Source organism: Gorilla gorilla, chromosome 17 (genome assembly GCF_029281585.2).
Source record: "Gorilla gorilla gorilla isolate KB3781 chromosome 17, NHGRI_mGorGor1-v2.1_pri, whole genome shotgun sequence".
Lineage (NCBI taxonomy): Eukaryota > Metazoa > Chordata > Mammalia > Primates > Hominidae > Gorilla > Gorilla gorilla.
Genome location: NC_073241.2, coordinates 35819503 through 35891416, shown reverse-complemented (window position 1 = coordinate 35891416; position 71914 = coordinate 35819503). Strand labels below are relative to the sequence as shown.

General features: G+C 45.4%; 1 protein-coding gene, 1 long non-coding RNA gene and 2 pseudogenes across 2 annotated transcripts; 1 reads left to right on the top strand and 3 right to left on the bottom strand.

The window, feature by feature from the left end:
• Positions 1-6028: 6028 nt before the first annotated feature.
• Positions 6029-7590, bottom strand: LOC129528184 (uncharacterized). The gene is made up of 2 exons (XR_008673405.1): positions 7470-7590; positions 6029-6354 (listed from the first exon to the last, which is right to left on the bottom strand). It is a non-coding gene; the product is annotated as an uncharacterized lncRNA (long non-coding RNA).
• Positions 7591-19512: 11922 nt separating this feature from the next.
• Positions 19513-31815, bottom strand: LOC129528181 (aquaporin-7B-like; annotated as a pseudogene).
• A 6634-nt stretch (positions 31816-38449) lies between these two features.
• Positions 38450-52587, top strand: LOC129528182 (monofunctional C1-tetrahydrofolate synthase, mitochondrial-like). Its single transcript, XM_063699391.1, has 5 exons — positions 38450-38517; positions 38881-39070; positions 40680-40787; positions 43136-43288; positions 50922-52587. The coding sequence occupies exons 1-5, from the start codon at positions 38450-38452 to the stop codon at positions 50931-50933; spliced, it is 531 nt and encodes a 176-aa protein (XP_063555461.1). The 3' UTR covers positions 50934-52587.
• A 5398-nt stretch (positions 52588-57985) lies between these two features.
• Positions 57986-62739, bottom strand: LOC101125603 (ankyrin repeat domain-containing protein 36B-like; annotated as a pseudogene).
• Between the last annotated feature and the right edge of the window lie 9175 nt (positions 62740-71914).

Genomic DNA, 71914 nt, shown 5'->3' with positions numbered 1-71914 from the left:
TTAGGGCCCATCCCATTTCAATATGACCCTGTTTCAAAATAACATCTGCAATAACCTATTTCCAAATAAGGTCACATTCACAAGTATTGGGATTAGTATTTCATTTTGGAGACCCGATTCAACACACAATGACTATAAACAATCAGAATGTTAGTTTATTAATTTATAACAAGAACTATGTTATATAAAATAAAATTCTTACTTCAGCATAAACAGTACATACTTTCCACCCAAACGAACACCTGTATGGGAAAACAAAATGTAGTCACATGATAGCTGGGTATGTATTAGATCAGAAAAATAAAGTTCAATGATTAGAATATTTAACACCATCAAGCTAATATAAATGTGCACATGCATTTATTTTTATTGTAGGAAGGCTTACGAACTTAATTGGCAATTTCACTTGCCCAGACTTCCTACCTCAGGAATTGGACTTCCACTTAGGTGGAAAAGAGATTTATGCCTTAAAGATTCATCTGTAGTTCAGTTTCCATAGGCAACTAATTCTCCTTTCATTGACAGACTCTTTCTATAGCTATGTTAATAAATTCAGTCCCAACATAGTAAAATCCTCTGACTTTACCCCCCTTAGGTTAGTTTACAGTGCTTCAGAAGGCATTCTTTCTTCTCTTAGTTTTATATATTTATAAAGGGTTATATAAAACTAAGAGGGTTGCATTTTTGTAGCCATCTTTCTGATTATCCCCATGTACTGAGAATATGTGTGTGTGTGTGTGTGTGTGTATCGATACATTTTGTTTATGTGTGTGTGTGTGCATATATATATATATATATATATATATATATATATATATACATGCAAGACTATATGTATATAGTCTGGTCCTATTTGGAGGCCCATTAAAGTATTTTTTCTTCCCATTCTTTTACTTCAACTATGATATACAATTCTGTTATACACACACACATACACACACATATACACATACATATATATGTACGTGTGTGTACACATATGTTTTAATAATCAAAGTTACAATTTATTTTGAACATATTATTTGCCAGAATTTATATGGCATACTTTGAATTCACTAACCTATTTAATCTTTAATATCTAAATGGGATAATTATTATTATTTATTTTTCAAAGATGGGGTAACAAAGGCTTCTGTTACCCCTCAATGTTGCCCATTCTCCACAGACTGTATAACAGAAGTTAAAATTATTTTTGCCCAACATCAAATATCTTGCATCATACTGCATTCCTTTCAGCAACCTGCATTTTTCAGCAACCTGCAATTTCCCTATAACCTGGAAATTTTGAACCTCCATGCCTTCATGTGTAATATTTTCTGCATGAAAAATGTGTCATTTCAACTTATCTAACTCTTGCTTACTATCTAAGGTAAGGTAGAAGTGCCAACTTTTTCAAGGTTTTAGATAAAAGGTGAAAATAATAGTCTCTTGGTCCACACTCACATAGCCCTTTGTTTATATTAAACACCATATTATATTATGCTATTAATAGTCAGCTGTTTATTCATCTCCTTCAGCAGACTCTAAAGGCCATTAGGGACTTGCTAATTCATTTACTAATTAACTAAAGAAATTTGAGGAGAATATCAAGAATAACCCTCTACTTGTTCCCAGCCACCATTCATCACTCACTTTCCTAATTGTTCATTCACAGTGTACATATAGAGTGATGTCAGAAATGTTACGCCATACCTCCATGAGAAACAACTTTTATTAACTGGAGCACTGTGCTTGTATACACTTCCTTTCACCTTTAATTTTACAGTCTCCTCTCATTTCTGAAGTTACTTATTTCAACGCATTTTTCCCACCTATCTCAGTGAGGTTGTTTCATATGTTTTCAATAGTTATAATATTTTGTCACACTCTGCATTCCATCTTGCAATCCCTCTACTTCCTAAAGGATAGTTTTTTTTAAAGTTATGTAAATTAATGTTTCCTCCTCAAGCTCAAAAACTCTTATGGATTTTGAGAAATGCATAATGTTATGTCCACCATTACAATATCACATAAAATAGTTTCAGTACAGTAAAAAATTTGTTTTCATGTTTCACATATTTAACCCTACTTCCTCTCCCCTCACCTCTGGAAGCACTAATCTTTTATACTATATTGTTTTGCCTTTTTTACCATGTCATATACTTAGCAATATATAATACGAGGCATTTGCTGACTAATTTCTTTCACAGAGCAATAAATATTGAATATTCATGTATTTATTCCTGTAGATTTATATTTATTTCTTTTTTCTGGATGTACCAGTACATCAATTCACTTATTTAAGGTTTAAGGCCATGTAGGTTGCTGTCCATTTTTGATAATTATAAAAAAGAGCTCTGATAAACACTCACATTTTTATGTGATATAAATTGTCACATCATTGGGATAAATACCTAGAAGAATGATAGCTGAAGTGCGTGGTGAGACGATATTTAGATTTGTAAGAAACTGCCAATCTGTCTTCCAGTGTGCAGTACCATTTTTAAAATTCCCTTCAGCAAACAGCTACTATTGCTCTACATTTTCACCAGAATTTGTAATACTTCGGTTCATGGATTTAAGCCATTCTAACTAATGTGTGGTAGTATCACAATTGTTTTAATTTGTGTTTCTCTAAAGAAAAAAATATTGTTGAGCATATTTTTATATGCCAGTTGCCATGGGTATTTCGGGGGCAGGGGTGAGGTGTCTTTTCAGATTCTATGCACATTTGTAATTGGCTTGTTTCCTTTCTTATTATTCAGTTTTCAGAGTTATTTGTATGTTAAGATACCAATACTTTATTAGATATATGGTTTACAGATATTTTCTTCTAGTTTGTGGCTTGTCTTTTAACTCTCTGGAGTCTTTCACAGAGCAGAAAATTCCATTTTAAATTTAACAAACTCTAACATCATTTTTTCTTTTGTAGCTAGAACTTTTCGTATTAATATTATATCTAAAAATCCATTATCAAACCTAATGTCACTCATTACATGTAAAGCATACTTTCTTTTTCAACTATTCTAGTGGTTCCCCCAGAGTATCCAATACACATTTGTTACTAATCTAAGATCACCTTCAAATAGCACTCCACCAGTTCACATATAGTGCAGGTACCTTAATAAGAAGTGACAGCGTGCTGGCAGCCCTTGCTCGCTCTCCGTGTCTCCTCGGCCTGGACGTCCACTCTGGCCGCGCTTGAGGAGCCCTTCGCCCCACCGCTGCACTGTGGGAGCCCGTCTGTGGGCTGGCCAAGGCTGGAGCCTGCTCCCTCTGCCTGCGGGGAGGTGTGGAGGGAGAGGCACAGGCGGGAACTGAGGCTGCGCGCAGCACACGCAGAGCGGCCCTGCACTCAGAGCGGTCAGGCTGGCACCACAGGCCCTGGGCAGTGAGGGGCTTAGCACCCAGGGCCAGCCGCTGTGGAGTATGCGCCGAGTGCCGCATCACTGCCGGCCCGCCCACTCTAGGCTCGAATTCTTGCCAGGCCGCAGCTGCCTCGCTGTGGGGCAGGGCTCGGGACCTGCAGCCCGCCATACCCGAGCCTTTCCCGGCCCGCACCATCCCCTGTGGGCTCCCCAGCGGCCGGCAGGAGTCTCCCCAACGGCACTGCCCTCTGCTTCACGGCGCCTGGTCCCATCAACCACCCAAGGGCTGAGTAGTGCAGGCGCCTGGCGTGGGACTGGCGGGCAGCTCCCCCAGCGGCCCCAGCGCGGGATCCGCTAGGCAAGCCAGCTGGGCTCCCCAGTCAGGTGGGGTCTTGGAGAACTTTTGTGTCTAGCTGGAGGATTGTATATGCGCCAATCAGCACTCTGTGTCTAGCTCAAGGTTTGTAAACGCACCAATCAGCACCCTGTCAAAACAGGCCAATCAGCTCTCTGCAAAATGGACCAATCAGCAGGATGTGGGTGGGGTCAGGTGAGGGAATAAAAGCAGGCTGCCACAAGGGGCAGTGATAATCGGGTTTCGTCCGTCTACGTGGTGTGGAAAGTTTGTGTTTTCGCTGTTTGCAGTAAATCTTGCTGCACACTCTTTGGGTCCACACTGCCTTTATGAGCTGTGACAACCACCGGGAAGGTCTGCAGCTTCACTCCTGAGGCCAGTGAGACCAGGAACCCACGGAGAGGAATGAATAACTCCAGACGTGCTGCCTTAAGAGCTGTAACACTCACTGCGAAGGTCAGCAGCTTCACTCCTGAAGCCAGTGAGACCACAAACCCACCAGAAGGAAGAAACTGTGAACACGTCCGAACATCAGAAAGAACAAACTCCGGACACACCATCTTTAAGAACTGTAACACTCACCACTAGGGTCTGCAGCTTCATTCTTGAAGTCAATGAGGCCAAGAACCCACCAATTCTGGACACGTTAATAGAATAGTCTCAGTTCATCCTTCATATCTTTTGTAACATAACCATCAGGCATTTCACTTACCCACTTGCTGTAATTGCCCAAAACATTTACTAATATTACTTTAAACAAACATGTAGTTTAAATAGATTTACAATAAGAAAAAACTTTTTTTTCCTTTTTCAACATACTTGCTTTCTTATTATAAATACAGGTTGCTGATCTATATCACTCTTCTTCTCCGTGAATAACCTCTTTTAACACATTTGCAGGAAAGTTTTCTGGCAATATATTCCGTTAGTGTTTTATTGTCTGGTAAATTCTGATTTCCCCTCTGCTTTTGAAGTATGATTTTGCTAGATGTAGAATTCTAAGTTGGTGCATTTATTCCTTTAACACTTTAAACATTTCCCGCAACTCTCTCCTTTCTTGCCTGGTTTCTTACTGGAAGTGGGCGAAATCCTTGCTCTTTTTTCTCTACAAGGAATGTAGTTTTCATTCCAGATTCTGTCAAGATTTTCTGTCTATTTATTGATTTATTTTATTTTCTTTTATTCTACATATAGGAAATGCTGTGTCTGGTGCTGTATTTTTGTTGTTTGTCATGAATTATATTCTCTGAGCTTCCTGGACCGGTCGTTTGTTTCATGTCATTATGCTTTAAAATTTCTTGACCATTACTCATTTAGATAGATTCTCCTCATTGCTGTCTTTCTCGTCTTTCTGCTATTCCAGTTTCCCATTTTGTACAACTTTAGAAACTGCCCAGCGGGTCTTTGATGTCCTTCACTTTTTATTTTTCTTGGCACTTTGTTTTAAAATGTATTTTTGACCTATCTTTAGTTTCACCAATTCTTTCCCCAAACATGTCTGGTCTACTAATGAAACCATTGAAAGCATTTTAAAAAAATCTATTGGCGTTATTTTAATTTCTAGCCTTTTCTTTTGGTTCTTTGTTAGAATTTTCATTTCTCTGCTTATACTAATCATCTTTTATTGAATATTTTCTATTTTCCACTAGTAGAAAAATTTATTGAATATTTTCTACATTTTCCACTAGTGTCCTTAACATCTTAATCACAGTTATGTAAAATTTCTTGATTGCTATTTCCGAAATATGCATCATCATCACTGAGTCTTGTTCTGATGATCATCCTGTCTCCTCAGATTGTTAATTTTTTTCTTGCCTTTTACCATGTTTTGTAATTTTGTTGCCATTGTTGAGAGCCAGACATGTGGTATCCATAATAGATATTGAGATAAATTGATGCTGAGATAAATTGATACTGAGATAAAGTTAATTGAGGATATATGTTAATCTGTCTTGGAGTTGAACTGCATTTAATATTTGTTATAGCTCAAGTTTCTGAAGGTTTCAAATTCTTCTAGTGTCCTTGTTTTTGTCTCCTCCCTTAACTTTGGGTTTCCTTAAGTACTCATCTTCAAACAGTGTCTGTTTCTTGTAGTTCTTTTGTCTGTCTCCTTATATTGGAGTCATGTTGGTTTAAATTTTATGGTATGAGCAGAGAAATATGTTCTATAGTGCTCGATTGAATATCTGCCTTTCAGTGGGCCTATGTCTTAGGTTATGACTTTTACGAGTGTTTTGCCAGTAGTTTATCTTTTGTCCCTATTACAGGACTGCCAGATTCATATGCCCACTGAGCAGCAATAGACCAATACACTGAGACATCATAATTTGCAGCAGAAAAAGAGTTTAATAATCACAATGCCATTGGGCAAAGAGATAAAGGAATCCTCAAGCTTCAAATCTGTCTGCTTGAGGGGTTCTGGGCCAGGGTTTTTAAGGGGATTGTGGCAGGTGAGGGTCTGGAGAATTGGGGTTGTCAGTTGGTCAGGTCAAGGAAGATTAAATCATCACGATGTGAAAACTGCATTCTTCCATGAGCCGGCTCCTTGCTGGGACCTTCAGATCAACTGGCATCAACGATTTTATCAGTATGCGTAACATAAACAAGAAACTCAAACAGAAAGCATATCATCTCACGTGCCTTAGATCTTATCTATAGAAAAGAAAAGGAACACAGTCTTGTAACAAGGGCTACACTATCTTGGGGGAGTAAGCAGTAACTAGCTACAAGGAAGTAGGCCAAATTGGGAAGTGGATTTCATGAATGCCACTGATTATTCTGCAAGCCTAGTTGAATTTTATTTTCTCCCTTAATTGGTTTATAAACTTTTCTTTGGGACAGTTTCATCCTTTATCCCCTTTAGATGAGAAAAGAAGGTTAAATGAGGAGGTGCCAAGATGGCCAATTAGAAGCAGCTGTGGTCTGTGACTCCTATCTAGAAGAACAAAAATGGCGAGTGAATTCTGCACCTTCATCTGAGGTATCCAAGTTCTCTCACTGGGACTGACAAGGTGATTGGCGTGATCCACAGGGAGCAAGGAAAAGCAGGGTGGAGCAATGCCTCACTTGGGAGCTGCATGGGGCAAGGGGCACTCCCACCCCCAGTCAAGGGAGGCCGTGAGTGATTGTGCTACCTTTCCTGAGGAGCCATGCTTTTTCCATGGATCTGTGCAACTCACAGATCAAGAGATCCCCTTGTGAGCCCACACCACCAGGGCCTTGGGTGCCAAGAACAGAATTGTGCAGACTCTCATCACCGCTTAGGCTGTGGCCAGTGACAGCAGACTGGAGACTGTCTAAGATGACTGAGTTCCCAGGGGAAGGGGTGGTTGCTATCACTGTGGCTTCAGTTGGCTGTTTTACCCAGGTGGTGCTGGGGAGATGGAGGTTTAGACCGGGAGCACAGCAGTTGTGGCAGATCATGGCCAGACTGCTTTTTTAGGCGGAACCTGGATCCATCACTACTCATTGGGTGGGGCCCCCTTGTGGGAATTTCACCAACTCCAGCCAGAGGTTTATGGACAGAACTGTGATCTTCCTGGGCAGAACTCCTGTGGGGAGGGGCAGCCACAGTCTCTGTGGTTCAGCAGACTTAGTCTTTCTTGCCTGCTGGCTCTGAAGGGTCTGGACATTCTGGACAAGGGAGATTCCCTCCAGTGCAGTGCACCCTCTCTGCCAAGGGGCAGCCAGAGTGCTTTGTTAAGTGGTCCCTGATCCTGTACATACTCCCTAACTGATTGAGACCACCAACAGGGGTCTCCAGGCACCTTATACAGGAGTGTTCCTGCTGGCATCACATCAGTGCCCCTCTGGGATGGAGCTCACAGAGGAAGGAGCAGGCAGCCATCCTTGCTGTTCTCCAGCCTCCACTGGTGACACCTCCAGGTAGGGGAGGGACCAAGTGAATAGGGTCTGGAGTGGACCCCCAGCAAACTGCAGCAGCCCTAAGGAAGAGGGGTCTGACTGTTGAAAGAGAAACAAACAAACAGAAAACAACAACAACAAAAACATCCACAAAAATGACCCCACAAAAACCCCTTCCAAAGATCAGCAGCCTCAAAGATCAAAGATAAATAAGCTCATGAAGATGAGAAAGAATCAATGCAAAAATGCTCAAAACTCAAAAAGCCAGAGTGCCTCTTCTCCTCCAAATGATTGCAACACCTCTCCAGCAAGGGCACAGAACTGGGTAGAGGCTTGAGATGGATGAACTGACAGAAGTATTCTTCAGAAGGTGGGTAATAACAAATTTTGCTGAGCTAAAGTATATTCTAAAACAATTCAAAGAAGCTAATAACTATGAAAACATTATAGGAACTGTAAACCAGAATAACCAGTTTATAGAGGAACATAAATGACCTGATGGACCTGAAAAGCACACAAGAGAACTTCACAATGCAACCACAAACATAAATAACTGAATAGACCAAGCAGAAGAAAGAATCTCAGAGCTCAAAGACTATCTTGCTGAAATAAGAAAGGCAGATAAGATTAGAGAAAAAAACTGAAAAGGAATGAAAAATAATCAGAGAACTATGGAATTATGTAAAAAGGCCAAACCTACAACTGATTGGGGTACCTGAAAGAAATGGGGAGAATGAAACCAAGTTGGAAAACATACTTCAGGAAATCATTCAGGAGAATTTCCCCAACCCAGCAAGACAGGCCAACATTCATATTCAGGAAATTCAGAGGACATCAGTAAGATCCATGAGAAGATCAACCCAAAACACATAATCGTCAGTATCTCCAAGGTCAAAATGAAGGAAAATTGTTAAGGGCCACGTCACCTAGAAAGGGAAGTCCATCAGAATAACAGTGGACTCCTCAGCAGAAACCCTATAAGCCAGAAGAAATTGGGGGCTAATATTCAACACTCTTAAAGAAAATAATTTCCAGCTCAGAATTTCATATCTGGCCAAACTAAGCTTCATGAGCAAAGGAGAAATAAAATCCTTCTCAGAAAAACAAATACTGAGGGAATTCATCACAACCTAGCCTGTCTTGCAAGAGCTCCTAAAGGAAGCACTGAATATGGAAAGGAAAAACCATTACCGGCCACTACAAAAACACAGTAAACTACACAGACCAATAATACTATGAAGCAACAACATTAACAAGTCTGCAAAATAACCAGATAGCATCATAATGACAGGACCAAATTCACACATAACAATATTAACCTTAAATGTAAATGGACTGAATGTCCCAATTAAAAGACATAGACTGGCAAAATGGATAGTCAAGACCCACCAGTGTGCTGTATTCAAGTGAACCATCTCATATGCAAAGACACACATAGGCTCAAAATAAAGAGATAGAGGAAAATTTACCAAGCAAACAGAGAACAGGAAAAGGAGGGGTTGCAATTCTAGTGTTTGAGAAAACAGGCTTTAAATCAACAAAGATAAAAAAGACAAAGAAGGGAATTACATAATGGTTAAGTATTCAGTTCATCAAGAAGAGGTAGCTATCCTAAATACACATGCACCCAATTCTAGAGGACCCAGATTCATAAAACAAGTTCCTAGAGACCTACAAAGAGATTTAGACTCTCACATAATAATAGTGGGAGACTTTAACACCCCACTGTCAATATTAGACAAATTATCAAGACAGAAAGTTAACAAGGATATTCAGGACTCAAACTCAGCTCTAGATCAAGTGGATCTGATAAATATCTACAGAACTCTCCATTCAAAAACAACAGAATATACATTCATCTTGGAGCTACATGGCACTTACTCTAAAATCGATCACATAATTGGAAGTAAAACACTCCTCTGCAAATGTGAAATAACTAAAATCTTGATAGTCTCTCAGACCACAGTACAATCAAATTAGAACTCAAAATTAAGAAACTCACTCAAAACTGCACAACTACATAGAAATGTAACATCCTGCTTCTGAATGACTACGGGGTAAAAAATGAAATTAAGGCAGAAGTCAAGAAGTTATTTGAAACTAATGAGAACAAAGAGACAATGTCCCAGAATCTCTGGGATACAGCTAAAACAGCATTGATGGAAATGTGTAGCACTAAATAGCCACATCAGAAATATCTCAAATCAACATCCTAACATCACAGTTTAAAGAACTAGAGAACCGAGAACAAACAAACCCCAAAGCTAGCAGAAGGCAAGAAATAAGTAAGATCAGAGCAAAACTAAAGGAGATAGAGACAGGAAAAACCCTTCAAACAATCAACAAATCCAGGAACTGTTTTTTTGAAAAAAATTAACAAAATAGACCTTTAGCTAGACTAATAAGAAAAGAGAGAAGATCAAATAGACACAATAAAAAATGATAAAGGGGATATCAACACTGAGTTTACAGAAATACAAACAACCATCAGAGAATACTATAAACACCTGTATGCAAATAAATTAGAAAATCTAGAAGAAATGGATAAATTCCTGGACACATAAACCCTCCGAAGATTGAACCAGAAAGAAGTTGAATCCCTGAATAGACCAATAACAAGTTCTGAAATTAAGGCAGTAATATATAGCCTACCAACCAATGAAAGACCAGGACCAGATGGAATTATGGTGGAATTCTACCAGATGTACAAAGAGGAGCCAGTGCTATTTCTTCTGAAACTATTCCAAATGATTGAAGAGGAGAGACTCCTCCGTAATTCATGTTATGAGGCCAGCATCATCCTGATACCAAAGTCTGGGAGAGATTCAACAAAACAAGAAAACTTCAGGCCAATATCCCTGATGAACATCGATGCAAAAATCCTCAATAAAATACTGGCAAGCCAAATCCAGCAGCACATCCAAAAGCTTATCCACCACAATCAAGTTGGCTTCATCCCTGGGATATAAGTTTGGTTCAACATACGCAAATCAATAAATGTAATCCATTACATAAACAGAACTAAAGATAAAAACCTCATAATTATCTCAATAGATGCAGAAAAGGCCTTTCAACAACACTTCATGTTAAAATTCAACATCCCTTCATTTTAAAAATTCTCAATAAACTAGATATTGAAGGACCATACCTCAAAATATTAAGAGCCATTTATGACAAACCAACAACCCATATCATACTGAATGGGAAAAAGCTGTGAGCATTTTCATTGAAAAGAGGCACATGACAAGGATGCCCTTTCTCACCACTCCTATTCAACATATTATTGGAAGTTCTGGCCAGACCAATCAAGCAAGAGAAAGAAACAAATGATATTCAAATAGGAAGAGAGGAAGCCAAATTGTCTCTGCAGATGACATGATCCTTTATCTAGAAAACCCCATTGTCTCAACCCCATTGTCAGCAAAATCTCAGGATAAAAAATCAATGCGTGAAAATCACAAGGATTCCCACACACTAACAACAGACAAGCAGAGAGCCAAATCATGAAAGAACTCCAATTCCACAATTGTTACAGAGAATAAAATACCTAGGAATACAGCTAAGAAGGGAAGTGATAGAAAGAACCAATATGATTAAAATGGCCATACTACCCAAAGTAATTTATAGATTCAATGCTATTCCCCTTATACTAACATTGACATTTTTGACAGAATTAGAATAATCTGTTTTAAAATTCATATGGACAAAAAAGGGTCTGTAGAGCCAAGACAATATTAAGCAAAAATAGCAAAACTGGGGGGATCATGCTACCATACTTCAAACTACACTACAAGGCTACCAAACCAGCATGTAAACAAAACAGCATAGTGGTGGTGCAAAAACAGACTCATAGACCAATAGAACAGAATTGAGAACTCAGAAATAAGACCACACAGCTACAAGCATCTGATCTTCAACAAAACTGACAAACACAAGTAATGGGGAAAGGATTTTCTATTTAATTAATGGTGCTGGAAGAACTATGGAAGAACTTTAGCCATATGCAGAAAATTGAAACTGGACCCCCTTCCTTACACCTTATACAAAAATTAGCTCAAGATAGGTTAAAAACTTAAGTGTAAAATCCAAAACTATAAAAACCCTAGAAGAAAATCTAGGCAATACCATTCAGGACATAGGCATAGGCAAAGATTTCATGACAAAAATGCCAAAAACAATAGCAACAAAAGCAGAAATTAACAAATGGAGTCTAATTAAACTAAAGAGCTTCAGCTCAGCAAAAGAAACTATCATCACAGTGAACAGACAACCTACAGAATGGGAGAAAAATTTGCTATTTATCCATCTGACAAAGGTCTAATATCCAGAATTTACAGGGAACTTAAACAAATTTACAAGAAAAAAACAGACAATCCTATTAAAAAGTGGGCAAAGGACATGAACAGGCACTTCTCAAAAGAAGACATTTATGTGGCCAACAAACATGCAAAAAAAAAGTTCAACATCACTAATCATTAGAGAAATGCAAATCAAAACCACAATGAGATACCATCTCACACTAGTCAGAATGGTGATTATTAAAAAGTCAAGAAACAACTGATACTGTTGAGGCTGCAGAGAAATAGGAATGCTTTTACACTGTTGGTAGGAATGTAAATTAGTTCAACCATTGTGGAAGACTGTGGCAATTCCTCGAAGTCCTAGAACCAGAAATACCATTTGACCCAGCAATCCCATTACTAGGTATGTACCCAAAGGAATATAAATCATTTTATTATAAAGATACATGCATGTGTATGTTCACTGCAACACTATTCACAATAGCTAATACATGAAATCAACCCAAGTGCCCATCAATGATAGACTGGGTAAATAAAATGTGGTACATATACAACATGGAATACTATGCAACCATAAAAGGAAATGAGATCAAGTCATTTGCAGGGACATGGATGGAGCTGAAAGCCATTATCCTCAGCAAACTAATGCAGGAACAGAAAACCTTGAAATATGAACTATAATGAGGGGCACTAGAGGTACTTGGCTTTAAAAAGACATAGCTGCAGTGACATGATGTTAGTTACATAGCCTTTGAAGCCATGTTGTGTGAAAGAGCAGTTGGATATTGATGTTGGCTACCAAAACCAATGGGTAGGCATTTAGATTTTGGTTCACTAGAAAACCTGAACTATCTTTCGATTAAGCTCTCAAAAACTAAATAGACTGCTGCCTCCTAAATAAAATATGTCTCCCACTGTGGAAAGTCATTGATTTTCAATTTGTATAGCTTTTATTATTATTATTATTGTAAGGCCAGGAGTGACAACTTCTGAGCCCTTCACACGTTGGTGATAAATCCAAAAGTCCTGTAACGTATTTGTTTTCTCATTTTTTAAAACCAAATATTTGAAGCTATTTTATTAAGGGTTTCCTTTTCCTCAAAAAGTAAATGCATTAAGTATAATCTAGATATTCTACACTCATGAGAAAGATATTTCATTGCATATAACCAGAGCTATAGGCCTACAAACATTTGGACTTTATCAGAGGTAAATAATAAGAGATCATACTATTAGTTAAAATTAAAGTATAAATTTAGATCATTATATTTAATTGGTTATTTTTTAAAGCTGACATAACTTTAATTTACAATGTAAACTCAGGAGTGAAAGAGCATTAAGTAACTCATGATCTGTAAAGAAAATTTCAAAATTTAAGGTAAGTAATGAGATTTCCCCATATTTCTGTGTTTAATTCATCATTGTTTTTAAAATACTTAAACCGGCTAAGAAGTGTGTTCAGGTTTCTATTTATTTTAAAAGTGACTTATGTATTTTTCTCACAAGGGAGGATGATTGTAGAGGAGTTTAGAGCCTGCATCGTGGTTCCAAGTTAGCATCACCGTTCCTGGTCCTTCCATCTTTCTGCTTAGTCATATTTAACTTGTGTTTATTTCTTCATGATCAGAATATGTGTCTTTCTCAACTATCATATGTATGTTCTAGGTAGAAAGGAGAAAAACAATAGTTTATGTTGTTCTGTCAAATTATAGAAAGTTTATTTGATAATAAATCAACTGTTAAAAAGTACCCCTTAAAAGTATAATAAGTATACAATATTAAAAGAAAGCATGGGACTTTGCACAATTGTGAAATCTATTGAGAATTTTGTAAGTTTTTAAATTTTGATCTGTGCTGTCATTTATTAATTCAGTCAAAATTTGCTTCAAAAACACATAGTTGTCAGAATATGTAAGTGCCTTAGAAGAGTGCAATCTATAAGTAAAATAATTCTGAATATTCATCTGAAATAGTTTGAAAAGGTTTTGAAAATCTACTGTCTCTCTTATTTCTTGTAATCAACATATTTCTCAATAGGAAAATTCACCATTTGCCATCAAAATGTATTGTCTGAAACTTCCACTGGAACCTTCATATGGCAAAATATTTAGGCATTCTGAGGAGATGCAAAGTTTGGTAAGCAGAATAAATATGTTTTAATATTTAATAATTATAAATGATATTTGGAAAATTATAAAGATGTTCTTAGTTCAATTAATAGAGTAAGATTTATATATCTATTAAGAGTGCTGGGCCAGACAGGGTGGCTCACACCTGTAACCCCAACACTTTGGAAGCCCGAGGAGGGAGGATCAACTGAGGTCAGGAGTTCGAGACCAGCCTGGCCAACATGGTGAAACCCCATCTCTACTAAAAATACAAAAATTAGCAGGGCATGGTGGTGCTTGCCTGTAATCCCAGCTACTGAGGAGGCTAAGGCAGGAGAATTGCTTAAACTCAGGACATTTCAATGAGCTGAGATCTAGCCACTGCATTCCAGCCTGGGCAACACAGTGAAACTCCGTCTCAAAACAAAACAAAACAAAAAAAACAAAAGTGCAGGCAACACATTATAATCAATATTAAAAGTTTTTATGTTGAAAGATGGATAAGAATTAAAATTTTGATTTTTCAACTGAGATATTTAGTTGAGATATTTGAAATTACTGGAAAGCAAAAGGAAATTTTAATGTACTGCGGAGTAGCCTAGGGTAGTATGTGTATGTATTTCTACTAAATGCAAAAGAAAGTACCAGATAAAAAAGCAATAGGCTTCTACTTCTAGTTCAGGATGGGAAAAGATGGAGAAGACCAAAAAAGATCTGCATAATGCACAAATCCATGTGATTTCTGAAGGGAGTGGACATGATCAGTCTTGATAAACTGATAACCAGTTAGTGGATCTGCAGGTTTCATCTGTGGTATTTTCTTTTAGACGATTTGTGTAGTGACTAAAAAACAGTCAATACATTTAAATAAACTGCACGTTGTGCACATGTACTCTAAAACTTAAAGTATAATAAAAAAATAAATAAATAAACTTCTTTTCTGGTTTAGTAATTGAGGTTGGCCAATGTCTATTATTAATTGTTAACTATTTCCTAATCAATAATCTGTCTTATATTAAACTGTACATACACATTACAAGAAATTTGAGTTACACTCACACATAACTGAATAACATATTTAATGCTTATATAGGCATGCATATAATGTTAAAATCTAGATATAAAAATAAGAAAATGAAACCATAATTTTTAAGTAATGGAACTTGTTCCAAAAAATCAAATATGGTTATGCATTGGTATGACAATTCTGAATCCTGCCCTCAGGCAGCACCTGAACACTGTTTTATTAGCTATCAATAAATTGTCTGCACTGCAGGCCAATGATGGTTTAAGGACAGCAGTGTTAATAATAATGTCCAAAGTGTCAGTCTGGAGGGGAGGCAATAATTGACCGTATGAGACTATTAAGCTATAAAAACAATGTTTTATTTTGAGCATAAAAATATGATAGAGCTTCAAATGCTCTTGGTGAAGTCATTATTAACACATACAAAACTGATTTTCATTCAATGTTTGCTGTAGAGAAAATTATATTCCATCAGGCTTTAAAATTGAGAAGAAAACAGAAAGAGTAAGTCTTAAATGCCTTTCTTCCTCACCTTCCTCCTTCACCTAGTTTGCCTGTGGACCTACACAGTTACATTCCCACATACCTCCTGTGTGTATCTCTTTGCAGATCATTTACCTTACATTTCTACATTTCCCCTTAATTTTTTCCTCATCAATAGATGAGAAAAAAATTTGTTAAATCATGGTAGATGAATATGGACAAGATCATCCCATTAACTACGTTCAATCGTTGGTTTTACCTTTCAAAAAAATTCTGAATGAAATATGTAATAATTTAATATCCTAAAACATTATTTTTCCAGGAATATTTACATATATTCACCCTTCCTTCTAAAACAGTGGCCAGAGCAGTTAGAAAACAAAAGCATGAGAAACAGTAACTCTTACAGTTGTATTATGTCTGTATGCCTCCCCAGTTCTGCAAAGATTATGAGGATTTTTTTAGGTCTGTACATAGTTTTAAAATATCCTGAAACAATCCACATAAATAAACTCATTACCATAATAATCTGCAAGATAGACATTGTCATCCTCAAGTAATATCAAAGAAATCTTTTTTGCCTGCAAGATCTGAATCTGAAAATCCCAAAGCTCAAGTTTACCTAGCTAATAGGTAGTAAGACTGGGGCCTCAATCTGGTTTATCTAATTCTGAAAAGTGTTTTGCTATAAAAGCACTATAGGAAATAAAACATTAGACAAGACTGTATACCTTTAGATAATAAGAATATTTATGTCATTGAACCTGAAAAGATACTGTTTAACTTTCACGTTCTACTTGTCATTTTTCTTTTCTGCTTTTATATGTAATTTAGGTAATAGATACCCAGGAATCAACTTAAATTCCCATCAGTGGTAGACTGGAAAAAGAAAGTACGGTACATATACACCATGAATTACTATGCAGCCATAAAAAAGAATGAGATCTGTCCTTTGCAGCAACATGGATGGAGCTTGGAGGCCATTATCCTTAGCAAAGTAACACAGGATCAGAAAACCCAATACTGCCTATTTTCACTTATCACGGGGAGCTAAATAATGAGAACACACTGACAGAAAGAGCAGCACAATAGACACTGGGGTGTGCTTGAAGGAGGAGGATGAGAGATGGGTGAGGTTCAGGGAAAAAAAATTGTTGGGTACTATGCTTACTACTCAGGTGACAAAATAATCTGTTCATCAAACCCCTGAGTCACGAATTTACCTAAAGAACAAACCTGCACATGTTCCCATGAACCTAAAATAAAAGTTAAAATATTTAAAATAATAATAATAATTTAAAAATGTGAAATGTTGTGATAATTGCTAAAATGTCAAATAGAGACACCAGGTGAGCACATGTTGTTGGAAAAATAGAATGAATAGACTTGCTTGATGCAAGATTGCCACAAACCTTCAATTTGTGAAAAATGTGTTATTTGTGAAAAGCTATAAAGTGAAGCACACGCAAAAAAAGTGAGTTTGATTAATGCGATTCATTGTTGCTGAAAGATACCTTGAAATATGAGCTATAATGAGGGGTACTAGAGGTACTTGGCTTTAAAAAGACATAGGTGCAGTGGCATGATGTTAGTTACATAGCCTTTGAAGCCATGTTGTGTGAAAGAGCAGTTGGATATTGACGTTGGCTACCAAAACCAATGGGTAGGCATTTAGATTTTGGTTCAGTAGAAAACCTGAACCATCTATCGATTAAGCTCTCAAAAACGAAATAGACTGCTGCCTCCTAAATAAAATATGTCTCCCACCATGGAAATGTCAAGCTAGGGTCACAATTCAAGTAATGTAAATATGGATCTAATGACTTCCAAGATGCTTTTCCAACTTAAAGTGTTAGACAAGTACCTTTTAAAACAGTATACGATTTGAATTACCTGTAACCTTTTTAATATTTCTGGGAGGGTTTTTTTGGTGTGTGCTCCCTCTGTCATCACATGGAGAGTTATTTTGCCTTTTAGGGTAAAATATAAAAACAAATGCACGTCACAATATGATGCGGCAAACGTTACCCAGAAGCCTTAGTGATGTTGTTACGATGGTATTAGCATGCACAGAGTATGCAACTCGCAGCTCTGCTGTGTGCGCTTGTTCTTTTGCTTTCTCTCATGTGTTCTGCTCCACATACTTTAAGAGAGTTTAATGTGGGTGTTCCAATTCAATCCCATTAGAGTACTATGTATATTATTGTTACTAAACCTTGCCTTCATAATCATTCCTATGTATGTGGTCTATTGAAAAGCAATCATTTATATCTTTAGGAGGATGAATGGGAAGTCACAGATCTAGAACAATAATCAACTTCAACTCATGCTGCTAGCACAGGTATGGATTTTTAATATAATCTCAGGCAGGGAAGTGCTTGCAGGCATGTTTTCTCAGTCAGGAGTTGAGAGCATATGCACGATGGCAGACACAAGGTAACTAGCCTTTGGCTGGTTGAAAGATGAAGTCATTATAAAGCTGGATTTTAAACCAAATGTAGTGCTGGCTGCTGTCTGGACTTACCTAAAACATACACTATATTTTAAAAAGAAAGCTGAGAGTCACAGAAGTAAAACAAATAAATTCCAAAGTTGGCGTTTTACATTATCATTTATCTGCAATAAGTGATAATTGATATTCCAAAAATATACTTTGCTTTGAATTCAAATTGTTTATTTTGAACAATTAGTGAGTTCATCTCTCCACATGCCTAAAGAAGATAAATCAATAAATAAAAGAATAAAAATTAAAAATCTATATAATAAACACTTGATTTCTTAGTCCTGATTTCTCTTTTATTATGAAGACCAGAAGCAGAATGTTATTCTATTTTACCTAAAAAAAAATATGATCTTTAGAAACTCCTTGTCAGCAATCATCTATGTGGGTGTGTGTGTGTGTGTATATATATATCTCATACAAACAATATGTATCACATTTATATGTTATCAAGCACAATCATATAATAAACCCACAAATGTCCAACTCCAAAACTAGAAAATTATTAATAGCTTGTACTACTCCTGTGTTCTTCCCCATCTGCCTGTAGGAATTATCTCTTTTTCTAAAATAGTTTTCTTACATACATATATATAGCAAAGAATGTATTTTTCCTTATTTTTCAGCTACAAGACTGTGTCACACTGTATATAGTCTACTGTATTACTTTTTTTTTTTTTTTGAGATGCAGTCTCACTCTGTCACCCAGGCTGGAGTGCAGTGGCACAATTTCCATTCACTGCAACCTCTGCCTCCCAGGTTCAAGGGATTCTCTCCTGCCTCAGCCTTTTGAGCAGCTGGGATTACAGGTGCCCAACTACACCAGGCTTTTTTTTTTTTTTTTTTTTTTTTGAGACCGAGTCTCACTCTGTCACCAGGCTGGAATGCAGTGATGCGATCTTGGCTCACTGCAACCTCCGCCTCCCAGGTTCAAGCAGTTCTCCCGCCTCAGCCTCCTGAATAGCTGGGACTACAGGTGTGTGCCATAACACCCAGCTAATTTTTGTATTTTTAGTAGAGACAGGGTTTCACCATGTTGGCCAGGATGGTCTCGATCTCTTGACCTCCTGATCCACCCACCTTGGCCTCCCAAAGTGCTGGGATTACAGGTGTGAACCACCACGCCCAGCTACTGTATTACTTTTTATGCCTCCAGAATTTTTCTGTGTTGTTGCAGGTGTCTGCTGTGCCTTAATTTTTGCTATTGTAGAGGATTCTATTATGTGCAATTGCACAGCAGTGTATGTATCTGTTCCCCTGTGGATGGACATTTGGGTTGTGTCCAGTGTCTCTTGACCACCTACCTTGTGCCATGCCCCCGACCCTCCTGTCATTACTCCACACTCTAGCTACATCCACAAAGCCATGACTTCACAAAACCCTGTCTTCCACTTCTGAGCTCCAGACCATATAAAAGGCATAACTGTGTTTATTGAGCACTTACTCTGAGCTAGAAACGATTCTCAACATTTTACATGTGGTAGCGCATTTAATATTCACAGCAACACAAACGGGAAGTAATATTCTTATCGCCATTTTACAAATGAGAGGACCAAGGCCCAGAAGAGTTGAATATCTTGCTCAAGATCACACACCTTTTGCCACCCCCCATTCCAAGTCCCATAGGCAACTCAGACTCAGCACATCCATGATGTAACTTATCATCTTCCTCTCCAAACCATTTCCTCACTTGTGCCCTACTCTCAGTGGGGACATCTCCAATCCCCAGGCCCAAGCTGGAAACCGGAAGCCATTTCTGATTCCTCCCTCTCCCTCACCCACTCCATCCAAATGGAGCCCAAGTCCTGTACATTGCACTTCTCGGGTATTGATCAATCCTGGCCCTCGTCTCCACGCTCACGGTGCTGACCCATTGTTAGGTGCCGGCTGCTGCTCCTGAGTCATCACTTCCCAGCACTCTCTTTGCAGGCCCATCTCCACCATTTCCAGCATCCTACACACTGCGGCTCAGGTGTGCTTTCTTTTTTTTTTTTTTTTTTTTGAGACGGAGTCTCGCTCTTTCGCCCAGGCTGGACTGCAGTGGCGCTATCTTGGCTCACTGCAAGCTCCGCCTCCCGGGTTCACGCCATTCTCCTGCCTCAACCTCCAGAGTAGCTGGGACTACAGGCGCCCGCTACCACTCCCGGCTAATTTTTTTTTGTATTTTTAGTAGAGACGGGGTTTCACCGTATTAGCCAGGATGGTCTCGACCTCCTGACCTCGTGATCCACCCACCTCGGCCTCCCAAAGTGCTGGGATTACAGGCGTGAGCCACCGCGCCCGGCTCAGGTGTGCTTTCTAAACCTCACCTTACCGTGTCCCCACCTCCAGAATGAAGCCCAGCCTCCTCTGCCCATCCCCTCAAACTGTAAAGTGCAGCTCCCAGCCCCAAAAAGGACACCCCCCACCACAATACCCTGTTCTGTCTCCTCCTCTGGGAAGCCTCCTGGCCTTGGCCCAGAGGCTGGATGTGAGCTCTCCCACCCCAAGCCCCACTGCCTCCAAGCCTCCCACTCTGCACTCACCTTCTTCCTTATAATTACCTGTCGCCCATTAAACTGCAACCCTCAAAGGCAGAGCCCGGTGCATCCACTGCGCATCCCCAGTGTCCAGGCAGGGCCTGCACACAGTAGGTGCACAATAATTGTTGAAAGGCAAAATGCATGAGCAATGACAGGAACCACGGGTGATGCTGCCTTCTGAGCCCCAGACAACAGAGTGATTCCTGCCTGGCCCCAGGGTCAGTGGATTCTGGCCCCCCACCCCACCCAACCTCTGCAGCTGCTTCCCTGGAGCCCTTGGAGTCCTATGAGGCCTCTTCCTGTGTCTTCATGTATTCGAAGGATTTCCCTCTTTGCATCTTCCTTTCCTATTCCTTCATGTGGGAGCACTCTGGCACCAGGAAGAAGAAAGAGGAGCCCAACCCCTTACCAGCCTTCAATCTATAACAAGCATTCTCAACGGAATTAAAACTGATTCTTAAAAGGGGAGGTGAAAAAAAAATCTTACTCTTTTTTAAGTATAAAGCACAGAACATATACAGAACATAAACAGATATATAGTATATCTGTGGTATTAAAATTTCATGTAATTAAGAAAAAAAGTCTAGAAGAATACTAGGGAAGGCACTAATGAAAAAAAGGCTAAAAAATTCTGATCTACCTTCTTGGGCCTTGCCTTGTCTGGTCCAAGAACCAGCCAGAACTCGGGGAAGGGAAGAACCAGGGGAGAGTGTAGAGTTCAATCTCAGGATCCCCTCAAAGTATTTCCAAAGCCAGCCCTCCACCAGTCAGCTATGGTCCTTTCACCAAAACTGCCCTTCCTTCCCCCTTGCCTGAAAATCCTTCATTCTGTTTCTGTCATTCTTTCACCTCACCTTGTTCCTACTGAGGGTGCAGGTCAGCTCTTCCCCATTCTTCCCCTGGGGCACCCCAGTTCCCAGGGCATGAAAGACTTGAGGCGCCTCACCTCTACACCTTGGGCTAAGACATAGCCCTAGAGCTCCTGGAAGAACCCAGGAGGGAAGCCCAACCACAGGAGGCCCCCAGGAAGTGGGGGTACTGCTGAGGGACAAGCTTTGCTTTATTGGGGAAGGGATGGGATCACAAATAATCTCTGCTTGGAAGTGCTCTAGGGCCATGGATTCATGTAAGGGTGGGGCAGAGTGGACTGAAGATCTGTTGGCAAGGCTCACGGAGATGAGGGTGAGGGGAGAGATCATGGGTTCATGGGATCCCATCTTGGGCAATACGGTTATCCCGTGGTCTTCTTACACCACAGAGTCCTCCAATTTCAGGGGCTCCCATGGGATGGTGGAGCCAATGAAGACCAGCTAGATGATGCCACCTAGAGAGGCACCCAGAAGTGGTGCCACCACTGGCACCCACGACCAGTTCTCCGCATCGCTGCAGGCAAGAGGCAGAGGCCTGCTGAGGGGGCTGATGCCCAGGACAGCACCCTCATCCACCTTGGGCCAAGACTGGTTGAGCAAAGGAGTCATCCCCAGGCTACCCCAGGAAACACCCCCAACCCAGGGCCCTGGTCAGCCTCAGCCCGATTCAGGGACAGGGTTGACACTCAGTGCAGGTGCAGGATCTGTATCTGTACTGGCCTGGGGAAATGTTGGGACTCACTCCTGCTCCCCAGGCCACCTGGGGGCTCTGCAGGACCCTCCTGTGCTGCCCCTCACATCACCCCCCACCCCTCAACACACAGGAGCCCCACAGAAAAACTCAAAGGAATGGGCCTGGGCAGGGGCAGTACCTGAAGACCTGTTTGCCCCAACCAGCAATGAAGGTGAAGATGCTGGGGGGCAGGTCCCAGGACGGATTGATGGCATATCCTGTGTTTATGCCATGGGACACCCCGATGATGACCACGAGGATGCCTATCACCAGCGCGTGTGTTCCTGGCAGTGCTGCATTGTTCTCCTGGTCCGTGATGGCGAAGAGACACAGCTGGAGCATCCCGGTCAGCCACTCCTGAGGAGCAGATGCTGTGGCAGCTCACCTGGGCCCCTCCCCAACCAACAGGACGTCGGCAGTGCCCCAGACCCAAGCCCACCAGCAGAGACACGTCTCAGTACAGTCTCCATCCAGAGTTCTTGTCCTGTCTATCTGGAGGGACTCCCTGCTGGCTCCGTCCTGAGGGGTGGAGGGCAGGGGGAGGGGTACTCATCCCGGACCACTGACCTCATTCAGGAAGCCCCGCCACAATGTCATGTGATCAGGAAGGTAGGTGGCAAAAATGCCAGCTGTAGCAACAGGACTGGTCACCATCAGCTCTCCACCCGAAATGTGGAGAATGGCCTCTGCGGAGACACAGACTATCATGCGAACCTGCCCCCAACTAAGCCCCACTGGGGTCCCAGAAATGAGGTTATACGTTAGAGGGTGGGGGAGCTCCAAGGCTCTTTTCTCCCAGCTATTTATAATTCAGGACACTGAGGTCCAATCTGCCCATATTTCATAGGAGGCTGCTGAGGCCAGAGGCGGACACCCGGGCAGGACACTTGCTGTAGAAGAGACTGTAGATGGTGGCAGCTGCCAGGAAGGATCCCAGGAACTGCCCCAGCACATAGACTGGAAACTTCCTCCAGGGCACGTGGCCCAGTGAACAGTTAGCGAAGCTCACAGCTGCGTTCATGTGGGCTCCTGCGGGCAGCAGGCAAGTGTGTCAGGGAGTGAGAGCAGAACAAACAACAGTGACAAACAGTATGAGAACAACAATGGCTAGTGTGTATGACAGCATGCTCCATGACAGAGTTCTCTCCTTGAGCCCTCACAACCACCCCGTGAGGCAGGGGCCACCATCTTCGTTTCACTCTTAAGGAAACTGAGGAACACAGAGGCGATGGCTTGCCTAAGATGACCCAGCCAGTGGAAATGGTAGGTCAGGGGGACCCAGGAAGAATCTGGGGCAGACACGTCATAGGCACGGGGTTCAGAGGAGACTTCCTCCTGCCCGGTGGCCAGGCTGAGGCACTGGCTGTGCTGGCAAAGGAGCTGGCTGAGGCGGGCAGGAAAGAGCCTGTTGGGGACACCTGGTCTTGCCCGGTCCAGCAGGGCCTGGGCTCACTCACCAGAGATGCGGCCTGCCACGTGCAATCCCATGGTGACTCCAAAGCCAAAACCCAAGTTGACACCAAGGTAGCTCCCATATTTTTTATTTAGAACCATATGGGCCACGGAACCAAGGCCGAATACCTACAAGGGAGGGCCTCTAAGGGGGCTGCCTGCCCAGAAGCCCCAACCTCAGAGGAGGGCTCAGAGCTCAGTTCTAGCTCCTCACCCCCATGCCCTGGGCCTCCCTGGCATTGCCTCGAAGACCCTCTGCCATGCCCTCTTCCTCCAGAGCCTTCCGTCCTCACTGCCTCCTCTCCTTGCCCCTGCTGAGGCCTCTCAGACCTGAGCCACTGAGAACTGGGTGGAGCAGCAGAGTTAAAAGCTCTTATGACAAACATCCAAGCACCTCAGCCCCAGGCCCACCTGAAGTTTTGGGGTGAGGCAGGGCTGCGAGGAGGGGATGGCTGGCATGCATTGCACCCCCTCAGAGTCCCTCACACTTCAGGCTGACCTGAAGGAAGTTTCTTCAAGGGACCTCCAAATCCATCCACGCCTGACTCTGCCAGGAACCCCTCCCTGCACACACACACACACATGTACAAACACTCTGCCGCAATTCCCACAATGCTGGAACAGTGGGGCCCTAACTGTCTTGCCCTCAGCTTCATTTCCACTGACCTCAGGCGGCATTCCCAAGCTGCTGCTTCTTGCCCATCCCTCACGGCTCCTCAGATAATGCCGCCTTCACAGGGGAAGGGGCCTACCTTCAGGCCCATTACCCTCAGTCTAGAGCCACTGTTCCCTTCAGCCCTGGCTCCTGTGCTATCCTCTCCCTCTGCAGAGGCCTCCGTCTCCCCCATACCTTCCATCCTCCCATTGACCGGCTCCCACACACTGGAGTCTCATCCTTTCCAGCAAACTGTCCCACCCCTGCCCAGCGTCCTTCTCCAGCTGTGGGTTCCTGGTTGCCCCCTCCCTGTTTCAGTCAGGCTGCAGGAGAGAACACACTGGCCAGCTGCTTCACCCCTTCCCTCGCACCCCCTCCTCAATCTGGCTTCCACTTCCACATGTCACAGACACCACAGCTCTCTCCAAGGGCTCCAGCAACCTCCTGATTTTCCAAAGGTCTTTTCAGGCATGGTTTTACCAGGTAGACAGTTTCAGCTATGCCTGATGCGCTAAAATTCCCATCATCTCCGTGGGGGAGCCACATGCCTATTTGTAAATCCCCACTGGAACTCTCCTGGTGTTCCACGGGTGTCTCAGGCTCTGTTGAAGGTTCGCCATCTCACAGCACACCTGCTCCTCGCTCTATGTTCCCCATCCCCGTTGGCCGAGCCAGAAACTCAGATGTTGCAAATGATAGTTAAGCACTATTATTCTCCCCTACTTGACAGATGGGTAATCTGAAGCTTAGAGAACTTGAATGGCTTGTCCAAGGTCACACAGCCTGTACATGGTGAGCCAGGATTAAATCCAGGCAGTTACCTGTGCCAGATGGCCTCAAACCAAACAACTGTGCTGCTCCATGCATGCCTTGCTTTCTTGTGCCTCTGTTTTATTTGTTTGTTTGTTTGTTTGATGCCTGAGATAGGGTTTTGCTCTATCACCCAGGCTGGAGTGCAGTGCCATGATCAGGGCTCATTGCAGCCTCCATCTCCTGGGCTCAAGTGATCCTCCCACCTCAGCCTCTCAAGTAGTTGGGACTATGGGCGTGTGCCTAGGCACGCAGCCAATTTTTTTCTTTTTTTTGAGACAGTCTTGCTCTGTCACCCAAGCCAGAGTGCAATGGCGCAATCTCGGCTCACTGCAACCTCCAACTCCCGGGTTCAAGTGATTCTCCTGCCTTAGCCTCCCGAGTAGTTGAGATTATAGGTGCATGCCACCATGCCCAACTATTTTTTTGTATTTTTAGTAGAGACAGGGTTTCACGATGTTGGCCAGACCTCATCACCTGACCTCAACACCTGACCTCAGATGATCAGCCTGCCTTGGCCTCCCAAAGTGCTGGGATTACAGGCATGAGCCATTGAGCCCTATCCCAGCTAAGTTTTTCAATTTATTTTGTGTAGAGATGAGGTTTCACTATGTTGCCTGGGCCGGTCTCGAGCTCCTGGCCTTAAGCAATCCTCTCACCTCAGCCTCCTAGAGTGCTGGGATTACAGGTGTGAGCCACCATGCCTGGCCAGAATATCCTAATAATTTTACATTGATTGCATCTTGAAATAGGATTTTGGCTATATGGGTTAATTATTAAAATTAATTTCACCTGTTGCTTTTTACCTTTTTAATGTGGATACTAGAAAAATTTAAATTATACAGATGGCTTGTATTGTATTTCCCCTGGAGAACTCTGTTCTAGGGTTGATAAAGGAGAAAACCTGAAGAATTATAGACATAAGGGCCGAAGTCAAAGCTGACAGAGGAGAAGGCCCCAGGAGAGGGTACAGGGTAAGACGGCAGACCATGCCGGGTGCGGCGGCTCATGCCTGTAATCCCAGCACTTTGGGAGGCCGAGGTGGATGGATCACTTTAGGTCAGGAGTTCAAGACCAGCATGACAAAACCCCGTCTCTACTAATAATACAAAAATTAGCCAGGCGTGGTGGTGCTTGCCTGTAATCCCAGCTACTCAGGAGGCTGAGACAGGAGAATTGCTTGAACCCAGGAGGTGGAGCTTGCAGTGATCCGAGATCACACCACTGCACTCCAGCCTGGGCGACAGAGCAAGACTCCATCTCAAAAAAAGAAAAAAAATGAAAAAAAAAAAGAGTTGAAAGGCACCAGTGTAGACTCCTCTTTGAGAACTTGCCTGAGGAGTGGGGAAGAGAGAACATGATCCCGTGAAGGGGCTGACAGGGTGAAGGGAGGGATGTTTCATTTTGTGTTGTTTTCAGTGGAGAAACTTCAGTATGTTTATAGGCTGAGAGAGGGATGGGCTGAAGATAAAGGACAGAGAAAAAGGACAGAGTAAAGTACCTGAATAGGCTGGACAGCTGGATTGGTGCAGAAGTGGAGGGGTCCTCCAGGAAGGAGAGGACCCCGCCCCAGCCAAGGGGTGATATGTGGATACACAGGTGGTTAATGGGTCTGGTGGTAAGAGGGACAAGAGGGTGAGCTGAACATAGGAAGTGTTGATTATTTTACCTATCAAGCAGCAGATCAAGCCATTTGCTGATTAAAAAAAAAGTCAGAGTACAGAGCAGCTTTGGGGAAGTCTGAGAAAATGTGAAATAGCCCAGATATGGTGGGGGAGAGGCAGCTGAGCAGGGCCCACTGGGTCCCTCAGAGGCCCCAGGACAGAAGCAGGGGAGCCCAGAGCTGGGCTGGCTTCGGATCCAGGATAAGATACAGCACGAGAGGACAGGAACAGCTGGGGGTGCAGGGGGGAGTGAGGTCAGGACAGGCTGACAGGCTGGCAGGGTCAAGAGGTAGAGGGACTGGAGGAGGCATGGAGGGTCTGAAAACAGAGGGGCCCCCATGGCCTTTCCCACATTCCAATACCATGTGCTAAAAATACTGGATGAGCATAGGCCAGGCGTGGTGGCTCACGCCTGTAATCCCAGCACTTTGGGAGACCGAGGCAGGCCGATCATGAAGTCAGGAGTTCGAGACCTGCCTAGCCAACATGGTGAAACCCCGTCTCTACTAAAGATACAAAAAACTAGCCAGGTGTGGTGGCACATGCCTGTAATCCCAGCTACTCGGGAGGCTGAGGCAGGAGAATCACTTGAACCTGGGAGGCAGAGCAGTGAGCTGAGATCACACCACTGCACTCCAGCCTGGGCAACAGGGTGAGACTCTGTCTCAAAAAAATAAAATAAATAAAATAAAATACTGGGTGAGTGAATGAACCCCACATGATTCCCTGTGTCAGTGTTGCCAACTGGCAACTCACCCACGTAATTCATCCAGCGCACAGGTTTTGTTTAGATAACTTGGTTTTGAAGAACAGAAGTTTCCGTCTCTCTTGAAAAATGAGTAGCTCAGGCAACACTGGCCTGCATTTCACCCTCCATGGCAACAGTCAGCTGGAGTGGCGGCAGCTATACAGCCTTGCACAGATTGGCACTCTGCAGCCAGCCAAAGTCCCCACCGCCCTGAGTTGCCGCTCTCTTGGCCCCCGTAGCATGTGATCTGCAACCCTTGCCCCCTGTCTCACGTGTATGGCTGGTTTTCCAGGGCCCGGATGGCTCCAGCCCCTCCTCTCCCTGATCAGTGAATGTGGCCCAGCCCATCCAACTCTCCCCCACAGCCAGGAGGCCAGCTCCAAGGGCAACACCCCTGGAAGCTGCAACACGGATCAGTCCACTTCCCTCGTCCTGGCTGCAATAAATGGGGCCAAGGTCACACTAGCTTTTTTGGCAAAACCTTCACCCTGGTGACTCACTGAGATTCCTATATATATATTAAAAAAAAAAAAAGCCCTCACTTCTTGGCACAGCCTGGCAACTAAAAATAACAACAACACAATATCCGATATAGGCTTACGCCTCACAAAGTTCTTTTACAAGTGCTACTGTCTTCAATCCTCACAACAAATCTGCACAGCAAGAATTTTTCTCCCACTCTATAAATGGGGAAACTGAGGCCGAGAGAGGCATCTTGAACTACCTGAAAGTGAGGACCTTACCCTGGCTGGGGGAGCATTAACAAGCCAGTCTTTAAGAGCTGGCAATATTTAAGCTAAGGTACAGAGCATAGAGGTTAAGGGTCAAGACTGTGATATTGGGCTGGGCACGGTGACTCATGCCTGTAACCCCAGCACTTTGGGAGGCCGAGGTGGGAGGATCACTTGAAGTCAGGAGTTCAAGACCAGCCTTGACAACATGGTGAAACCTTGTCTTTCCTAAAAATACAAAAATTGGCTGGGCATGGTGGCATGCACCTGTAATTCCAGCTACTCCAGAGGCTGAGATGCAAGAATCGTTTGAACCTGGGAGGTGGAGGTTGCAGTGAGCTGAGATCGCACCACTGCGACAAAGCAAGACTGTATCTCAAAAAAAAAAAACAAAAAAGACTGTGACATTAGACTGCACTGGATTTAATCTTGACTTAAAGTGTGACCTTGGGCAAAAGGCTTAGTCTCAAGGAGCCTCAGTTTTCCCATCTGTGAAACTGGGATAATAATACTACCTACTTCACAGGGCTATTGCGAGGATTTGGGAAGATGCTGCACGTAAGGGGCTTAGCATCACAGAGCCCAGGATGCATTAGGTGCTCAATGAAAATCTCAACAAAAGGAAGAGAAACACAGATGTGGGCAGGTATCAAGCATGTGGGCGGTGCCTATTTCCCTAACAGCTCTCAGAGAATGCACCCTCCTGCCTCCGAGGTTCCAAGGGTTAACAGCCCTCATGGGGCTGGAATGTCTTGTGGTAAGTGAATTACTTTGCCCTGGATTAAGGAGGGACAGGATCCAACTGCTGTCCTCACAGCTCAGGAGCCAAAGCAGGTGAGGAGGTAAGAGAGGAGTAGGGGAGGGCCAGAGACAGAGAGGAGAGAGCAGCTAGAGCACCCGTCCTAATAACAAGGGACCAATACATGGGTACCACACTGGGTGCTGAGACTTGGCCTTCTTCACACAAATCCTCCTGTTAACCAATAAGGAAGCTAAAGTTGTGGGCTGGGCGAGGTGACTCATGCCAGCAATCCCAGCACTTTGGGAGGCCGAGGCAGGAAGGTCACCTGAATTCGGGAGTTCGAGACCAGTCTGGCCAACATGGTGAAACCCCATCTCTACTAAAAATAGAAAAATTAGCTGAGCACAGTGGCACGTGCCTGTAGTCCCAGCTACTCAAGAGGCTGAGGCAAGAGAGTCACTTGAGTATTGGAGGTGGGGGCTGCAGTGAGCTGAGATCATACCACTGCACTCCATCCTAGGAGACAGAGTGAGACCCTGTCTCAAAAACAAGAAAGCTAAATTTGTGAACAGTTAAGATACTTGTGGATAGTCGCACAGCTAGAAGATAACAGAGCCAGGATTCAAACACAGCTCCAAAGCCCACGAAGGCCTAATTCTACATGATATAAGTGAGAAGTCAGGCTTTAAGCCAGGGAGAGACCTGCCCAAGGCCAACTGGTCACTCAGTGGCAGGGTCAGGCTAAGAACCCTGGTGTTCCGATTTCCTCTCTCCCTTGAGCTCCATGGGCCCCACCACACACACAAACAGCCTCTCTCACCCCACCTTCCTCTAGCATGCACCTGGCTGCCTTTGTCTCCCTTCCCAGAGGCTGCCCCTTCTTTTTCTAGACCCTGGACCCTGCATAAGATGCAATAAACATGGCTACAGTCATGTTAAGGGCAGAGGCTCACTGGAGTAAGTGGCACGGCTGAAGCAGGTGGAGAGGGAGCAACCTCACATCCCGCCTGCAGTCTGGATTCTGTCCCAATCACACACTAAAGAAGAGCCCTTGTCAAGGTTACCAGCAACCTCCACGTTGGCAAACCCTAAGGCCCCTTGCCAGTGCTCACCTCGCGTGGCCCATCTGCTGCTGCCCATGCCGCTGACAGCTTCTTCCTGGTGGAACCACTGCCCCCCTCTGTCACGCAGTTGGCTCTGGTTCTCCTCCCACCTGTCTGACCATTCCTTCTCAGGCTCCTTTGTGTGCCCCTCTTCATTCCTCAGGGATCTGTCCTCAAACCATCCTTTTCTCTTTCTGTACACTCCTTCTAGACAGTGTTGACAACCACCACCTGTGTTGTGATGAACTTCAACTTTTTCCTTCCAGACCAAGCCTCTCCTGAGCTCCAGCCCCTTGCCTGTGTTTAACTATCTCCTGGATTTCCCACAGGCATCTTGCCTCTCACCCTGTGCTGGGCCCCGTGCTCCAGAACAGCTCATCGGCTCTTTGCCCACATCTTCTGCTGGCAGAGTCTCCCTGATTCCATCTTCCACAGCACTCTCAAACATGTGCTTTCTTCTCCAGCCCCAGATCAGTCATCACCCTCTCTCTGTCCTAGATCAAAAGCGGCCTCTTAACTGGTTCCTTCTTGCCAGCCTTGCCTGTCCTGCTTATGCTCCACACTGCACCCAAAATTACCTTTAAAATCCAAATCTGATCATGTCACTCCCCTGCTTGCCAGCCTTCAACATCGCCCATTGCCCTCTAGATTCATTATCAGAGCCTGATCATCAAGTTTCTCTTCAATCTCTCTCTTTTTTTTTCTTTTTTTCTTTTTTTTTTGAGACAGAGTTTTGCTCCTGTCACCCAGGCTGGAGTGCAATGGTGTGATCTCAGCTCACTGCAACCTCCACCTCCTGGGCTCAAGTGATTCTCCTGCCTCAGCCTCCTGAATAACTGAGATTACAGGTGTCTGCCACCATGCCCAGCTAATTTTTGTATTTTTAGTAGAGACAGGGTTTCACCATGTTGGTCAGGCTGGTTTCGAACTCCTGACCTCAGGTGATCCACCTGCCTAAGCCTCCCAAAGTGCTGGAAATACAGGCATGAGCCACTGCACCTGGGCCTCTTCAATCTCTTTACTCTGGGTTTCCCTTATCCCCATTTCCAGCCGTGCCCCGGATACCCCAGTGCATGGTTTCATTTGACCCCCACGTATTATGAGCCCTTTCTGTCCAAAAAGGCTTGATGAGAAAGCCCCCCTCCCTCCTTACTTTCCTCGCTGCTTCCCCAGGCTCCCAGCTCAGAGGCAAGGAATGGACAATGTGACCCATGGGGTCAGCATGGGGAGGGGGTCATGGAAGGCCCTGGCAGAGCCCCACCCACTTTGTGCTGCCCACCCACTCACCATCATGACATATGTGCTCATGAACTCAGCCAGGAACTCTCGCACCATCTTCCTCTCATCTTCCTCGCACCATATTTCCTGGATCTTTGCTATCACGGACCAGGAGACCATTTTGGAGCCACGGGTGGACCAGATACAGTGGCCCGAGCCCATGGACAGAAAGGAGACTCAAGTCTGCCTGCTGCGCATCGGCTCTTCAACTCACAGCTGAGTTAATAGGTAACCCAGCAGATTTGCCACACACACCTCCTCCTGCCCGGGGCAGCTGGGACAGCTGGAATTGGAGACACTTGAGAGCCATGGGGACATGGAGAGGAACTAGGGTAGATGGCCAAGCCATGCCCCTTGTAGTTGGGACTGGACCAGTAAAAATGGCACACCAATGAGGCCACTTTGCAGACGGGCAGGTGGGGAGCTGAAAGTGCAATCCATGGTGCCAACAAGCCTCTGGGAAAAAGCAGGGTGGGAGAGAGCAGGCTGGAAAGTAGAGCTCAGTAGTCTATGTCTGTCCATCTGTCTGTCTGCCTATCTGCTAAAGCCAGAACTTTGGGGTCACAGGCCAGGGCCTGGCAACAGTGAGGTACTCTACAAACAGCATGAGGTGTGACAAAGTGTGCTGCCAAGCTCTGTAAACAGCACTGAGCACTGAAACATGCGCCAGGTTCTGTCAAAAATGAAGGGGTCAGCAAAATGCACCAGGCTGTGCAACCAGGTCAGTGCAAACAGAGGTTTGTGAGAGAGTGAGTGAATGAATGAATGAGCAAGAGAGAGGGAGGGAGAAAAGGAAGGACTGGATCTACTTCCTGGTGTATCTTCAGTGCCCAGCACCATGCCAGGCACATAGTAGATGTGCAATAAATATTTGTTGAATGAGTGAAAACTGGGGAATCTGTCTTACTCTCAACTAGATCCTCAGAGCTTCCCAAAGGGCCTGGCACTTGATTTATATTTAGTTAAGTGCATGGTTAGATGGAAAGGTAGATGAAACAGGTGAGTAACAGGTCCCAAATCTGCGTATAGGGAGAGGTATAGGACTGGAGTTTGGGGAAGGTGGTGGGGTGGGACTGGAGGATAAAGAGGAAGAAGAGGGGCTGGGCCCGGTAGCTCACGCCTATAATCCCAGCACTTTGGGAGGCCAAGGTGGGCAGATCACCTGAGGTCGGGAGTTCGAGACCAGCCTGACCAACATAGAGAAACCCCATCTCTACTAAAAAATACAAAATTAGCCAGGCGTGGTGGCACATGCCTGTAATCCTAGCTACTTCGGAGGCTGAGGCAGGAGAATCACTTGAACATGGGAGATGGAGGTTGTGGTGAGCCGAGATCTTGCCACTGCACTCCAGCCTGGGCAACAAGAGCGAGACTCCATCTCAAAAAAAAAAAAAAAAAAAGAGAGGAAGAAGAGGGATACAGATACCTCTGAGTGTGGCCTTAGTCACTCTGCTATCTCACTGTCTGCATGTCCGGAAGCTGACACCAGCCCCTCAACTCCTCTGGCCAGCCCATCCTTGCACATCACGTACTGCCTTAGCTGCAGGCCTTTGCACATGCCAGTCCTACACCAAGAATGGTCCCCTGCCTCCCCAGAGGCTCCTTTACCCGCCAGCCTTCTTTTTTTGACCTAAATTTCCCTTTCTCTGGGAGAGCCTCCTACCCTCTTCTCTAGGCCATTCACTTCTTCCACATGCCCCACGGTGCCCACTCTTTCAGCTGGGGCAATGCTCATCACACTGCATAGTAATTGCTCAGTTAGGCCAGGCACAGTGGCTCACGCCTGTAATCCCAGCACTTGCCGAGGTGAGCTGATGGCTTGAGCCCAGGAGTTCAAGACCAGCCTGGGCAGTACGACAAAACCTCATCTCTACAAAAAAAAAAAAAAAATACAAAAATTAGTCAGGTGTTGTGGTGTATGCCTGTGGTCCCAGCTAATGGGGAGGCTGATGTGAGAGGATTGCCTGAGCCCAGAAGGCAGAGGTTGCAGTGAGCTGAGATCACACCACTGCACTCCAACGTGGGTGACAGAGCGACACCCTGTCTCAAAAAAAAAAAAAAAAGCTTAATTAATTAACGGTTTTTCTTCCTAAGGGCTGGGATCATACCAGTTTGCTTCACTGCAGTGCCTGAACATAGTAGGCATAGTAGATTCAATAAATCTTTGGTTCCTTGGCTGGTTGTTGCCTGCTCTGTGCTGATGAGAAAGGAGCCAGGCTTCCAGGATTCTCTTGGTGTTCTTGGCTCCCTGCTCTGTCTACCTCTCCCCTGCCTCTATGATACCCTCCCAGGACTATCTTTGGGCTGCTGCTTGCATTGGTAGGGTCTCTTCTTCAGGGCTGAGGAGGCTCATCATGGGATAATGAGACCCCTATACGATGCTGCATGGGAGCTGGAGTTGGATGGGGGCCAGTGGATTATCCGCGCAACTCTGCATCCGCCTCCATCTACTCATCCCTGGTTTTGTTTCTCTGGGGTAAGGAATAGAGCAAGGACTGGGATGGGTGAGCTATGAACAGAGGGTCTCAGCTGAAAAGTGGAAGATGTTTTATTCCATGCCTGGACGTCTCTCATTCCCTCTGCTTACTTTTTGCTGCTGTGAGGTCAGGGGAATTTAGGAGCCCTGAGGAATGCTGCTGCTCTCCCTAGCAGGGTGAGGTGACCCTCCACTGGCTCTCATCCAACCCCATCTCCCATGCTGGAGGTAACCACAGAAGAGGAGAGAGAAGTGGACAGAGCAGAAAGCCAAGAACACCAAGAGAATCCTGGAAGCCTGGCTCCTTCCTCATCACAACACAGCAGGCAAGACACAGTAAGCAACAGATAACCACCAACCAGCCAATGAACTCAAGATTTCTTGAATCTACTATGCCTAGAATGTTCAGTCACTGCAGTAAAGGACACTGGTACAATCCAGCCCGTGGGAAGAAAAGCAATCAATTGAGCAATTACTATGCAGTGTGATGAGCATTGCCCCAGCTGAAAGAGTGGGCACTGTGGGGCATGTGGAGGAAGTGAATGGCCTAGAGGAGGGGGTAGGAGGCTCCCAGAGAAAGGGAAATTTAGGTCAAGAAAAGAAGGCTGGAGGGTAAAGGAGCCTCCAGGGAGGCAGGGATCACTCTGGGCATAGGACTGGCATGTGCAAAGGCCTGCAACTAAGGCAGTATCCAATGTGCAGGAATGGGCTGGCCACGGAGGAGTGGAGGTGGCATGAGATGGGCAGAGAGGGGCCAGGGCCAGGTGGCAGGAGGCCTCATGGCCCACATTAGGGAGTCTGAACTCTACCAGAGGGCCATGGGCCAAGTGGAGGATTTCAGCAGGAGAGCTGCCTCCCCTGTGGAGGCCAGGATGGAGGAAGTGGAGTGGAGGCAGGGTGAGCATCAGCTTCTCCACAGATGGGTGGAGAAGTGGTGGCAGCCTGAACCACAGAGATGGCAGTGCCAATGGCCACAAGAACACAGTCAAGCTGACAGGCTTGGTGTTCGGTTAGAGAGGGAAGGGAGCGGGGAAGCTCAGCGATGCCCTCAGGTCCTGGCTAGGGTAGCGGAATGACTAGCATGGGGCACAGCAGAGAAACTGGAAGAATGGACAAGGAGGACCTTTCTGGACATGTTGAGTGTGAGGAGCCCGCTAGACACTTGGGTGGGATGGCCAGTGAGGAGGCAGCTGGTCATGTGGTCTCACTTACAGACACATTTGGAGGACAGCAAATCACAGATGGTCATCTGAGCCATGGGCATAGATGAGAGAGCTCAAGGAGAGGGTACAGACTAAGAAGAGGGGCCCAAGAAAGCCAGCCTACAAAGCAAGAAACTGACAGCCAACCAGATCCCCTAAGTAATCTGCTAACCAAGGAACTAAATAGCTAACAACTCACTAACGTCTGTTTCTTTTCTTTTCCTTTTTTTTTTTTTTTGAGACAGGGTCTCACTCTGTTGCCCAGGCTGAAGTGCAGTGGCACAGTCACAGCTCATTGAAGCCTAGACTTCCCAGGGTTCAAGTGATCCTCCCACCTCAGCCTCCCAAGTAGTTGGGACTACAGGAGCATGCCACCATGACCGGCTATTTTTTCCTATTTTTTGTAGAGATGGGGTTTTGCCATGTTACCCAAGCTGGTCCCAAACTCCTGGACTCAAGCAATCCTCCAGCCTCAGCCTCCCAAGGTGCAGGGATTTCAGGCGTGAGCCACCATGCCCGGTGGCTTACTAACCCTTTGACTAACCTATCAAAAACCAACTAACTGATTCTCCTGTTAACCAGCTATTAACTTATTGAATTATCTAATCAACCAGTCAACCATAAACTATCCAACTAACCACGAGCCAACAATTCAACCTGCTAACCAACATTTCTTCATTCAACAAACATTTGTTGGCCAGGCATGGTGACTCATGCCTGTAATCCCAACACTTTAGGAGGCCGAGGCAGGTGGATCACTTGAGGTCAGGAGTTCAAGACCAGCCTGGCCAACATGGCAGAACCCCATTTCCACTAAAAATAAAAAAAAAAAATTAGCTGGGCGTGGTGGCAGGTGCCTCTAATCCCAGCTGGGGTGGGGGCTGAGACATGAGAATCGCTTGAGCCCAAGAAGCAGAAGTTGCAGTGAGCCGAGATCATGCCACTGCACTCCAGCATGGGCAACAGAACAAGACTCCATCTCAAAAAAAGAAAAAAATTTTGTTGAGCACCTACTTATGAGTCAAGCACCAGGGATACAAAGTCAAAACCCACTCTCCACTCTTGGGTCACTCTGTTTAATAGAAGAGATGAGTAATGGCAACAGCACCAGAGACAAGCAGCCTGGGACTGGGGGAGCTCAGGGGAGGCATGGGAGGTGAGGCCTGAAGGGGGTTTTGAAGAATGGGTGGGTGATGGCCTGACATGGCCATGGGGGAGTAGGGTGGTGGTAGAAAGAATGGTGGAAGCTGTGCACATTCTAGATATTTTAGGAGATTGGTGACTGGATGTGAGGCATGGGGGAGAGGGAAGTATCAAGGACATGACCTTGACTTCTGGCTTGAGCAACTGAAGAGAAGGGGACCCCTGACTGAGCCAAGAGCACAGGAGGAGTGGACTTGTGGGGGGCGGAGGAGGCTGTTTCCATCTAGGAGCTGAGTTGCCTGTGAGACACCAGTGGGTCTCTAGAAACAGGATCTAAAGCCCTGGAAAGAGACGTAGGCTAGAGGCAATGATGTCAACAGAGGGGCACTATTCATTCTCTCCGTCCAAGTGTACAACAAGCCAATATCCCTGCTTGTGTGGAGCTGACAGCAATGAAATGTAATAAGTAAGTACATTTGTATAAGCGAAGGTACCAGCTCCTATGGAAAAAAACAGAGCAAGGAGAGGGGAATTGGGAGTCCAGGGGCTGGAGATGGGGTGTGATTTCAAATAGGGCAGTCAGAGTAATCCTTGTTGAGAAGGTGGCCTTGGAGCAAAGCCATGAAGGAGATGAGAGTGGGCTGTATGTTAACTGCAGAAAGCCTCTGAGATGGAGGGAATAGTCACCAGAGGACTCTCAGCATGTTTGAAGAAAGCAAAGAAAGTCAGTGTGAGGCCAGGTGCAGTGGCTCACACCTGTAATCCCAACCTTTTGGGAGGCCGAGGCGGGTGGATCACCTGAGGTCAGGAGTTCAAGAACAGCCTGGCGAACATGGCGAAACCCCATTTCTACTAAAAATACAAAAAAAAAACAACAACTAATTAGCTGGGCATGGTAGTATGTGCCTGTAATCCTGTAATCCCAGCTACTCAGGAGGCTGAGGCAAGAGAATCGCTTGAACCCGGGAGAAGGAGGTTGCAGTGACCCAAGATCGTGCCATTGCACTCCAGCCTGGGCGATAGAACTGGATTCCATCTCAAAAAAAAAAAAAAAAAAAAAAAAAACCAGAAAAGAAACTCAGTGTGGCTGGAGGAGGGAGAGCAGGGGGCTGGAGTGGGGAGGCCAGAAAGCTAACAAGGACTGCATAGGCAGGGCCTTGGCCATTGCAAGGACTGGCTCTTTTTCACCCCAAAGACAGCTGAGCCTGAGAGGGTGAGAGGTGCTGAGTGCAGTTGAGTTGAAGGCCACCTGCATGCCTTGACCCTCATCCAAGTATTTCTGAGCCTCCCCTCACCCCAGGACCCAGCCCAGGCAACAAGTGGAAGATGCTTTTCTTCTGGGACCTCAGAGGTGAGTGGGTGGGTGGGGAGGAGGAGGTCGAAGGGGGACAGCTGCCCCAAGGGAGAGGCTGAGGATGGAGCAGGGAGGGCACGGAAGTGGGCTGGGTGGAGGACAGGGGGCTGGAGGGTGAGAAGAGGGTGGGGTACTTACCGCCTGTGCCCAGATGCTTGAACCATGTTTTGTCCTTCAGATTTGTAGATGCTGAGGAGCCAAAGAGAGGTCACTAGGGCTGGAGGACACAGAACTTGGCCCCACACTTCCATCAGACCTTGGTCCCCAGGGGAGAAGCCCTGGGGCAGCTCCTGCTAGTGCCACTCCCTTAACCCAGCCAAGCAACAGGGAGGGAGGAGCGGTGCTCAGCCAATGAAGCGACGCCCTGGAGCCCCACCGCACCCATGCTGACCCCAGGACCCCAACCCCAGGCCAGACCCTCCAGTGCTCCTCCTGACCTTCCCTGTCTGCAGCCCAGCTTTGGACTGTGGAGATGCCCTCAGCCTCTACTCAGTGGCTCCAGCCTCATATTTGCGTGCTATACCTTTAACCTCAAGCCCTCTTGCTGCTAACTTAAGCTGTGACTGTCCAGGACCTGCACACACACATACATGCACACATGCACACACACACACACAGAAGGTGAACACACAGGATGAGGCCCTGAAAACTCATTTCACCCGTGTACCTCACCCAAAAATTCCCCTTTGTGCTCCTATCTTTATCTCTAACTGACAGCATGAAGGTAGCCCGAAGTCCCCTCACCCTGTCTGTCCTCCTGATTCTCTAGCCCAGTTCCCTCTAGCTCCAGCACAGACTCTTATCTCCAGCCCTGACTGCTGAAACCCTCCAGCCCCAGCTCCAGCCCCTCAGGAGGGGACTGCGAGGGAGGAATGACTCCAGCAAGCCGGCAGCTGACCCGTCTCCTGCCTGCACACCTCCCCCTGTGGTCCACTGCTGGTGGTCTTCAGCTCTCTCCTCGTCCCACCCCCATGGTCTGCTGATGGCCCAGCCCAGTGCATCCCTGCCATCTCTGCTCTACCGCTGGTCCTCCCAACAACCAACTTACAGGTAAGGAAACTGAGGCCCAGAGAGAAGGTGTATGTGCCTGTGTCACACAGCAACACAGGACTGCACTATAACAAGAAAGCCGGGACTTCCACTCCCAGCCAGGGCTCCTTCCCCAAACAACCCCTCAGTCACCTCCTCGCTGTATGGTACCCAGGGAATGGCCCTTCCAGATCTGGGCACTGAGGAGGCTGCCCCATCCCCACCCTGCCTGGAGCCCCACTCACTCTGCTGAAATGTCTTCCGATTCTCAGCCTCTGCCTTGGGGGCTTCTCAGTTAAAGCGCATCTTGATCTTGTTCCTCCGTGACTGTCCCTGGCTCAGCTTCCACCCCCAGCTGGGGCTCAGCTATCCCTGTGTCCCCAGTCCAGAGCCTGCCTCTCAGCCCTCCCAGGGTGGCCTCGAGCGCTGCTCCTGCTCCTCCAGGGGAGAGGTCAGTAAGGCAGGGGTTTGGCTGGTGCCACTTGAACCAAGTCCAGATGCACTGCCCAAAATAACATCCCTCGTCTGGCCAGCAGTGCCGTGGAGACCGAGTTCTGAAGCAGGCCTTTGTGAGGTCAGAGGTGGAGTTCTGGGTGGGCACTCTGGGCCTCACAGTCCCAGAGGAAAGGCCTGTCCTCCAAGCCAATGTGAAGCCCTGACTCTGGGGCCAGCGCCTGAGGAAGCCCTCTCTGAGCCCCAGCCCTGGGGAAGGCTGAAGAGGCCTCTGAGCCCCCAGCGCTGGGGAGAGCTGTGCAGAATAGGACTGGAGGTGGAAGTGTTGGAGATTAACAGCCAGATGGAGGGGATGGGGGGAGGCCCTGGGTCAGTCCTCAGGGAACCCCCATTCTGAAGGGGGAGAGGGAAACTCAGGCCCAGTCCTCAGGGGCCCCCAGTCTGAGAGGAAGGAGGACACACGAGCCATATTTGCAGAGAAACACCAGCCTGTGAGAGGAGGTAGAAGCCCAGGCCTGGCCCTCTGAGGACCCCTAGTCTAAGGAGCAGTCCACCTGCCCTCGGGAAAACACCTCCCTTAGGAAAGGCCAGCAAGGCCCCCGTAAAGGAGCCACAGCTGGATCGGGGCATGGGGCTCAGGGCCCAGCGGCGTGGGAGCTCTGGGACCGAGGTGCAGTCAGGAGAGACCCTGGGGGCCAGCGGCAGTCCAAGAGGACTTTTGGAGCCAAGGCCTGACTGGGTCTCAAACAATGGGGCAGGCAGTTTGGGGTTTCAGCAGGTGGCCCAGTGCTGAGACACAAGGGAATTGTTTCTGGTCTGCAGACACTGAGGACACTTGCTATGTGGCGTGGTGGACGGTGGGTAAGTCTTGGGAATTTCTGGCACCAGGTTCCATGGGTGGGAAGGGGCATAGGATTCAGTTGTCCAAAGCTCAGGTGTGGGAATGGAACTGTCCTGTAGAGGGTGCCAAAGACCAGGTCTGGAAACTGCATAGCCCCAGTCCCCACCCCCACTCACACCGTCCCACCCCTTCCAGCTTTTCCTGCAGATCTTTCTGCAGGGGTGAGGCAGGGAGAGGAAGGGGTCGGCCGCAGTCCCGGGGCTTCCTAGTCAGAAGCCCTCTGTAAGGCACTAACTTCCCTCTTCCCTCTGCAGATTTTTTTTTTTTTTTTTGAGACGGAGTCCCACTCCACCCAGGCTGGAGTGCAGTGGCACAATCTTGTCTCACCACAGTCTCTGCCTCCCAGTTCAAGTGATTCTCCTGCCTCAGCCTCCCAAGTAGCTGGGATTACAGGCATGCACCACCAAGCCCAGCTAGTTTTTTTGGATTTTTAGTAAAGACGGGGTGTCACCATATTGGTCAGGCTGGTTTCGAACTCCTGACCTCAGGTAATCCACCCGTCTCGGCCTCCCAAAGTACTGGGATTATAGGTGTGAGCCACTGTGCCTGGCCTCCCTCTGCAGATTCTACGTGGGCTCTAAGCAGCCTCTAAATTGCCTTAACACCTAAGGCTTATTTGCTAGTTGACATCTGATCTATTCTGACACCGAAAATTTCAGTGCTTTAGGGTGCTAAAAGGAAAAAAGAGGGTTTGCAAGGAATCCTGCAGTTGCTGAGGGGATACCCTGATAAGGAAATTTTAAGCAATTACAGTAAGTGTCACTAAACTTTTAAAAAAATCTTTAACCAGATTAAACTTACACAATTTTGTTATAATTTGTTTCTGCAGCTTCCAGTTGTGGACAAGATAAGGACCATTGCCCAGGCTGTCTATGGAGCCAAAGATATCGAACTCTGTCCTGAGGCACAAGTCAAAATAGATCGTTACACTCAGCAGGTAAAAGTTGTACTTTTAGGGGAAAAAAAAATTCACCTTAGGCTCTCAGAATACTCAGCTTGACTTGAGGATTTGTACATGTCTCACCAGCTAACCTTTGCTTAATCTATTTTCTGGTTAACAAAGATGAAAGTAATATCCTCGGGTAGAGTGTAGACTATATTTAGAACTTTATGGTGAGGCATGTATCCTCTGATCCATGCATCATTTACTTCTGTGACTATAAATGTGTCTGATATGGGTGGTATCCCTATTTGTAGGTGATGTGTGATCTTTCATCCCTCCCACTCAGCCCAGAATGTTGAAACTATCCTTTGGAGTAGAGCTGCGGAGTCAGATTTAGATGAATTGCAATGCTTCCTCTTCCTTACAGGCCTCTTACTACGTTAAAAATGCTAGCAAGGTGCCAGGGTAGGCAGATAGGAGTGCAGCCTATAAAGATGGGAATGTTTGCTGTTCTTATGCAAGTGGTTCATTGGCTTTTTACTGAGCTGGTCCACTGAGGTTGAAGGCTCCATCATCTTCTACCTCTAGCCACTGAGAAAGGCAAGTAGGCAAACAGCTGGGAAGGTGGCTATGATCTGACAGCATGTGTCATCACCTAGTCCAGTGACAGTCATGATGAATCAACTCCATTACAGGAGGCTCAGCCACCTTTTACCAAAAGGACCATGTGCCTCCAGTGTCCCTCCTACTTTGGTGTAATCAGATAGATAGAAGTCAGAACATTTTAAGAGCCTGCTGGCTAAAGAGCTTCATGATTGGTAGTGTTGACCTTATCTTTAAAAACAATCTCCAACTCCTTATTCTTTTTTGTAAACCCATTTGAAATTTTGTTAAATGCTACCATTGCCAGCCAGGGTATTTGTTCTCCTAGGTTTGGTAAAATAGGAACTCAGAAAGTTCTAAATTCTTAGAATTTTCCCTGATGTTCTTGGCTTACCCTTTACAAAAAGGATTCCCAAGCACTGCTCTGTGCCTAGGCATTGTAGTGAAGTTTTCATTCATGTGCAATGAACCAAGTAAAATAAGGTCATTTTCATGAGGTTGCTTTGTTTTTTTTTCCCCTGAGTTTTTAATAATGATATTTAAGACTATCATTTATTGTAATATTAAGTCTTTTCTCCTTTCAGTGTTAAAATGTTATTTCTTTTATGAAGTAATCTGGTGACAGTATATAGCATACTGGTTGGTTTCTGTTTCTTTTTAATATGCCTACTGACAAAATTTTTACATTAGCAAACCTATAGAAATTACTTTAATATTTAACCATGTCTGAAATTCAAAATTCTGGCACCATTCTGAAAGGCAGTTGTGATTCTCACTCAGCAAAATTCTTATCAGTATAGAAGAGTGGAGATTTCAAAAAGAAAATGGCCCCAAGCCCAAGTCCTCCCTAAGTTGATAAGACTCCAAGATCTTCCAAATAGTTTTAGGCTAAGTCTTATGAAAATTTGACTAAAGATTTCATTCCCTTTATCTCTATCAAGGAAATACTCCTTAAAATTCGTGTCAACCAGACACGGTGCTCACACCTGTAATCCCAGCACTTAGCACTTTGTGGGGGCAAGGCAGAGGATCAGTTGAAGCCAGGAGTTTGAGACCACTCTGAGCAACACAGCAAAACCTCCATCTCTATTTTTATTTTTTTTAACGTTAGTGCCAAGTATGTGGTTGCAATGAATTAGCAAAGCCTCTAAAGGAACACTATGTGCCATTTAATCAGAAACAGGCTTCGAGGACACGGTGCTTTTTGTGAGACACCACATGTGACTTCCTGCTCTTTCACCTTTGGAACTCTGGGTCAGACATAGACTTTGGTCCTTAAAAACAAGAAGCTTAAATAGTGACGTCATCTTAGTTCTTGTAATGTAGTTGCAGATCAAATAACCATGATTCATAAACCAACACAAAGGAACCCTTTGCTTCTTGACTGACTCCAGAATGAGTGAACAACATGACTAAGAGCCTAGTCGCAGAGCCTTTCTCCAGACTACCTTGCTGGGTCCCGGATATTAATAGTCTTGGAAAGCGGTTTCTACAGCTGCTGCTTTGCCTGAAAATAGCAATGCTTTTCCCAAACATGCACATAACACTGCCTTCTCTTAACGAGAACCTCCAAAATAAACAATAGTCACCCTTGACCTACTAAACAGTCATCACATGGAGATGAGTTTTTATCCTCACCTTCTTGCTTCTTCAGTGAACAAGTAGTAACAAGCAGCTCCTGCGTGTGCCTCGATCTGAGCTGGCATACCATTGCTGCCAAGACTGTATAAAGTGCAAATTGAAAAACACAGGAGACTCACATCTATATCAGTGAACACATTTTCTTTCCTTTCTTACAGGGTTTTGGAAATTTGCCCATCTGCATGGCAAAGACCAACCTTTCTCTGTCTCACCAACCTGACAAAAAAGGTGTGCCAAGGGACTTCATCTTACCTATCAGTGATGTCTGGGCCAGCATAGGTGCTGGGTTCATTTACCCTTTGGTCGGAACGGTGAGTGAGTCACATTTTCCAAAAACCCTCCCCATTCTGCATTGTCGCAGCCCCTCAAATTGTTATGCTCCACCCGCTCTTTAAAAGTCATGGATTAGGGAGAATTGGGAGTAATTAATAGTACAGTATTCGCTATTTTTCTAAACACTCTGTCTCACCTACCTTTGCCATTGTGGTTTGGGTTTTTCTTTTTTTAGATCATGTGTTCAGGATCCTTAGAGTCATAATACTAATTTCCTTCCTAAGGCAAGTAAGAACATAACTTGGGAGAATTCAGTCTGTTATTTAAATGGTAGAATGGCTTAGGACAGTGGTTGTCAACCTTTATCACACATAGCACCCAAAATGATGTAATCAGTAGGGTTGACTGCTCACACCAGACAGGATCTGCCCAGTCACCCCAAGGGCTGGGGAAAGCAGTCCTCACCCTCTCACTTCCCCAACACATCAGGTGGGAAGTTCTGGCTTAGGAAATTACTGAATCATATGAATTCTCATTTTTGATGTTGTTGTGATGGGATTACGTTGCTATTGGTTGATTATTCTGTTATTTTGTGTTATCTATGGAGGTAAAGGAGATGAGCAGAGATATAAAAGCTTATCAAAGTGCTTAAAATCCATGAAGATTGGCTTCATTTGGTATAGCTACACAGTGATAGCCTTCCGTTGGTACCATCAGTGGCCTAAATTTGATTTTTGTCTTTGGGAGTGCTCCTGAATTTGGTTTAGAATAAAAAAGAATTCTTAAAACCTGGCAGATCCCATGGCAAGAAAAGAAAAAACATTCTAACCCATCATTATCATCACCATTAGTGCAAAGTGATCTGAGCTTAAGCAGCATGCATTATAATAATTTTTTATAATAAACCATGTGGCTCTATTGTGCAAACAAGCAATAGACAGACAAAAAGTGCAGATTCTTGCCTTGATATTTACATACTTCATCTAATATTGGACACAATGTTTTTTCAATCAGCATCATTTGAATTCTTCCTGCATGTGAGGCACAGAGATTTTAAGATGAGCAGGTGTGAGATGCATGGATTTGAATAGCATAGAGGTATCTGGAGAGCATTGTGTTGGTATTCTGAATGCCCTCAGATCCCAGGGGGATAACAGCTCATTATGCCTGGGGTAGAACTTACCTGGGCTGTGAAAGAAGAGGGGATTCTTCAAAAAGGGCTCAACCTCTGAACTGGCAAAACAGTGAGTTTTGACTCAAAGGCACCAGAGTACTAATACATGACATCCTCTCCTGGGGTGATCCAGTGTGGCTGGAGTTGGATGAGGTGGGGAGGCTGGGGATGGGAATGGGAATGGGATTGGGATAGCAGGAAGGGGTCACATGGCCAAGGATCTTGAAGACCATCTCATGGAACTTGAATCTGATCTCTACACACTGAGGAGCCATGGTAGGGTGGGTTTATTGTTTGTTTCTTGGTTTTTTATTTTTTTTATTTTTTTGTTTTTAAATAAGGAGGAGAAGAATGTGGTCTGATGTGTATTTTAGAAAAATAGCTCTGGCAGCAATGTGGAGAATGTTTAGTGAAAAGAGAACCAGGCCCAGAGAGGTGGGTTAATTCAGCTGGGGCCAGAGGAAATCAAGGTCCGCACTTTGGCCACAGAAGTAGATACGGAGAGTGGGGGTGAATTGCAGACATACTCTAAAAGTATCCTCCTACAGTAGGGGCCGGGTGAAGGGACTGTTCTAGCTTGGTGACTGGCTGGTGATGCCATCACCGTGTCATGGAAAGGACACTGGAGGAGGCAGATTGGCCAAGCCAGAAATGAGCCTGGCTTGAAGAGAGAGAGCTCGGAGGGTTAATAGGATCTAAGGAACAGTCTGTGTCTCCACTGGAAATACAGATACAGCGCTCCAAAGAAAGGGGCAGGAAGGTCGCCCTGGTGGGTTTAAGGATATGGGTGAAGACACTCATTAAACAAGAGACACAGGGATAGCTGGAAATCAGTGAGAAGAGAGTAAAGGAAGACACCCCTGAAACACCCACTTTAATGCAGCCGACTCCTGGCAGGGGTGCCTTCCAGAAGGCAGGAAGGAAGGAGCAGGGGCATGGCAGAGAACGTCCAGAAAAATCCCACAGACACCGCTCACAGCAATGTTGACACAGAGAGAAGGGTCCAGATGAAATGGGTTCTGAATGACATTTTCAGGTCTACAGTTCAGATCAGCAGTTGCCAGGAGTTGGGGGAGGGAAGTGTTTGACTGCAGAGGGGCAGGAGGGAACTTTTTGGGATAATGGAAATACCCTATGTTTTGACATGGTAGTGATTCCATGGCTATATACATTCTTCCAGACTCATAGACCTATACATGTGTGTTGCCCAGGCTGGACTCAAACTCCTGATCTCAAGCAATCCTCCCACCTCAGCTTCCCAAGTTGCTGTGACTATAGGTTCGTGCCACTGTGCCGGGCCTGTGTATCATTTAGTTATACCTCAGTTAACAAAAATGGGTACTGAAGAGCTTGCTGTATATTCCTTAGAATGGCCTCAGTCAGCCGGGTGCAGTGGCTCACGCCTGTAATCCCAGCACTTTGGGAGGCCAAGGTGGGGGGATCACAAGGTCAGGAGTTCGAGACCTGCCTGGCCAAAAGGGTGAAACCCCATCTCTACTAAAAATACAAAAATTTGCTGGGCATGGTGGTGGGCACCTATAATCCCAGCTACTCGGGAGGCTGAGGCAGGAGAATTGCTTGAACCTGGGAGGCAGAGGTTGCAGTAAGCCAAGACTGTGCCATTGTGCTTCAGCCTGGGTGACAGAGCAAGACTCCATCTCTAAATACATACATACATACATACATACATACATACATACATATATACATACATACATACATAGAATGGCCTCAGTGATGGCCACTTTACTCCTGAGCTTTAGTTGGCAAAGGCCTTGGCTTAGGGATAAGAGGGTGGCTGGACAGTGCAGGCCCAGACAGACTGGACCATCAGGGGAAGTGAGGGGTGACGGAGGTGCCCAAACAGAGCATGAAATGGTAGAGTAGATGAGAAGGTTAGCCTCGATCATGATCTGTCCTGTCCTACCCTCTGCGGACTCTAAACCCTGCAGCAGTTCACCCAACAAATTCATTCACTCGGCCAATGCTGCATAAGGCACTCAGCTCAGGGCTACAAGAAGCCCCAACCTAAAGAAGCTTTCTCTGCTTCAGGTAGTTTACAGCTGGTAGACACAGATAGAAGTGAATTAGCAAAGAAAATAGTTTGATATAAAAAATTGTGCATTTAACTGCAACCTTAATTCACTTCTGAGCATTTAATAGCCATTAAACAAAAACCAGGGCCCACACAGTGGTTCACACTTACAATCCAAGCACTTTTGGAAGCCAAGGTAGAAGGTTTGCTTCAGGCCAGGAGTTCAAGACCAGCCTGGGCAACATAGCCAGACTGTGTCTCTACTTAAACCAAAATTAGCCAGGAGTCATGGCACACACCTGGAGTCCCAGCTACTCAGGAGGCTGAAATGGGAGGATTACTTGAGCCCAGGAGTTTGAGGCTGCACTGACCTATGATCATATCATTGCACTCCAGCCTGGGAGATAGAGCGAGACCTCTGTCTCTAAAAACATGGAATAAAATAATAAAAAACACAATATAATTTAAAATCTTTGGAGTCACTAAACAAATATACAATGTGAATCTCCTCCCACTCCAGCTAACACTACCATATCCAACACCAGGTAAAGACCAAAGCCGTTCTGGAAAATCAGAATCTGTTGCCATGGCTCATGCCTGGACACCAGGCTGTCCGCTCCTGACGTCACTCTTTGACTTATGACTTGTTAGAAAATGAATGCGTGGAATGGCCCTGGAGGAGCCGTTGCAGCTCTCTGGGTTTCCTGAAGTGAGCCCTCTATGTCATTATCTGGTCTTCTCAGCCCTCAGCTGAGTTCCTCCTGTGGCCACATGTGGGGTCGCAGTGAGCATCAGTGCACAGTGATGAAATCTGGAACAATTGGGTGTGGGGTGTGAGGGAAGGGAGTGGTGCCTGACTACAGAAGTTCCTGGAGGTCAGGAAACTCTCACTGGAGGCGGTGGCCCTAGAAGGCTGCTTTCTATGACAGAGCAGGAAGCTGCATGTGTAGTGGGACACATGCATCAGAGGGGCCAGGATCTCCTAATAAGGACTGGTATTTACTTTTACTTGAACCCATTCTGGGCCTTACCACAGTCTGCTGAAATGCCTTGAACATTCATCACCCATGTGGGAGACAGGATAGTAATTTCCTGCTGAGATGACTGAGGGGACAGGGAATGGGGACACCAGGGGGACTGGCTCCTGCAGGTGGGAAAATTCTAGCAAAACGAACCACTCTTCTGCTTAGTCACCCAATGTGCACTTATTAGAGTGCTGCTGAAAAACATATTCATCTATCCACTCCAGAAAGATAGTCCAAACTGAGACCTCAAGATCAGAAAGGCTCCCAATCTCCTGCAGGGTTCATTCATTTACTCAGTGAATTATTAAATGCCTACAGCACGCAGGGCCATCAGCCCAACGGCTATGAGAAAGAGATTCAGTCCTTCCCTCACAGGCCTTATGATAGACTCCAGTAAATAAAGCCATACAGGCACAGAATGTGGCAGGCTTTATAAGAAAGCCTCTCTTGTTGTGTCCTCAAGGGAAGCAGAGAATCTCCCCTCTGGCTCTAGTTGGAGAATCCCAACCCAAGCAAGTCCATCTTTGAACAATAAACATCTCCAGTATTGCTGGCTTTGGAAGACCCCATGGTGAGATGCTGGAGCTTTTTTCTGCTCCTGATTTCACTTTCTAAATATTTACTTTTACTTTCCATGTTCACTTATAGGCCAGATTTTTTTTCCTACCATTGAATTATTTCATCATGTTCTATTTAATTATTGTTTTAATTGGCATTGGTGACCACAAATAATAATAAATACTATTAACTGGTGTAACAGCTTCACCAGTCTATTTAACTTCCCCATGCTGTTGTAACTGAAGCACCCAGCACAAGCATTCCCAGCTTGTGGACGTCTAAGACCTTTGAGGTCATTCTTACATGCATTGCTAGTGTTTTCCATATTCCTTGATGGTAACCAATTTTTCCTTCCTAAAATAACTTTCTTCATTCTTAGTAAGCTTCATATGTATTTTGTGTATTCTTCCCTCTTTTTTATGACATTATACATATTATTGAAAGCTAGAAAGTAATACAAGATGCTTGACTGACATAATACCACTTAGTACATCTTTTTGTAAGAAATAGATTTTCTAATACAAATCTTTGATATAGGAAGAAATGAGCAAGTTGTTTTTTAAGGTTTTCCAACCTTATATTCTACTACAAGTTACCCGGTTATGGTATGCTTCCAAAATTCTTTCAAGGATTACAGTTTATAGTGTTCAATAAACCTAATAGTTTATAAAACTTCTAAAAAAAAATCTCATGCCAAAAATAATTTAGTAGTAGGTGGTCTTTGTCTTGTGGTCACATTGTTTTGATATTGTCTTTAAGTTTCTGTAATTTACAAGGGCTGTTTAATCAGTTGGCATAAATTTCATGACAAAAATGCTAATATGTAAGCAAAGTATATGAAACGATATTTTTGAGAAGTAAATTACATTCCATATAGAAAAAGACTAGAAAGACTACACCAAAACCTTAAATTAGACAGTGATATTATGAGTAGCTTTTTTTCTTCTCTTTTTTGTATAGATCAAATTACTACGTTGGGCGTATATCACTTTTATAACATGAAAATACAGTAAATAGGGCGATGATAAACTGCAAGTGCTTGGGGAGAAGGCTTAACTCAGGCCAGTTGCAAGAAAGTGAGAACACACACGCAGCCTGTGGGAGCAGGCTCCGTGCCGTCACCTGGCCGGTCCTGGCTGTGTTGCTGTGTTTTCGCACCTCAAAAGTTGGGACAGCAAGGAAAGGCCATAAGAGCTAGAATGTTTCTATAAGAAGTGTATTCAGTATGATTCGTCTAGCTCTGACTAATGTGTGCAAACCCCAGATTCCACTAAGCAAATGCAAGATTGTTTTTCCCTGTTAATTTGTTCCTGGGCCCTTCTTGCTTACTGTGTTGGGCATTGGAGAGGGGGTGATTGACTTCTTTCTTCTCACAGTGTTTTCTCTCGCTCTCTTTTTTTTTTTTTTTTTTGAGACAGAGTATTGCTCTGTCACCCAGGCTGGAGTGCAGTGGCATGATCTCGGCTCACTGCAACCTCCGCCTTCCAGGTTTAAGTGATACTCCTGCCTCAGCCTCCCAAGTAGTGTGGACTACAAGTGCATGCCACCACATCTGGCTCATTTTTTATATTTTTCATAGAGACTGGGGTCTCACCATATTGGCGGGGCTGTTCTCAAACTCCTGACCTCAAGTAAGCCACCACGCCCAGCCATCTCTCACAGTGTTTTTTAAAACAACAATGCATTTTCACAACAGTTGGCCTGGAGAGGTGTCCAACCAAGTTGGAATTCATAGCAGATATCCATTTGAAGTTAATTTTTGGTGTATTTGACTGTTTTCCATTGACTTCACATTGAGGCAGTGAGAGAGACTTGAAGAACTTAGAATATGAACCCTTTTCTCACTGGCAAACATGGGACATAGAGGCATGTCTTGACAGCAATTTATGGCAACACTCTGGGCTGGAATCTAGGGGTTAGGCAGCCTGGCCGGTTTTGTAAATTAGCCAGGCCACCCTCAGAGTCAGTTTGAAGGTTTAGTGGGAAGCCTGAATAAAAAGAGAAGTTAAACTTTTAAGAAAAGGGTCAAGCTTTAAAACTGGAATTGGCTTTTCAAATTTAATGAGTAAAAAGAAACCCCAAAACTGGAATTGTAATTGTGGAGAAGTACAAATTATAATATTTGGAATATCATCTACAAGGAATGAAACTATCCAGAAGCATTTAGATGGTAGTCATTGATTGTAGGGCATCTCTGGGGGCAGGGTGGCTCCTGGCACTGTAGAGAAAGACCATCGGTGCTTCCGTCTCCCAGTTGGAGGAAAGGGATACACTGTGGAGGTCCCAGCAGCTTAGGGCCTGCCCCCATGTGGTTATCTCTGCACGGTTTCCTTCCCTCTGTCTTCCTGTAACTCTTTCACCCTGGACCCTGTGCCCTTTCTGGGCAGAGGGTGACAGGAGGCACTGCATGGGTGCATTCTTTTTTTTTTTTTTTTGAGACAGAGTCTTACTCTGTTGCGTGGGCTGGAGTGCAGTGGTGTGATCTCGGCTCACTGCAACTTCCATCTCCCAGGTTCAAGCAATTCTCCTGCCTCAGCTTCCCGAGTAGCTGGGATTACAGGTGGCCACCACTACGCCCAGCTAATTTTTTCCAATTTTAGTAGAGACGGGGTTTCACCACATTGTTCAGGCTGGTCTCAAACTCCTGACCTCGTGATTCACCTGCCTCAGCCTCCCAACGTGCTGGGATTACAGGTGTGAGCCACCGCCCCCAGCCAAGTACATGCTTTTTTTCCTCTTGTTGGGATTGGCCTGGGCTATACCTATCTCATGGTGGAAGCCTGCCTAGTGACCAGGCCCTAGAAGACCAGCAGTTTATTTAACTGGGTTGGCCTTTGTCCCCACTCCCTGTGACCCGGCCCTCCCATATCTTTACCCAGGTGCACCACTGACATCATTGCTCGGCTGGACTCTGGAAAGCAGGAAATTGCTGGAGCATGTTTGGGGCATCAGTGATGTCACCCGCTATGAATGCCGGGTGGGGTTACTGGACTGAGGGCCATGAAAAAAGAAAGCTGTGGCCCTGCCCCATGGACTCACTGCCATTCTGTTCTTTCTCACGTTTCAGTTCAGCTCACTTTGTTTTCCGTCCCCCTCCCTCTACTGTAAAAGTATGTACTCAGTGTTTCATTTCCTGCTGGATCTGATTCAGGTCGGTGATGAAGTTCTTTGCGAGCTCAGTGGGGAGGCGTTTCCTCCCCTTCATACCAGCCCTGCTTAGGGATGCATGGTTGGTTATATACTTGCTTCACTCGGTTAGGCATGGAGGAGAATTCATTCAGACCTCATAGGTTTAAATCAAATGCATGACCCTTCACATTTTCCAGAGATTTAGACAGTTACAGTGAGACAATTAAACATCCACCCCCCAAGCTGCACTTGGAGATGTGTAAGCAGTAATGTAGTCATGCGCTCCCCATGATATGAGAGTGTGCAGAATGCCACTCCCCACAGCAGGTCCACCAGGACCTCCTCAGGGAGCATCTTGCCTACAAAATCACCCATCCATTTTTCCCCACTCTCTTCACTTTCCCTACATTTCCACTCCCACACCCACAAATAAACAAAGAAACTTTGAGCTTATTTTACAAAAGTCTTTGAAATGGCCCTCCTCTCTCCGATGCTCCTGGGCCCTGGTTTGGCCCCATCTGTGCAGTCTCTCTGATGAGTGTGAAATAAGCCAGGTTTGGCTCATGCTCTCCCTGTGAGCTTGCTCTCCCCGTGAGCCTGCCCTCTCCATCTGGCCTCACTTTGTTTGTGTCCCTGTGTCCTTTGTCTCTGATCCTGGGATCCTGGTGGTTTCCTCCTCCCTGCCCAGCTTGGGTCCTTTTCCCCAGGGTTCTTCCCTATCTCTACTTCAGAATTTCCTGCTTTCTCCCAAATATGCATTTCCCTGGCCCAGGCATCCATTGCTTCCTCTCATCGTGAGGTCCCTGCAGCAGGCTGCCGATGGTGTTGTGGCCATGCCTTCCTCCACAACCCAGGGAAAGCTACATGTGTGTCTGTCCCATAGGGAAGGAGTCATCCCTGTCTCTTCAGTGTGGCATGTTCAGGAGGAAGGAAAGTAACCAGCGTCATTCTCAATTTCTGGAAACTGTTTATCATATTGACAAGAAGAAGAAAGCTTTCTGACTCATGAGAATGATGTTTTCCTCTCTGGTACATAAGGTTATGTAGGTCCAATCCATTTGTGTACAGGATCTTTTCTCCCTTAATGTGATGTACACTTATTTTTAGCACAAGTATAAAACTACTTGAAATGAAATCAGCCTTAGCCAGGGAAATATGCTGAGTAATAATGTTGCCAGGTACTATACCACTGAGTTGAGTTTGCAATTCACTGCTATTAATCCCTGTGTGTTAGTTCTGAATTTTTACTCTTTGCATACGTAGAAAAATGGTGTTTCTCTTCAGAGTCAAGGAGGGAAAAAAGAAAAGATAAAAGATGCTTATAACATTTTTGTGTCCACCCCTAAAATCAGCATATTGATCTATTATTTTTCTAGGTATTGATGGAATATTGACTCATATACTTTCATACAACTGGTAATATATATATATATATATATATATATATATATATATATATATATATATATATATATATATATAATATAGACTCATTTTTCTTCTTCCACTTTCATCTACAGCCTACTTGTTTTTTTCCCCCCATTTTTCGTTTGGATTCATAGCATAAATTGACAACAAAGATATATCTCAATTTAGAGCTTCCAAAAGGCACCCATAAAAGTATCTGGTTCTCATGGAATTTCTCTTTCTTCTGTGTCTCTTAGTTACACTTTTCTCTTATTACACTTTTCTATCCAGCCGTGGCTAAGAGGCATATAATCAGAAGCAGCTAAGCAATGTATGCAAGGGAAATAAAATGAATGCAAACCAAGATAACCGGTTTTGTAAATTAGATAGCAAGGCCACCCTCAGAGTCAGTTTGAGGGTTTCGTGGGAAGCCTAAGAAATATAACTGATATAACTGATATATCATCAGTTATAAAAAAAGTTATAAGAAAAGGGTCAAGCTTTAAAACTGGAATTGGCTTTTCAAATTTAATGAGCAAAAAGAAACCCCAAAACTGGAATTGTAATTGTGGAGAAATAGAACTGATAATATCTGGAACTTGCAGCAGTTTACAGGCTTAACTATGTATGTGTTCCTTAAATTATCCACCCGCAGATATCAGATTACAATAAATCCTCACTTAATGTCATTGATAGGTTCTTGGAAACTACCACTTTAAGCAAAAGGACATAATGCATACGAAACCAGTTTTCCCATAGTCTAATTGATAGGAAAAAGAGTTGAGTTATGAAGCCACACAGTACCTCATTTGGCTTAAAGTCACTGTTTCCAAGAACATATCCACAATGTTAAGTAAGGACTTACTGTAAATGAAAATATTTGCAGTAAATCACTTTTGAGAGAATTGGTTATCACACTCTTCTCTGGGTATCATCGAAAATTCAGAATGTTTAGTTACATCAGGCTATACTCACTGGTATGAAATCAGGGAGCAAGTATAAAGTAGGTATAGGGAAATAATTTATGTTGGATTAAATGATCCAATGAAGGAATTTTATTAAGCCCCTAGAAATCCCAGAATGAAAATGTATAACTGCATGACTAACCCCTGTAAGAATTTGCTGGGGTTTCTGCATTAAGTACGCTTCCCAGGCCATTTGTAATGAAGGTACCGTGATCTGTTAAGGAAGAGACCTACACCTGGGAACATAAACAGCCAATTCCATCCTGGACATCAGTCTCCTGTTTGACTCATTCCAACCCTAAGAATATGTTGTAGAGTTTAGGACCCATGAAAGTTACCTACTGTGCTTCCCTGTACCTTCCATCATCCAGTTCCCAAACATACCTGTGTTTCTTCTCTGAATGCATAGTTACTTGGGATCCCATGCTGTATTAGTCTGTTCTCACACTGCTGTAAAGAACTACTTGAGAGTGGATAGTTTATAAAGAAACAAGGTTTAATTGACTCAGTTTTGCAGGCTATACAGGAGGCAAGGCTGGGGAGGCCTCAGGAAACTTACAATCATGATGGAAGGCAAAGGGGAAGCAAGTACATATTCACATGGCGGCAGGAAAGAGAGAGAGTGAAGGGGCAGTACCACACACTTTTAAACAACCAGATCTCATGAGAACTCACTAGCACGAGAACAACAAGGGGGAAATTCACCCCCATGATCCAGTCACCTCCCACCTTTGAGAAATAAGAGTTTCACGGATACAGTTGTGAGAGCTTACCAGTAAAGGTGGAGGTTTCCTCTGGGTGATATACACTTGCCTCATTCTCTTCTATCGATGGTGTCAGAATCTCAGATGACAACGTCAGGTGCGAGCACCTAACATTGTCATCTGAGATTCTGACACGATTGACAGTTCATTTGAAGCCTATCTCTTTTTAATTTGGAGAGCCGGGCTCTGAATTAATTGAGATAGGCTTCAAATGAACTTTCACTGCTTATTATTAAATAGTCCATGGGTTTTCTCTAGTAATATTTTTATCTTAGCTGTCAGAAAGCTCTGTATGAAATGTTATTCTCAATTACAATCTTAGGACCCTGCAAATATTTATGTAATTATAATCTTAGGACCCTGGTACATAACTCCTTTAAAAATTTATTTGTATTCTAGTTTCCATATTAATTCTTACTTTTTTTATTTTAGGTAAAATATAAATCAGAAATAAAAATACAGTGGCTTATCAATTAAAGCTCTAATAATGACCTATATGAATTATTTATAGCATAATGAAAGCCACTAAATTATTTGCATCTTTCTTTTATTTATTTATTTATTTATTTATTTATTTATTTATTTATTTATTTAAGATGGAGTCTCGCTCTGTCACCCAGGCTGGAGTGCAGTGGTGCCATCTCGGCTCACTGCAGCCTCTGCCTCCCGAATTCAAGCACGAGCAATTCTCCTGCCTCAGCCTCCCAAGTAGCTGGGACTACAGGTGTGTGCCACCACACCCAGCTAATTTTTTGTATTTGCAGTAGAGAGGGGGTTTCACCACGTTAGCCATGATGGTCTCAATCTCCTGACCTCGTGATCCACCCGCCTCTGCCTCCCAAAGTGCTAGGATTACAGGCATGAGCCACTGCACCTGGCCAATTACTTGCATTTTTAGGAGGCAATGCTGAAGAGAAAAATACAACGTTGTCTGCAATATGCATAACCTATGCAACTATACCATGATTCACCTTAAAAAGCTTCTATGCATTCTAATGGGAAGATGATTATTTATGGTATATATAAAGAAAAATAGTTTATAAAACACCACCATCTAAATTCAAAAGTTCAACCCGATTACCAAGGGATTTATATAAAATATAGACTCCATATTTAAATAAATATAAAATGTCTTGAAAACCTTGAAATATTTACTAAAATATATTATGAAACAGGGCTTGTAAAGTCATCCCTACAGAGGCAAGGGAGATGACCTGAGGAAGTGAAGTACAGTAGCAAAATGGAGACCACAAGCCTCATAGAAAGGGTCAACCTCTGCACAGCATCCTAAACATGAGATAGGCTCAAGGGACACCAGATTGGATTCTTGAGGAGAAGCCTGGAATCCAGATCTGTGCACGAGTCTCCTAAACCTTCCATGCTGAAACAATTTATAGAGGCAAACTAAACACATCTATGGGACACATTTAGACTACAGACCTTGTATTTTTATAATTGCTATGGATATGTCTCCAAGCGATTGTATATAAAACAAGTATTTTCATGTAAAATACTTCCTTTCTTTAGTTTCAGATTTTTTTTCCAAAATAGGCCCAAGAATGCAATAAAAATTGTTACTAAGAGTCATAATACCCACTTTGAGCACTTTTACAACATTCATTCATTCATAATTTATGTTTAATTTTCCCAGATTACTCACCAAATGGATAATTAGTTCATAGGACTGCTGCAACTAAATTATTAAGATAATATTAAATTATTCTAGTTTCTATATTGTAACCTAATTTTTTTATTTTAGGTAAAATATAAATCAGAAATAAAAATACAATGGCTTATCAATTAAAGCTCTAATAATGACCTATATGTGTTCTCTGTATTCTTACTAACTTCATGGTTTTAAAACTGCTATCCTGATTATGCCATAGTTCTATGTACTTAACTGACATACTGAGGCAGTCCATAATAGAGCTTCAGCTTTAAAAAAAGGTTTAGAATTTTTTACTATTGTAATTGAGAGAACCCTGCTTTTAATAATGATGTATTGACCTAATCACCAGAATGATAACAAAGAGACTCAGAGTCCTGAAAGAGTCAGTCTCTACTTATTAAAAGAGTCCACAATAGCAAATTTCGAACGACCCTATGAATGGCAGTGAATAAGTGACGGTGGCAAAGAAAAGGTGTTATTCTTATGCTGATAGATACTGCAAGTAATAGTCCTTTTCACTTCCCACCCACAGAGGTAGAGACAGGTAAAAGTCAGGCCAATATTATTGGAAAGGAGAAATTTAAAGGAAGCAGCACCTATCATCCAACTCTTCTAGAGATTTTTGTGTGTTTGAGATATGGGAATTTATATTACACTTATCTATTCAGTGGTTCTTAACCAGCAGCGTATCAGTGTCTCAAGAAATTTTTTATTGTTGTTGTTGTTGTTAGAGACAGTGTCTTATTCTGTTGCTCTGCCTAGAGGCACCACCATGCCCAGCTTCAAGGAAATATTTTAAAACATACATGTCCAGTAATATTTAATAGTAAATATTAGATTTACTATATTAAAATCTTCAGGGGATATCCTAGACTTAGAGATTTGCTTTTAATTTCCCCAGGTTACTGCCATGCACAATTCTAACTGCGAACCAGCACAGTTGATAATCACTTCAGTCTCATCGCTCACCCACATGGCAGATTCCCTTTATCATTTGGGATTTGGCTGAAAAGAGGAAAGAGCAAAAGATAGAGCCATTCACCGAAAATTTCATTTACCTTTCCTGGGTAGGGGTAGAGAAGAGACTAGTCAACTCAAAATCCAACTTGATTTTACTATTTATAAGCTCCTTATCTCCCACCTGCCCATCAAGACATTCTGGACTTGAGAGTAGAGTTTAGATGCTTATCTGAATGGCTGTTTCTGCCAGAATTGAATAACGTCCATTAATTATGTGTTCTTCTCTCTGCTGAACTGTGTGCCACATCATCACCACTATTCACTGCCAACCTGGTTTCCTCAGAGTCTTACCAAAATTGATCCCTGGGCAATTTTACAACTCACAAACTCTTTCCCAAAGTAAGAATAATCATCCCCAAAACTGAAGCGATCCTTGTCTAAACATATAAATTGAAAACAAACAACAAAACACACAAAAACCCTCTCCACAGTGTTTTCCCTCGTTACCTAATTTCCAAATTAGCTTGTGCATTTCTGATTGCTCTCCTTTTCTTCATTTTTCCCTCTTAAGCCTTTCCACAGAGGAATCACTTTCAAATGAAATCACCTTCACATACAATACTTGTCAACAGCAACAAGATGTACATTTATTGTGAAATTCTTTAATTTTCTTTGAAATTTAAAATAAAGCCTATTTATAAGGGCCAATTTTACTTTCCTGTGCCACTTCACACTGACTAGAAAAAAAGTAATTTAGTGGAAAAACACTTAACTATTACCTTTCCCAAATTCAGTTGTCATGAATTATAAATTTATTGTAATTCATTTGTTTTTATAATTATTTACCATAAGTGCATGAAAAAAAGCTGTACCTTATAATGCTTCTTTAAAAGTTCCAATATTTAAAGTAAAATCTTAGACAGCTAAGGCATTTCAAAATATTTTCATTCAAGGAATGTTTGAGCTTCCAAATATGAAAAATTGACCCTTACATGAGTCAATGTTAAAATAAATGCATTTCAGATAGTTTGAAAATAACATTGGTTGACCTATACCTTGCTGCATTCTTCCATATTTGTACCATGTAAAAGAAGTTTTTCTGTCATGGATGTATCTTCATTACACACAGCATAGTGTAGAGCAGTCCTTCCAAAGAAATCCGTAATATTTGGATTGGCACCATTTTGCAGCAGAATAGTTGCACAAGCCTCCTGCCTCAGTTGTACAGCCTGTCAGTATTAGAACGAGAAACATGCAGATACTGAAAAATCAAAATAAACACTCCGTAGGATTTACTAACTAGTTATATGGTGGTATTCCAGTGAGATAAATTCATTTTATCCTACGTACTTAAACCAAATCTATCTCATGCTCAAAGAGTCAGCTACTATATACCTTGATTAGAGGTGTCCTGCATTCACTGTCGCAGAGGTTAAGCTCACATCTTGTGGACACCAGCAGAAATACCATTTTCGATTGGCCAGTGGCACAGGCCAAATGTAGGGCAGTCCTGTGAGAGTGACAGGACTTTTTAAAATATGTAACTGTAAGCATTAATTAGCATGTTATTTCTCTGTCTTCAAAATAAACATGTAATTTTCTTGTGAAGAAAGTACAACATTTGTTAGCGCTTATTACTCACCACATTAATGAAAGAGCAAGCTATTTAATAGAAAAAGCTTGGCTTTTGGATTCGGTTTAATTGGGGCTTAAAATTTACTGTAAGCGCTGTCACTTAGCTGTTATTTAGCCTTTCTTTGCTTCAATTTCCTTATCAATAAAATATATAAGAATAGTAGCTATCCCACAGAACACTGCTGTGATGCTTACATAACAATCTATGCACAGCATTTAGAACACTTTCTGACACAAATAACAGCTCAATAATTTTCAGATATTCCTACTTAGAAAGACATTTTAATTAAGTAAAATGATACAATCATATCTACATTGAGGTATCTATTAAAGATTAGATGTATCATTGTATTTCAGTCATTCTCAGATGCTCATTTTCTCATTATTCTCTTATATAAGCTACTATTCTCTTATATATTAACATCTCCTGACATTGGAATACTGTTTACAATTCATTATTTATTACAACTATAGCTGGCAACATTTTAAACATTATCTTATCGATATATAAAGTAATGTGGCATCACCCAATCCATGATGCCTCACATTAAGTGGGATACAGTACATAGAACAGGCAGTTCTACTCATGTAATTGGCACCTAAAGTACTGTGGAAAAAGAAGGCAAAAATAAAAAAACAAATTTTTAAAACAAAGTAATTCTTACTTCAATTTTCAAAAAAAAAATAATCCAAAGAAAACTCAGGATTCAAATGAATAGGTATGGCTCATTTTTTTCAATACTTACAGAATGTTATGTAAATTAGGTATTTGCAATGATTAATAGTAGTATTTGAGACTGTCATAAGTTTTTGAAATGGCAGTTAAAGGTTATCTTTCACTATTTTCTAACTTCAGAATTGCATTTATTTAAAAAAATAAAATAAAAGATCCAATTAGGATTCATTCCTAATGCTTCCATTTTAAATCTCAACTTGCTCAGGCTGGGCAGGTAAATATGAAGTTGTTAAGGGTGGAAGAGTCCTGAGAGATGGTGGGATGTGTCTGCTACATAATAGGTATTCAGGTTATGCTTGATGAATAACTGGATTGAAAGAATGCATACATACAGTTGGGGAGTTTATTATGAAAAAAACTATAAATTAAAGCAGTGCTTTTGGAATAGTGATAATCATTTATATTTGCTCGTTTTCATTTTCATGAGGACACTGATAAGCTAAAATAATTTAAAATTGTTTGCATATATGTAATAAAGCTATAATAAAAACATATTTATATACTAAAATCTATGCATAATAAAATGATCAAGCACAAATAAAAATATTCCCTCTGCCTCTGAAAAGGCTAAAAGTTCACAGAAGATACCAATAAACAAAAAAATAAAAATAAGGCCAGGCACAGTGGCCCACACCTGTAATCCCAGAACTTTGGGAGGCCGAGGCGGGGGGATCACCTGAGGTCAGGAGTTTGAGACCAGCCTGGTGAACATGGTGAAACCCCGTCTTTACTAAAATATACAAAAATTAGCTGGGCATGGTGGTGCACACCTGTAATCCCCGCTACTCAGGAGGCTGAGGTGGGAGAATCACTTGAACCTGAGAGGCAGACTGCAGTGAGCTGAGATCGTGCCACTGCACTCCAGGCTGGGTGACAGGGTGAGACACCATCTCAAAAATAAACAAACAAACAAACAAAGAAATAATAAAATAAAATAGAAAGTGAGAATTATTTTTTTCTTTGCAAGATTTATATTTCTTCTTTTCCCAAGGACAATTTCATTAATAAAAAACATTTACTAGAAGTTTTAAACATACTGATCATTTATACATCACAGATAAGAAAAAATATCACAATACACCTGCCAGAAAAGAAGAAATGTTATATTTTGTACACATACTTGGCTTATAAACACCATAGACTGTTTGTGTGTATGTATAATCAAACCAACTTTTTTTCAGAGTACATCTTCACACCTCAACATACATCTGTATCTACTGACATCTGCGAAGGTCCCATATTGTCCCATCCTGTGGATGCACCGAAATTTATTGATAAATTTATAAAATTTATAAAATCCATTATAAGGGGTTTTCCAAATACATTGCTATTTTAAGCAGTGCTGAGAAAAACAAATTGCAGGTATCTCTATTTCCTAGAGATATTTTTGTATAATGGAATTGATGGGTGAAGGGCACATACATTTTTAAAGTGTGATACTTACCAACAAATTGTCTATTTGAAAAGTCATCAGAAATGTAAACTTTAAACAGCAGTATATGCACTGCTACTCTTTATCCTCACAAACTTGTGGATAGAAAACAATATTTCTTTCCTTTTTTAACTTAAATACCTTCTCCTCCCAGGAACACTAAATATTCTTTCCCATGTGCATAGGTTGCTTTAATATCTGAAAAAGAAAATGCTTTGCTCTATTTTAAATGAGAGTTCTTGTTTATTTGAAGAATTGTCTGTAAAATGAAAATCACTTTTTTATCTAATATGTATATACACGTATTGTCTTTTGTTAATTTTTTCTTATAAACTGGATTTTTTTTTATTTTGCTAAATCGACCTTCAGAATGTGTGCTTGTGATATTTGTAGGAATATAAACATGTATCAATATAAGTAGGCATTTGTGTTTTTTTGTTATCTTTCTTATTTTGTGTATTTAAAATTTTTAATCTGCATTCCATAACGAACTTATTTCTGTGACATAAAAATCTAGCCAGATTTCTCCAAATAGTTAGCAGGCACTTCATTTATGAGTAATTCATCTTTTCCTACTAACATGGAATGTCACCATTATCCAATTCTATTAGATTGGTGCAAAAGCAATTGCGGTTTTTGCCGCAATTACAAGTAATGGCAAAACCCGCAATTGCTTTTGCACCAACCTAATAAATTCTTACACATATTGGTGTGTTCCTGGATTTTCTAACCTGTTCCATTCACTGATTTGTTGTTTCAGCTGTTAGTAAATAACTTGTGGAAATTAACAGCACATTTTCATATCTAGAAAGGCAAGTCTTTTTTGACTCCATTTCAAAAGGTTTCTTAATGTCATCACAATAGTAAAAGAGCATGAGTAATTCAAAGATGTTAACACTTTGATAACTTTATTTGGATTATGTAAAATTTATAAACACAGAAAGAGCTCAGAACTTTAGAAAAATGTGTCTTTCTATTCAAGAACACAGTCTTCCCACTTCAAAGTTTCCCTCTAAGGTCCCTCAGTGAAAACCACATTGACATAGGTGTCCACTGATATCAAATAAATATTGGATTTTTATCCAAAGAATTTTTAGTCAGGAAGTTGATATATTATGGAAATGCTTTCTGTCATTATGCACCTTTCCATAATGTATGTAACATTATGCTTTAAAATGTGTACATTAAAAATAAAACGCTGTACATGCTGAATTGTATTAGTGAAATCACTTTAAAATGATTTATAAAGAAGCATGGTGAGTGACTGGAAACCAGTTGAAGTTTTGTTTTTGTTTTGCCGCTCGTGAAAATGGCCTGGGTGCTCGCCCCCGCCAAGGTTTCCACATCCCAGGTGCGGTTGAGCCTGCCAGGAAAGAAAGTCCAGCCGCTTTGGTGACAGGACTTGCCCCTCTCACCTCTGCACCCTTTTCCCCCACCCCATTCACCCCCACACCTCACCCCCACCTCCAATCCTCTATCCCACTGAACCCTCACCCCATCTCCCCACCCCACACCGTCCACACCCCTACCCCCCAAGCCTTCATTCCATCCACCTCAGCCCATTCACACCCCCACCCCATGCACCCCCTACTCCCCACTCCCATCCCCCAACTCACTCCACACCCTGACACCCCATATACCCCCACTCCCCAGGCCCCGCTCCACTCACTCCCAACTCAGCCAGGTACCCCCTAGCCCCCATCCATACCCCAAGCCCTGGACCATCCGCCCCACAGCCCTCAGCCTGGAAAGGGGTACTTCTCCACATCCTCCTCCCACAGCCCCGGCTCCCAGCCCCCATTACCTTCCCGTCTTGTCTCTCCTATTGGGGTCATGATAGTCGACAGAAGGTTGTTCAGTTTCTGCAGATCACCATTGAAGACAGCTCTATGGATCCTCCTCAGATCAGACGATTTAATGTAGTATCAGGGAAATGAGAAGCCATCCGAGCTCAAGCGCTCCTAGAGGGTGGGCCAATACTCTGGCTGGTAGTCTTCCATAATCATGGCTGCAAATTGTAGCCTAGGAACACTCCAGCCGTATTTCAGCTCGCCTTCTGGGGATTGCCGCCTCTGAAGCGCAACAACACGCAATGCAGTCTGTCCAGGGACCTTCGCACAGACTCTCAGGCCTGCCGCCTCTCAGCAGAAACGCCCAACAGAACCGTTAGGACCAGCGCGCACGCGCACCTTAGCCGGCCCCGCCCAACAGGCCCAAAGGGGAGAAACCGCCCTAGCAGCTCTCTGGCGCGCCCAGTGCAGGCGGCTGTTGCTGCTCAGGTGCCCTGGGCTGGCGGGGCTCCCTGGAGCGCCAGGCGCGCCGTGCCCCAGGGCCTGTTTGACTGTCGCCCGCGCGCTCTTCTCCTCTTCCACCGGCTGCGGACGCTGGGAGCCCCCCGCGCTGAGCCCTCTGCAGCCCAGGGATGGGGTTGAGTGGTGCTTCTCCGCCTGGTGCCGCCGCTGGGCCCACAGCCCGACTTCGCCACTGCGTGGCCCCCGGGGTCCACGCTGATGGGCGCGAGGCGGGAGGACAGGATCCCGGGTCGCCACCGTTGCAGCCAGCGCACCACTTGCTGCTGGCAGCTGCAGCTCGGGCTCCAGCGGGGGCTGGTGGGGCTCCCCTGGGATGGCCTCCTGGGCCCTGAGTGCGCCGCCCATCCGGCCGGAGGGTGCGCGCCTCCTGCACCCCGGGCCGAAGCCCATGCCCAGCGCTCCTGTAGCAGACTGCCTGACTTGCCGCCGCCGGGCTGGCCCCGGGGTTCTTACCCTTTCACAGCTGGGGAGTGGAGCCTGGGCCTCAGGTCTCCTGTGCGCCTCTCTGTGCCTTTTCTCACCGTGGGGCACCATTTAGGGGCCTCTTGAGAGACCTCCTAGATGCTTCTACTCAAAGCCCACAAAGCCAAGGAGCCTCCACTCCTCCATCTGCAGCCTCCCCTGCCGGTTCTCGCTACCCAGGGTTCAGTGGCCTGGGGGCTGACGGAGGAGGTCGCGTCTGCCAAGGCCCCTCCCGGAGCCTCCCTGACTCATCCAGCCCACCTCGTTCCCACAATGGCTCAGGCAAAGTGGTCTGGTCACCAGGAGACCTTCCTGACCAGCCCCGGCCCCATCTTGACCTTCGCCCCACCTGGCCTCCCCTGGAGCCCTAGCCTGGGTGCCGAGCGTGCTGGATCCAGAGCCCACCCTGCCCTGAACAACCCTGAGCCTCAGCCACCCTCAGTTCTTACCCTTTCAGAGCTGGAGAGTGGAGCCTGGGCATGAGGTCTTCTGGGCCCCTCTCTCTGCACCTGCCCTGGCGCGGGGTGTCTCTCTCTGCACCTGCCCGGGCGCGGGGCACCACTGTCCGCAGCGCCACCGCTGTCCGCCTCTCTGCCGCGCCGCACGGGCGTTGTGTGCCTTTGCGAGGGCAGAGCTGCGTTCTGCTCAGCACAGACCTTGGGGGCACTGCCTCGCTTTGGGACAACTCAGGGCCGCATCGACGGTGAATAAAATCCTTCGTGTTTGCAGCCCTGTTTGCGGTTGGTGGCAGCGATGGACACTGCAGCCAGCCGGAGCGTAAAAAGGTGTCGGGGTAAGTGCGCTATCCAGGCTGCACTGCGGGTGGCCTGGGGACTGGTTGGGGGCCCTATCTCAGGCGTCACAGCCCACCTTGGGTGGCTGGTTGGGTGTGCTATATGGGGCTGTGCTGCCTGCACCGGGCGGGGGGCGGTGGTTTGGGGGCCCAAACCGGGGCTGCACTGCCCTTGGCGGGGAGCCGGTTGGGGGCACTATCCCAGACTGTATTGCTGGCAACAGTGAGGTGGGCTAAGTGTGCTATCCGGGGCTGCACTGTGCGGCTGTGAGGGGCGAGGGTGGCGGTTTCAGGTTGAGGGCGCTATGGGGTGCTGTAATGTCCATGGTGTGGGGAAGCGGGGCGGTTTGGGTGTGTTGGGTGTGCTATTGGTGGGGGGGCGACACTACTGGTGGTAGGGGGCAGGGTGGGTTGGGGGCCATATCAGGGGCTGCACTGATTGCTTTAGCTAGGATTGCTGGTACTATGTTAAACAACAGTGGTGACGGGGGCATCCTTATCATGTTCCATATCTTAGAGGAAAAGCTTTCCATTTTTCCTCATTCCATATGATTCTAGCTGTGGTTATCTTTCCTGTAGTTTTTATTATGCTGCGATATGTTTCTTCTGTACCCGTTTCTTTGAGGATTTATAGCATGAAGGGATGTTGAATTTCATCAAATGCTTTTTCGGTTTCAGTTGACATGATCATACTGTTTTTGTCGTTTATTTGGTTGATATGACGTGTCACATTGTATGTTGAGTGACCCTTGCATCCCAGGGATACATCCCACTTGATCATGATGAATTATCTTTTTAATGTATTACTGAATTTGATTCACTGGTATTTTGTTGAGGATTTTTGCATCAATATTAGAGATACTGGCCTGTAGTTTCCTTCTTTGATGCCTTTGTCTGATTTTGGTATCACAGTAATAATGGTCTCATAGAATAAGTTTGGAAGTATTCCCTCCTGTTTTTCAAAATAGTTTGAGCAGGATTCATACTAGGTCTTTAAATTGTTTGGTGTGAAGCCATCAGCAGTGAAGACATCAGTTCCTGGGCTTTTCTTTACTGGGATACATTTTTGATGGCTTCAATCTCATTACTTGTTACCGATCTGTTCTGGTCTTGGATGTTTTCATTGTTCAACCTAAGTAGGTTGTATGCATCTAGGAATTTGCCAATTTCTACTAGGCTTTCCAATTTATTGGCATGTAATAGCCAGTTATGATCCTTTGAATTTCTGAAGTATTAGTTGTAATATCCCCTTTTTTTAATCTGTTGATATTTTTTATTTGAACCTTGTCTCTTTTTTCTTAGTTAGCCTGGTTAAAAGCTTGTCAATTTTGTTTAGCTTTCCAGAAAACCAACTTTTCGTTTAATCTTGTGTGTTTTTTCTTTCGATTTTATTTCTGCTACGATCTTATTTATTTTCTTATTTTCCATTTAGTTTGTTCTTACTTTACTAGTTCTTTAAGGTGTATTGTTTATTTGAAGTTTTTCTTTTGTTTGGATGGTAGGCATTTATAGCTGTAAATCTCTGCCTTTGTACTGCTTTCTGCATAACAAGTTTTGGTATACTGTGTTTTCATTACCCTTTGTTTCATGAAATTTTTGAATTTCTGTCTTAGTATCTTCATCGACCCGCTAGTCATTTATTCAGGAGGGTAGTGTTTAGCTTCCATGTGATTGTATTGTTTCCAAAATTACTTTTCTTATTGATACCTAGTTTTATTCCTTTGTAGTCAAAGAAGATGGCCATGGAGACAGCAGCGTGGTCAGAGTGGTAGGAGCTGACCATCAGTGAGAGCTGCTCTGTGCCTGGCAGCTGGGTGCTAGAGCCTGCGATCCACTGGCTTGCCTCACTGTAGTTGGTGGTGGTGGTGACAGAGACTGCAGCATGACCAGAGTGGTAGGACAGGGGCTATCCAGGGCTGCACCTTTCCCAGTGTGGAGTGGGTTGGGGGCACAATCCAGGGTGTCATTGCCTGCATTAGGGGTACTGGTTGGTAGCACTGTACAGGGCTGCACTGCCCACAGCAGGGAGGGTGGGTTGTGGGCACTTTCTGGGGCTGCAATGCCCATGGAGGAGGACAGGTTAGGGCACTATTGGGTATACGCTGCTGGCAGCATTGGGGGATGGAGGTGGGGGGGGCGCTATTGAGGGTAAGACTAGCCGTGGAGTGGGGGGCGAGTTCGGTGCTATCAGGGGCTGCACTGCTGGTGGCAGTCAGCAGAGTTGGCATCCAAGGAAGGAGTGGTTCTCCTCTCCCTGACTCCACTCTCCAGAGGGCGACCCACTCTTGGTCATACTGGAGTGCAGCAGGCACGCAGCATTTGCATGGGAATCCTGAGCATGGCAGAGCCCCCACACCCACCGTGGTTCCTGGGCCTGTGCACTCTGGGTCTGTGCCTCAGAGGCTGCCAGGCACCCCCGGGGACACCACGGGAGACAGGGCCCTGTGTGCAGAGGCGTTCGGAACAGGAATTGGCACCTGGGTGCGGAGGGCTGGCTGGGTCTGAATTTTTCTGCTTCTCCTGCTTCCTGAGGAGTGCAGCCAGTGGGCCCAATGGTTCCTGTGGAGTGGGGAGCTGGGTGCTGTGGTGTCTCCAACAGTCACCCCAGACCCCAGTTCCCGGCCAGCTTGGGCCAAAAGGAGAGGCTGGACTTTGGAGGGTGGGTGTGAGTGCCTTTGCTGAAACTAGCCCCTGCCACCCAGTGGCCGGCATGACAAGTTGAGGCTCTAACCCTTCCACCCCTCACATATTCCTCTAGGCTTTTCTGGCTTTGCCCGCCCAGCTGCTCCGTGCCAGGAGGAGGAGGAGACACCTAGAGCCTGCAACACCATGGCTCGCCTCGCTGCAGGTGGGTGGCAGTGACGGAGACTGCAGTGCGCCAGAGCAGTAGGAGAGCAGCCGCACTAGGAGGGCAGGTGGCTGCAGCCAGGGTTGGGGGTCAGGCTTACAGCAATGGACCGGCTGCAGCAGCGGCCAAGTGGTAGGAGCCTTGTAGGGAGGGCTGGTGCATTGGCAATGGGCCTGGCTTTGCCCTGCCCCTGCCATGGATCTGGCCCTGTACTGCCCTGCCTTGCCCTGTACCTGCCCTACTGTTACCTGGACTCTCGGCCCTGTCCTGCTCTGGTCCCATCCTGACCCTGTCTTGGCCCTGTGCTACCCTGTCCCTGCCCTGGTCTTGCCCTGGCACTGGCCCTGCCCTGAACCTGCACTGGCCTGACCTTGGCTCTGGCCCTGGCTCTGGCCCTGCCCCTTGTCCTGACCCTGGTCCTGTCATGGCACTGGCCCTGCCAATGGTCGTAATCCTGCTCCTGTTCTGGCCCTGACCTGGCCTTGGAAATGTCCTGGCCCTGCTTTGGCCCATCCTTGCCCTGGCCCCACCATGGGCCTGCCTGTTCTGCCTCTCCTGGCACTTACCTTGCCCTGTCATGGCCCAGTGGTGCCATTGCCCTGCCTTACCCTGCGCTGGTTGTGCCTTGGCCCCGCTTGGTGCTGGCCACTCCCTGGACCTGCCCTGACGCTGCCTTGGCTTTTGCCCTGCCGTCACTATGGCCTGGCCCTGGCCCTAGCCCTGGTCCTGCCATATCCCTAGCCCTGCCCTTATCCAGGCCCTGCCCCTGCTGCTGCCCTGGCCCTGGCCTGGAACCTGGTCCTGTCAAGGACCTGCCCTGACTCTGCCATGGCCTTGGCCCTGCTCTGCCTTGTTCCTGGCCCTGACCCAGACCCAGACCCTTTCCTGGCTCTGCACTGGCCTTTCCCTGGCCCTGAGCTGGCAGTGGTCTGCCCCTGGTCTTGCCATCACCCTGCCCTGCTGTGCTCTGGATGTGTCATCATGCTGCCCTGGCCCTACTCTGCCTTTGACCCTGCCCTGGCCTTACATTGGCCCTCACTCTAGTCTTCACTAGGCCCTGCTCTGGAGCTGGCCCTAGCACAGACCTGGCCCTGACCCTGGCCCTGGTCTTTGTCCTGCCATAGCCCTGGCCCTGAAGTGGACTTGGAGGTGTCCTGGCCCTGGCGTGACATGGCTTTTCATTGGCCTGTCCCTGCCTTGCCCCTACCATTGCCTTGCCCTGCTCTACCCTGTCCCAGTACTGACCCGGCCATGCTATTTCCCTGCCCTACCCTGCCTTGGTTGTGCCCTGGCTCAGTTCTGGCCCTGGCCCTGGCCCTGCCCTGGACATGCTCTGACACTGGCTCAGCCTTGGCACTAGCCTGGCTCTTTCTTGGCATCAGCCTTGCTCTCTCTGTGGACTGGCTTTTGTCCTGTCCTGCACTGGTCATACCATGACCTGCCCTGCCCTGCCCTGACTCAGCCCTGGCTCAGCCCTGGCCCAGCCTTGGCCTTGGCATTGCCCCTGGTCATGCCATATTTCTTGCCCTGTCCCTACCCTGGCCTTGGCTCTGACCCTTACCTTGCTCTAGCCCTGCCCTTGCCCTAACACAGCCACTGGCCCTGTCATGGCCCTGCCCTGGACCTGTCCTGGCCCTGGCCCTTCCCTGCTTGAGACCTTGCCCTGGTTCTCCCCTGGCCCTGACCCTGAAATGCCTGGCCCTACCCTGGCCTTGCACTGCTCTGGCCCTTGCTCTGACTCTGGTCCTGTCACTGGCCTAGCCCCAGCCCTGTTGCTGGTCTTACCATGGCCCAGACCCTGCCTTGGCCCTGCCCTGACACTGTCCTGGACCCTGGCTGTGCCAAGAACCTGCACTGTCCTTGCCCTTGTTTTGCTCCTGCTCCGAACCTGGTCCTGCCCTGGCTGTTCCCTGGCCCTGCCCAGGTCTTGGCACTGGCCTGGCCCTGCCCTGCCTCGGCCCTGTGCTTTCCTGGCCCTGCCTTGCCGGCCCTGGCCCTGCCTTGGCCCTAGCCTGGCTTTGACCCTGCCCTGGCCCTACCTTGGCCTTCACCCTAGCCTTACCTGGGCACTGTGTTGGACCTGGCCATAGCACAGACCTGGTTGTGGCCCTGGCCCTGCCATTGCCCTGTCCCAGACGCTAGCCCTGCCAGGTACCTGTCCTGGCCCTGCTCTGGGCCTGGCTTTGTCCCTGACTGTTAGATGACCCCGGCCCTGCCCCTGCCCTTGCCCTTGCCCTGGCACTGGCCTTGGACATGTCTGTGGTCCTAACCCTGGCCCTGCCCTGGAGCTGCCACTGTCTTGGCCCTGCCCTGGCTCTGGCCCTGCCCTGGCCCTGCCCTCCCTTTGGCCCTGCTCTGACCCCACCTTGGCCCTCACACTAGCCCTAGCACAGACCTGGTCCTATCTGTGGCCTTGGCCTGGCATTGACCCCTGCTCCTGATCCTGGTCCTGCCATGGTCCTTGCCCTGCCAATGACCCTGACAGCCCTGGCCCTGACCCTGTCTTGGCCCTGGCCCTGAACAGGCCCTGCCCTGACCCTGGCCCTGAAGTAGATTTGCAGGTGTCTTGTCCCTGATTTAACCTGGCCCTACCACGGCCCTGTCCCTCCCCTGGCTCTGTCCTGGTCTTGTGCTGACCCTGACCCAGACCTTGGCCCTGACCCAGCCTTGTCCTAGACCTGGCCATGGCCCTGCCTCTGCCCTGGACTGGCGCTGGCACTGGCATGGACCCTGGTCCTGGCCCTTTGCTACTTAAAGCCATACCCTGGCCCATCCCTGGTCCTGACCCTGTCCTGGCCCTAATTTGGCTTGGCTCTACCATGGCATGCTATTCTGGCCCTAGCCCTGACCCTGTCCCTGTCCTGGCCCTAGCCCCGTTTCTGGTCCTGCCAAGGCCCTTGTCCTGACATTGCCCTTTCCTGGCCCTGGCCCTGGCCCTGTCCCAGCCCTGCTCTGGCCCTGGTCTGAACCCTGGCCCTGCAATGGACCTGCCTTGGTCCTGCCCAGACCCTGGCTCTGGCCCTACCTCTGCCCTGGCCATACCCTTGCCCTGGCCTGGACCCCGGTCCTGGTCTTTGTCCTGCCCCAGCCGTGGCCCTGGCCCTGCCCCACCTGTGCCCTGTTCTATCCTGGGCTGGCCCTGCCATGGCCTGGTCTTGCCATTGCCCTGCCCTAGCCTGCCCTGCTTGTGCCCTAGATCTGCCCTGGCCTTTGCCCCTGTCTTGGTTCTAGCCTTGACTCTTAGACTAGCAAGGAGTATATGTTTCTGGCAAAATTCCAGAAATGATTAACTAGATCACTTATGGGCAACTGGTGAATCCACACTGATCCCTGGGATCACCGTTTCCTTTTCTAAGAAGTCACTCAAGACCAACCTCATGGCTTTTTTGGATCAGGCTACTGGATGGGAACACGGGAGGGTGCGGCACCTGAGCCAACATGCCCAGCCTCCACATACTTTTCAAAGACATTCCCATGTTTAAAAATAGTTAACCATGGGGCTTTAAAGCACCACATGCTTTAAACACCCCTTGGTGACTTGAATGTTCTACTCACTTTATCGTGAATGTTTTTCTGGGACAACTGACCTGTTTCCAGCATATTTATTTATTTATTTATTTGTTTATTTATTTATTTTGAGACAAGGTCTCACTCCATCACCCAGGCTGGAGTGCATTGGCGTGATCATGGCTCACTGCAGCCCTGCCCTTTTGCCTCAGCCTCCCTAGTAGCTGGGAGTATAGGCACGTGCCACCACGTCCTGCTAATTTTTAAATTTTTTTTTTTTTTGAGATGGAGTCTCGCTCTGTCGCCCAGGCTGGAGTGCAGTGGCATGATCTCGGCTCACTGCAAGCTCCGCCTCCTGGGCTCAAGCCATTCTCCTGCCTCAGCCTCCCGAGTAGCTGGGACTACAGGCACCCGCCACCACGCCTGGCTAATTTTTAGTATTTTTAGTAGAGACGGGGTTTCACCATGTTAGCCAGGATGGTCTCGATCTCCTGACCTCGTGATCCACCCGCCTCGGCCTCCCAAAGTGCTGGGATTACAGGTGTGAGCCACCGTGCCCGGCCTTTTTAAACTTTTTGTAGAGACAGTCTTGCTCTGTTGCCCAAGCTGATCTCAAACTGCTGGGCTCAAGAAATCCTCCCACCTCATCCTCCCAAAGTGCTAGGATTACATGCATGAGCCACTGTGCCTGGCCTATCCAGCATTCTTGAGTGTTCCTGAGTGTCTACCCAATTCCTCATTGGTGGACGTCGAGCCTGCAGCTCTGTTTCTGACGTCATAAACAGTGACCTCAGCTAGTCAGCTTTCTTTGGGCCTCCTGATCCTCTTGGAGCACCCGTGCTACTCCTATTATCTGTCTCTTTCTTTTTTGTTGTTGTTGATTTCTTTTTCTTTTTTTTCTTTTTTTTTTTTTGAGACAGAGTCTCTCTGTGTTGCCAAGGCTGGAGTGCAGTGGCACAATCTCGGCTTACTACAGCCTCCGCCTCCTGGGTTCAAGCAGTTCTCATGCCTCAGCCTCCCAAGTAGCTGGGACTATGGGCACATGCCACCACGCCTGGCTAATTTTTGTATTTTTAGTAGAGACAGGGTTTCGCCACGTTGGCCAGGCTGGTCATCTCCTACTCCTGGCCTCATGTGATCCACTCACCTCAGCCTCCCAAAGTGCTGGGAGTACAGACATGAGCCACCACACCCACCCCTCTTTCTTCCCGTGTTCTTTATGTCCCACTGAGAGGCTCAGTTCTTGAAAGCGA

Excerpts from the sequence above, each read along its gene's own strand:
- LOC129528182 (XM_063699391.1), top strand. The coding sequence starts at position 38,450 with ATGGCCCAGCCCAGTGCATCCCTGCCATCTCTGCTCTACCGCTGGTCC. Across the intron at positions 38,518-38,880 it reads TCCCAACAACCAACTTACAG|TCCAGAGCCTGCCTCTCAGC; the intron begins GTAAGGAAACTG and ends CTGTGTCCCCAG. Across the intron at positions 40,788-43,135 it reads TAGATCGTTACACTCAGCAG|GGTTTTGGAAATTTGCCCAT; the intron begins GTAAAAGTTGTA and ends CCTTTCTTACAG.